The sequence below is a fragment of the Sminthopsis crassicaudata genome, chromosome 1 (genome assembly GCF_048593235.1).
Source record: "Sminthopsis crassicaudata isolate SCR6 chromosome 1, ASM4859323v1, whole genome shotgun sequence".
NCBI lineage: Eukaryota > Metazoa > Chordata > Mammalia > Dasyuromorphia > Dasyuridae > Sminthopsis > Sminthopsis crassicaudata.
This window is the reverse complement of record NC_133617.1, coordinates 368477510-368549598: the sequence shown is the minus strand read 5'-3', so window position 1 is coordinate 368549598 and position 72089 is coordinate 368477510. Positions and strand designations below refer to the sequence as shown.

General features: G+C 35.9%; 3 protein-coding genes across 16 annotated transcripts in view; 2 read left to right on the top strand and 1 right to left on the bottom strand.

Annotated features, from left to right (window-relative positions):
* IER3IP1 (immediate early response 3 interacting protein 1) overlaps positions 1–10479 on the top strand; it is a 10790-nt gene extending 311 nt beyond the window's left edge. The window contains exons 2-3 of the mRNA XM_074279323.1: positions 8326–8427; positions 9162–10479. Of these exons, the coding sequence (XP_074135424.1) occupies positions 8326–8427; positions 9162–9217 (158 nt within the window). The 3' untranslated portion in view covers positions 9218–10479. The remainder of the gene's footprint in view (positions 1–8325; positions 8428–9161) is intronic.
* Positions 10480–21385: 10906 nt separating this feature from the next.
* HDHD2 (haloacid dehalogenase like hydrolase domain containing 2) lies at positions 21386–59905 on the top strand. 6 transcript variants are annotated; one of them, XM_074279317.1, is made up of 7 exons: positions 21386–21510; positions 32489–32599; positions 36022–36230; positions 40238–40322; positions 51775–51991; positions 55886–55949; positions 58308–59905. In XM_074279317.1, exons 2-7 carry the CDS (start codon positions 32499–32501, stop codon positions 58409–58411), a joined length of 780 nt encoding a protein of 259 aa, XP_074135418.1. In that variant the 5' UTR covers positions 21386–21510; positions 32489–32498; the 3' UTR covers positions 58412–59905. The 6 variants fall into 6 exon arrangements, with proteins under 6 accessions (XP_074135418.1, XP_074135419.1, XP_074135420.1 ...); XM_074279318.1 differs by having other exon boundaries at positions 21477–21585; XM_074279319.1 differs by having other exon boundaries at positions 21477–21614.
* Positions 59906–67048: 7143 nt separating this feature from the next.
* KATNAL2 (katanin catalytic subunit A1 like 2) overlaps positions 67049–72089 on the bottom strand; it is a 123608-nt gene continuing 118567 nt past the window's right edge. For all 9 annotated transcript variants that reach the window (XM_074279308.1, XM_074279313.1, XM_074279309.1 and 6 more), the window contains 3 exons: positions 70151–70313; positions 67964–68066; positions 67049–67466 (listed from right to left, as the gene is read on the bottom strand). In XM_074279308.1, the coding sequence (XP_074135409.1) occupies positions 67327–67466; positions 67964–68066; positions 70151–70313 (406 nt within the window). In that variant the 3' untranslated portion in view covers positions 67049–67326. The remainder of the gene's footprint in view (positions 67467–67963; positions 68067–70150; positions 70314–72089) is intronic.

Below are 72089 nucleotides of genomic sequence, written 5' to 3'. Positions count from 1 at the left end.
CGGGGGGCGGGCGCTGGCTGGTGTGGGGGGGGGGGCGGGAATCTGTTCCCTGCATGTGTGTGAATATGCCCCTGTGTGGCGTTACATAATGATGTGGGTGTATACATGTGTCCACATGCAGTGTTCTGCTTCAGTATAATAATGCATCATATTATCCAGTGATGTATGTGTATACATACGTCCTTAAAGGATGTATATAGTAAATAGGTTGTAGATGCATGTTTATGTGTTTGCATATGCATGTAGGATAGCTACGGGATGCAGTGGCAGAGTGCAGGTCCTGAATTCAAATCCAGCCTCAGACACTAGCCATGTGATTCTGGGCAAGTCACTTAACCCTGTTTGCCTCAGTTTCCTCATCTGTAAAATGAGCTGGACAAGGAAATGGCAAATCACTCTAGCATCTCTGCCAAGAAAACCCCAAATGGAGTCAGGAAGAGTCAGACACAACTGAAATGACTCAACACCACACACACACACACACACACACACACACACACACACACACACACACACACATATATTTCATTTTATATGAATCCTAAATATATTTGTATAAAATACTTTATGTGTAAAATACATTCCTGTGGTTATAAATAATAAATATCTAAAATATATTTACATATTAATATGTATAACTAAAATATTTTCACTTACTATCACGCAAAGTAGTATATTGGGAGGAACTTTGAATGTGGAGTCTTAGAAAGTCCTAGCTTTTGGTTTATTTTTTAACTTGGAAGAGATCTTAGAATCCATTTAGTTCAACTTAAGTGAAAGATAAAGAAACTGAAGTTCATTGAGGTGAGGTGATGACTCAGCTAATATCCAAAGAGTAATTTAAATCCAGGACTTTTGATCACTATATAAACATACACGGATGAATGAGGTAAGTGCTTAATCAGTGCTTGTTGATTGGTTAGTTGAAATTGGAAGTGGAAAGATTCAAGAGTAAACATTAAGTGCCTACTATGTGCCATGTACTGTGCTGAGTACCAGTGACATAAATGAAAAAAAGGAATAACCTCAAAGTACTGGGATGCCTGCCTCTTGTCTCTGCCTACAGTTAGATTTGGAGTATTTTAAAAATACATTTCCATACGGCTTTTTTTTTTTTTCCCAAAACGGGGATCCTTGCTACAACCTGTGTATTTCCTGTGTTCTTTATTATTTTTTGTTACTATGGAATCCCTTGGCCTTTTTGATACCTCTTTCTCAATTTATGAATCCTTTCAGATATAAGATTCAGATTGAATTTAATTCCATAAAGTCTGTAACAGCCAGATGTGATAACTTTGTATCCTCTGAATTTCCAATAAACACACTACTTTTCCTTCTCTTATTCTTATGTACTTTTCCTACCCAACATTCCTTTTGCCCATTTTTCCAGCCAGCCTTCTTATCTTCTTTCCTTTCAGCTTTTAGAAAGAATACTGTGTCAGAAGAACTAATAAGGGACAAATAAGTGAGGAATAGTCCATTGTACATAGTTCAGTCTCAGTTAAAATGTCTGTTGGTTGATTGATGAAGAGCCCAGGTTCTGAGTACATTTATTTTTCAATGTAACTAATGTGCTTGATGTTTTATTTGGCATTGGATAGTCTTGCAGGATATCAACACAAAGTGTCTCCTAAATAAAGCAGTGATTTAAAAAGAGAAAAATATAGACTAAAATGTCTTTCCACAGTTAGTGGGTTCTTAATGTTATCTGATGCCTAGCCCTGTATTGCTGGGTATTTTATATTAAATAAAGATAGTTTATTTGCTTGAGCAATTTCTGAAATTATTCAGTGAATAAAAAAATCTTTGATGCCTTCTGTAGTTTTCAACACTGGCATTGTAGGTTTTAAGACAGGACCTCTGATCTCAAGATGCTTACTTTGTTTATCAGAATAGACAAACAAATACATAAGAATTAGTTGTTAGTATGTATTGAAGTATATACTAATTCAGAAGCTGAAGGGCTAACTGAATAGAATGCTGTTCTCTAGGCCAATAGAGGCCTTGCCTCTGACGGATGCTGGCTATCAAGCAATCAGTAAGCATTTATTAAGTACTTCCTATGTGTCACACACTATACTAAGCACTGAATATACAAAGAAAGGGGGGGGGGGTCTAAACTTTAGAATATATTCCCTTGAGGAATAAGCGGTAAGAAACACAGAATGTTAAATAACAAAGTACATAGAAAATATATAAAGATTAGATAAAAATTACTCTCAGGGGATGGTTCTTTGCAGAAGGTAAGATTTGAGCTGAATTTTTTTTAATTTAAGCTTTTTATTTTTCAAAACATGTGTGTGTTTCAACATTAGCCCTTGCAAAATCGTATGTTCCAATTTTCCCACTCTTCCCCCATCCCTTCCCCTAGGTGGCAAATAGTCCAATATATATTAAACATGGTAGAAATATATGTTAAATTCAATGTAAACATACATATTTATACAATCATCTTGCTGCACAAGAAAAAAAGAAAAGCAAACTAAAATGCAAGCAAACAACAACAAAAATAATGAAAATGCTATGTTGTATGAGCCACACTCAGTTCCCATGATCTTCTCTCTGGGTAGAGATGGCTCTCTTCATCACTGAACAATTGGAACTGATTTGAATCATTTTATTGTTGAAGAGAGTCACATCCATCAGAATTGATCATCATATAATCTTCTTGTTACTCTGTATAAGGATCTACTGGTTCTGCTCATTTCATTTAGCATTAGTTCATGTAAATCTCTCCAGGCCTCTCTGAAATCATTCTGTCTGTCAGTTGTTTCTTACAGAGCAATAATATTCCATAGTATTCATATGCCATAATTTATTCAGCCATTCTCCAATTGATGGGCATCCATTCAGTTTCCAGTTTCTTGCCAGTACAAAAAGGGCTGCCACAAACATTTTTGCATAAGTGGATCCCTTTCCCTCCTTTAAGATCTCTTTGGGGTATAAGCTCAGTAGAAACTCAGCTGGATCAAAGGGTATGCATAGTTTGATAGCCCTTTGGGCATAGTTTCAAATTGCTTTCCAGAATGGTTGGATCCATTCACAGTTCCACCAACAGTGTATTAGTGTACCAGTTTTCCTACATCCCTGCCAACATTCATCATCTTTTCCTGTCATCTTAGTCAATCTGAGAGGTGTGTAGTGGTACTCAGAGTTGCCTTAATTTGCATTTTTAAGCTGAATTTTGAACAAAACTAGGAAATAGGAAATATCCAAGACAGTGACAGTGGAGAGGGAAGGTTAAGAGGAGAGTGGAGGTAGAGTATCCTGTGAAAGGAAAAACAGCAGTCCCAGGGAACTGGATTATATTATAGAAAGAAGTAATATAAAACCCGGAATAGCAAGAAAGGGCCTTGTATAAAGAGCTAAAAATGCCAAACATAGGACTTTATATTTGATGCTTGTTTATATTTGACTTTGTTATGTAGGAAGTGATATGGTTTGCCATCTGAGTGGAGGACAGATTGGAGTAGGGAGAGAGTTAAGTTAAGGAGACCAAATAAGAAACATGCAAGGCTGTGTTAACCTGGGCAAAGCATTTCCCCTCTTAGTGCTCTAGATGCTTCTCTATGGCTGTAAGTTTGAGAAGAGATGCCTACTTGCATTGATTGAAGGAGTTTTCTCACTTGGGAATTCACCATTCCAATTGAAATTCAGTCCCTATCACCTTCCCTGTACTAAAGTACTAAATGGAATAATATAAATTATCCTTTTCCCCTCAAACATCTTTAATCTTTCTATTGCTTTTCTATCAATTCACCTACAAATATACTCATGTTCTGGGGGGAGAGGGGGAACTTCTCTTGACCCTACCATACCCTCATATTATTTGCTCATCTTTTTCCTCTCTTTCACTGTCTTCCTTCCTGATTGTTCAACACTTTGCAATCTGACTTCTCTTCTACAACGCTACTCAACGTAACCTGTAATTAATCCAATCTAGTGTTTTCTCTTTTGTCATCTTTCGTGACTCACTCTGGTATTTGACACTGTGAATCATTCTTCCGTTTAGTATATATTCTCTTCAGCATCTTGATGTTATACAATTCTCTTGGTTCATCCTGCCTCTTAACTATTCCTACTCTGACTTCTGACCCTCATCTTTATCTTACTATTTCCTAAGGCTTTTTTTCCTTAATCCTCTTCTTTCTATATTCGGTCCCTTATCCAATTCCTTAAGTACTATGCTTTCAACTATTTGGTTTAAACTTTGTATTTTTTCTTGCCCTGACACAGTGCTTTCAGTATACAAATGCATAATAAGTGTTTATTATTGATTGTTGAAGAACTCCCAGATCTTTAATTTCACTCTCAGACATTTTTTAGAATTCTCATTCCATATTTCCAGTTGTCTGATGAATTATACTCTGCCTCAGTGGTTTCTTGTCAAACCAAACTTGACATATACAGTATTGAATTCACCAATTCCATTCCATGTGGAAAAAATCCAAACTCTCATTTCTCTATTCTTGTTGATGGTCCTACTATCTTCCCAATGTCCTAAGCTCATACTCCAGTTCAAATATATGTCCAGTTATTTGCCAAATTCTGTCATTATTACATCTGCAGTATCTTTCATTTACATTCTCTCTTCTCATAGCCACTATAGATTAGCCTTTTAATTGGCCTTCTTGCCTACAGGCTATTTCTTCTCTAATACATCTTAGTGAACCTTTTTTCATACCATGTCAAATCAGCAAGTATTTTATAAGTGCTTACTATATCACTTGTCCAAATTAGATTCCAATTACTTATCATTTCACTAATTAATTCTGTAACTTTCAGTGAATCATTGCCTTTGGATTGAAGTATAAATGATCTTAACCCTCATTCTTCAGACTGTCCTGATACTAAAATTATTGCTTATTGATTTATTGTTATCTATTCCATTAATGGAATTCCTTCTACTTTTTTGAAATCCTTCATATTATGTGTTAACTCAAAGCAGCCTTTTCAATCAATCCCCTTCTGTCAGAACCTGTCATTTGACAGTGTCCTTCGATTAGTCTCCTTTGTAACATGATGTCCATACCCTTTCTTCACATACCCAAAATTAGATTGATGATTGCTAGAGATTAGTCTCTTATGTACATATCCCAAGAGCCCAGTACAGTTTTGTCCACAGAATACACACTTAATACATGCTTGCTGAATAAAACAATGAAATAAAAGCCCAAACCAGAGATTGAGATGTGGCAATCATCTAGATGTACAATGCAGAGAAGTCATAAGGATGAATAACACTCCAAAGAACTAAATAGATTAGGGGAAAAAAAGCAGATCAAGGACAGAGTCCTAGGAGATCTCTATAGAATCACAAGAGAGGAGGAAAAAAAAAAAGAAGCAAGTTAGAAAAAAGTAGTTGGACCTGGAGAACCAGAGTAGTGGTTCCTACTTTTGTTTTGGTTGATCACTAGAATCAAAAGCTGCAACAAAGTTTAGTAAAATGGGGGCAACACATTGGATTTGGTTAGAATTAGAAGATAGTTATTAGGAACTTGCACAGAGTAGTGTGGTTTGTAGTGGAAATGATTGGGTGGCAGTATATTTCTAGCAGGTATGAGGACAAAACAAGGCTGCATCTATAGACCAAAGAGAAGTTAAAATAAAATAGGATAATACCAAAAAAAGTAAGATACCTCACATCAAAAATAACCTAGAAAATCATACAAAGAAAAAAATTAAGACTCAATGCTCTACCAGAAAATTGTTATGAGGAATGTGTTTAAATAAAGAATTTGGGGTTGCGTATTTCAAGGAATCATGAAACCTCTCAGTCTTATTAGAACAAGAAGGCAAATTGAAAATACTACTAGTTGGTCTCCTAGCCTAAAGTTTCTCCCCTCTCCAGTTCAGCTTCCATTCAGCTACTAAAATCATCATTACAGGCCTGATGATGCATCATCATCCCTCTCCCACCTTCTATTTCCTCTGTATAAACTCTGGTGGCTCTCTATTACTTCCAGATCAAATATAAAATCCTTTGTTTCCCTTTTAAAGCCCTTCCTAGCCTATCCCTACTTTTCCAATTCTTTTAAACCGTTTTTTCCCTTCACATACGCTTCAGTCCAGTCATACTGGCCTCTTCTATGCCTCCGTTTCTAGGCTTTGGGCATTTTCTATGCCTGAAGTGCTTTCTCTTCTCAACTTTTTAACTCCTTACTTCCCCAAATTCCTTCAAGTCTTTACTAAAGTCCTATCTTTTGATCCCAACCCCCTCCTCTCCCCCCCCCCCCAAAGAAAACCCCTTTCACAGGCTTTCTTAATTTTAGTACCTAAGATTATCTTCACTTTATTCTATGGGTGGATCATTTGTATTTAGTTTTTGTCGTTTTCCTTCCCCATTTAAGTTCCTTGAAAGTAGGGACTATTTTTTAAATTGTTATTTTAATTTGGTTTTTTTTGTTTGTTTGTTTGTTTTTTACTTTCTTTGAATACCCTGTACTTAGCACAGTGTCTAGCATATAGCAGACACTTAAATAAAATGCTTGTTGAATAAAATTTAAATCTATGGCTATGCTTTAGGCAGTCCTCACTGCTATTTGATACTAAAGTTTTGCAGATGACAAAACATTCTGTAGATGGAAGCCCTTTACTTCTGGACATAAATGCTGTTCTAGAGATGTCCATGAAAAGTATTATGGAAGAGAAAGTATTGTGGAGGAGAAAGTTTTCTCAGTACATCTTGAGATGTATAACTAGCAAAAACAGCAAAAACCTTACATAAACTATTCTTAATTGTAACATTTTAAACTGATTTTAAGAGCAGAGTTGAAGAGTTTAGCAATTTGTGATAAAGCTGATTATAAATGCTAGGAATTATTTGAGCATTTCTATTTTATATCTTATAATTTATGGTTATTAATATCTGTGTGTGTTTATACACACACATACATATGTGAGACTAAGGAAGTTAATATGAAAAGAATGATTTTTAAATATATGTAAAAATTGAGCTTTGATTTCTAGGCCCAGAAATGAGAAGAAATGCAGAAATGCAGTTGTAATTTAATTAGGCTCTATTATTGAAAATTAGTCACTTTTATAATTTGAATTTTGAATAAGGGCAATACAGTAATTCATACTTGTTAATAATATAAAAATGAACAGCCATTGCTTTTATTGCAATTTCTATTCTCTTATAAATAAAACCAGCAAAAATGGGGTTTCATTCATCTAAGTTTAAATACTGACATAAATTATGTGAACCAGTATTCTTATGATTAAAGAAAACATAGACCCAGACAAGGACAAGGAAATTGGAATTAAAGGAAAGAGGATAAAGATCATTAGAAAACTTATTCAAAACTAGATTTGAAAATGGGATTTTCACAGTGGGATTTAAGTTTTTAAAAGTGAATATCTGCCATATGTTGTTGAATCATTTTTCAGTTGTCTTATTCTTCATGACCCAATTTGGGGTTTTCTTGGCAAAGACAATAGAATGGTTTGCCTTTTTTTTTTTCCAGCTCACTTTACTTATGAGGCCACTGAGGCATATAGAGTTAAGTAATTTGCCTAGGGTCACATAAATAGTCAGTATCTGAAGTTAAATTTAAATGATTTTGAATGAAGTCTTCTTGACTCCACCCATTGATTTATCCAGTATACTACCTATCTTCCCCACAAACATTTATAAGACAAATAAAATAGAGAAGATGGAAAGATCATTTGGAAAGAATAAGAGAAAGCAGCTCACCACAGATTTTATTGGAATATAAATTCACAGAATTTAAGTCAAAGAGCAGACATCCATTATCATTAGCTGGGGAAATAACACCTAAACTATATATATATATATATATATATATAAAGTTATAACTAGATTAAGTCTAAATCACAATAATTCCTTTGAGTAAAGCAGACAACAAAATTTAGCTCTACCTCCAATTATATATAAAAATTGTTCTTGTTCTGAATTAGCTGAGTAATTATTCAACCTTCAATTTATTTTGACTTGTAGTTTTAATCTGAGAAACAAAAGTTCTTTATTTTTTAAAAATAGGATAGTGTGTTACATTATTGCTTCTCCGAATTAAGTACTACTGGATATTTCCGTTTGAAGTTTGCTTTGTAAAATAAAAAGTACATTATAGTTGAATTATTTTTATATTTGTTTCTGCCTTCAGTCAAAAATAAAAGACATTTGACCTAAGATTTTAACTATTATTGTTTTATCTTAGAGGTAATCTGACTTCCTGATATTTTGGGATCTTTAACAATAGCTTGAATTAATCTTTTTCAAGATGGATGGCTCTGTTGCTAATGTAGTAAGGTGAGTGCATAATAAATTTTAACATAGCTAATCATCTTTGTATTATGCAGTTGGCTGGGGAACAGACCAGGGAATTGGAGGATTTGGAGAGGAGCCAGGAATTAAATCACAGCTAATGAACCTCATTCGATCTGTACGAACAGTTATGAGAGGTAAGGAGAAGAAACAGTTTAGCTATTTTATTATATCCTGTCCTATAAAGTATTAATTCTGTGTTATGGTTTGAGGATCATAGGCTTCTTTCTTTGTATGATGCTTCCATTTTAGAGTAGGGCCTTTGTATTAACCTCTAAGTTGTACAATCTGAGAAATCTTTTTATTTGGTATCAGTACTTTGCTCTGTCACTTTGTCCTTTGGCAAGTTACTTTATCTCTTAGAAACAGTTTCCTCATATTTAAGTAAAGATATACTTGTACAACCTATTTCTCAGATTGTTAAGAGAAGACAGCTTTATAGAGGTTTAGGCCAAATCTTAGCATGCATTTTCTTGGGGTTGTGTTTTTTTGTTTTTTAATTTAGAACAAATCTAGAGGCATAGAGATTTGCATAGACCTAGTTTGATTGAAAGTTATAAGAAAAATAAGCTTAGAAACTCCAAATTTAAATATTTTACAAACCAGTGCCTTCAGAGTTACTCTCTTTATGATGTCTGGTGGGCAGATAAGTTTATTAAGGACGTAACTGTTGAACTGTTATATCTTAATATTTAGTGCAAGATTTTTGAGTTCCACATTCCAGAAGGTGTTAGTCAATTTTTATTCCCTCCAAATAATTTGCATGTATTGTCATCTATTCCTGTTTCAGTATTCATTGAAAAGTATTCCTTCTTATTTTCCAAACATTGTTTGTTTATATTAACAAGAGTTTGTTTTTGTTTGTTTGCAGTGCCACTGATAATAGTAAACTCAATTGCTATTGTGTTACTCTTACTGTTTGGGTGAACTTCGAAAGTAGGAAAAAAACTGGAGAATCAGAAGTGGAGAAACCAGCAAGAGCCATCACTTCAGTCGTTATTGGGATGTGTAGCTTAGCTGGCCAAGCTTGCACTTGAAGTAAACTACAAAGCTGACAATAAAACAACAGTTCCTATTTATCTGATATTTTATTGTTCCACTTGCTGTTTCATTACAAAAACCAGATTTCTGGAGCAGGACTGGTTCAGGTTTGTTCACTGACTGTTAATAACAACCCATGCCATCTTAATTATTGTTTAAACAGCACCGAGTTGTTCCTTTTGTTTTTATTTCAATTTCTCACTTCTCAGGGATGAATTTCTTTCTAATATATTTCCCAGTGACAAAGTTGTTATGGAAAAAAAGGTCCTTCACCCCAGTTAAGTTTAAAAAACTTTTAATAATTATAGCATGTTAAATTATGCTTCTGTAATTTGATCTTTTCTTTTTAATTGTTTTTAATTCATTTGGCAGATTCTGAAGAATTTCTTTTTAGTCAAAGAAGTTTTAAGTAGTAATTATTTTGGTTTTGATTTGTTTCTATTGTCACAACAATTAAAAAAAAAAATCTTATATATGTAACATCTAAATCAATCCAGCCATCCTAATGTTAGTGAGAATTCCTGTTAAAGAAGCACATAACCTTATTTGTCCAATTTTCTTGCATATATGTCTCCAAGACTTTTTTAATATAGTATTTTACCAAATTGGTGAACTCAGAACAGAATTTGTATTTTTTTCCATTGATAGAAAAATACTGTACCCTTTTTACAACAGTGATTTATTAAAAAACTAAAATTAATTATCTTTCTGACAGAACTTATCACAGTACTTATATCCTGAACAATTAGTACTGGATTTTATTACAATATAAAGGCCAGATTTATTGTGAATTAAGGGCTGTCTGAAAACACGACTTCTGTCACTTTTCTTTTTTATACCAAGATGCTCTTAACCCTTCCTCCTGAATAACAGTAGATTTCATCTGGATAATGTTTTGGTTTTCTTTTTTTAAGTAAAAAAAAAGTTTTTGCATTACTTCTTGCACCTTCTTATGAAGTCATTGACTCAACTCAAAATGCACTTCTGCTTCTCCTAGGGACTTTTATACCAAAAACAGTTTTATATAATAGGTAGAAATTATGTATTAATGATTTGGGGAGGGGGGGTATCAGTTGCAGTATTTTAAAGAAATAGAATTTCTTTGTTTTTGGAGAAATTTTGTAAATAAATTTGAATTTCTAAGTTAAGCACTTGTTTTTTTAACTTAGTATATGTTGATCCAATTTTTAAAGACTTATTATGTACAAGGCAAAGACAAAATAAAAAACAGTCCCTTCCTGCAAGAAGCTTACATTCTCCTGGGGGGATTACCATATGGAAACATATATAATAATTTGAGGAGGGAGAAAGCACTAATACCTAAGCATACAGGAAAGACTTTTGTAGAAGACAGTACATGGAGTGATCTGCATATGAAACTAGGAGGCAGAGGTGAAGAAGTACATTCAAGACATGGGGCAGCAGTCTTTGCATCACAGAAATAAGAGATGAGATGCCTATTTCAGAGAACATTAAATAGGTTAGTTTGTGAGGAAAATGGAACTAGAGGTAGAATCAGCAGCACTTGGCAAGTGATTGAATGTGGGGGTTGAGAAGAGATGAGAATACCTAAGGTTGAAAACCTGGGTAAATAGAAGAATGGTTGTGCTCTTAGCAGAAACAGAGGGGAGTTTGAGGGAGGAGATAAGTTATGTTTTTGGAGATGTGAGGAGTTGAACATAGAAAGTGATCCTGTGAAGGAGTAGACAAATTGTATAGAAATAGAAGCAAGAGAACAATGTCATGAAAACTCAGGGTTGAAAAATACAAGAGGAGGGGAAGCTAGGTGGCGAAGTGGATAGAGCACCAGCCTTGAATTCAGGAGGTCCCGAGTTCAAATTTGATCTCAGACACTTAACACTTCCTAGCTGTGTGACCCTGGGCAAGTCACTTAACCCCAGCCTGGGGGGGGGGGGGAATACAAGAGGAGAGGGTAACAATATTGTGGTTTTTTCCTTTTCTTTTGTTGAGGCAATTGAGGTTAAGTGACTTGCCTAGGGTCACACAGCTAGGAAGTATTAAATGTCTGAGGTCAAATTTGAACTCAGGTTCTCCTGACTTCAGGGCTGGTGCTCTATCCACTGTACCATCTAGCTGCCCCATCAGGTAACTTTCCATGACTGTGGCTAGGGAAAGAGTTATTAAAAGACAAAGAGGCATTCACAAAATGTAGGTAATTTCAGTATGATATGAAAAGCTTTTGCACAAAATCTGCATCTAGGATAAGAAGGGGAAACATAAGATACACACGTGTGTTGTATATATTATATACATACATATATACACACACACATTTATATATTTATATATATATATATATATCTTAAAAACTGAAGGCTATCATAATACATACATAAACATAACTAAGGGCTATCCCTGAATGGATGTGATCAAGAATCATTCCAACAATTCTTAATCAGTTCTCAGAGAACTGCAAAACTATTAAATATGAATATTTAATTAATAAAAATTAAATATGAAAGAGATCCAAATCAAAACTACCTAGATGTCTCACCTCATACCTAGCAAATTGGCAAAAATGACAAAAATGGAAATTCTTTATGTTGGAGGGATTGGCGAAAGACATTGCATTACTACACAGTTGGTAGGTCTGTTAATTGTCCAGCCATTCTAGAAAACAATTTGAAGGAATTCTGAGAAAATGACTAAAATGTGCATATATCCAAATGTCCTTTTATGCTTCATTATGCTTCAGGGCTTGAAAAATAGAAAAGTCTTATCTACACAAGCATATTCATAGCAAAATTATTTGTAATAGCTTAAATTAGGAAACAAGTAGTAGATAATAAATGCCCATTAACTGGGAAATCATTAAACAAATTGTACATGAATATTGTGAAACTCAAGCAATGCTTGCCCCAAGGAGTCCCTCTCACTCTGATTGAAGAACTCCTCTCTGATCCTCAACTATTTAAGAATGACACCCAGAAAATTCTCACCTTTTCCTATATGGCTACTTTCCTGGATCTTCTTTGGAAACTTCTTATTCTGCGAAATGAAATCAACTTAGATTAGAAATCAACATACCTCCTTGGATCATTTTCTACTTTGGCTCCAGGATTTTCATCATGCTTCCACCGGGCAACTGTTCTCCTTCCCTGCCCCTATCCAGTCTATTTTTTATTGTCTTCCTCCCTCCCCCCCCATTAGATTGTGAACACCTCAGAGGCAGGACCAATTTTATGCCTTTCTTTGTATCAGTGCTTAATGTATGAGCTGCATAACATTGATTGAATGTAACTTCATAGTAAGAAAATATGAATTCAGGAATCACAAGAAGGTTTATAGAAACCACTGTAAAAGTAAAGTAAACAGAACTCAAAAAATCAATATTCACAAATGTAAATAGAAAAACAGAAAAGAAACTGAATGCTATGTAATTATAATGACCAAGTTTCATGTCTTGTAGAAATCAGAAAATGCATTTCCCTTCCTTCTATGCAAATTGGCTAGTGGACACTGAGTGAGGAATGTGGCATATACTCTCAGACTTAGTTTGATATATTGGTTATGAGAGAGGAGAGTGAGGGATGAACTTGAAAATGGTTGTGATGCAAAAACAAAAGATAGCTTTTAAAAAAAAAGAAATCAGAACACCTCAAGATTTAGAACTGGAAGGGCCATCAGTTCTTTTCCAACCCTCTTACTTTAGATGAGGAAACTGAAGTTTTGAGAAGTTAAATGATCTGCCCAGTATCACATGGATGGTAAATAAAGTTACATTATTCAGAAGTTATTCTTTCTAAAAACTTACACAGAAAAGAAATTCAAACCAATCTTCAAAAAGAAAATGGTACAGAATGTCAAGAAGGGTAAGGAATCTAGACTCTTCTTCAGTTTAGAAAAGAACTAACTTGAGCATGTCAAAGTATATTGAATGTTACCATATAACCAATGGTGAAAATTGATATTCAAATCACAACAGCATAAAATTTACTTGTTTCCTAGGCAGCTTTAGCTCTTTATGTTTTTTCCTTTTGCTTTATACAAGAAGTTTGTAAAACATGAAAAATACTGAATGTTTCCTTGTTCAAGTAAAAAGGCCATTTCTCTTGGCCTGGGGCTTGCAATGATATGATTCAGTTTTTAAATTTCTTGATGGCTTTATTGTACTAACATACTAAATAATCAAATATGTTGTTACAAAGAGTTCATGTAAAATATACAGGATACCTGTATTTGTAGCAAATTTTAAAAACTTCCAAGTTTGAAGAAATGCCCTATTATATGTAATCAATTGTACAGAACATAAGAATGACAATCCTTGGTCTAGTATTATATATGTGTATACAAATACACCAATGTACACACACACACATCTACATAGGCTTTATCTTGCCTTTATGATGTTTTAGGAACAAGGGCTCTATGTCCTATAGGCTTGAATTCAGAATCAAAATCTACTTTAATCAGATAACTTTATTAGGTTGTAAGGCACTAATTGTTGAAATAGTTCATTTCCATGCCTGCCACTTAATCTAAATTATAACAGTGCTTGACAGGAGACCTGTAAGCTTTTACAAGTTGGCCCCAGTTTTCCCAGGATAATCCTGACTCAGGAACCATAGAATCTTATTTTAGTAGACAGTAACTTAAGTGCCTGTCCACATCTTTCCCTAATGATCCATTCAAAGGATTAACAATGTGTGGTCATCCTAGACTCCAAATGTCCACGAGCTGCTGAAACCTTCTACAGGCCTCTGAACCTGTGCTCTGTCTTTCTGGCTATTACAGACTTTGATTTACTCTTGTAAATGTTAGCCTAGTCTGGCTTTTTTTTTTTTTTCTTAAATATGAAATCACATAATGCTTTAAATGTTGAAATATATGCTCACGCAATTGGGTATCTAAAGGCAAGAGCCAAACCAGTTCTAATACACACACACACACACACACACACACACACAAAAATGTGTGTGTATGTATATGTATGTATATACGGTATGGCATTGTACCTAAGGTTTTTATTCAAACTGCATAAAAGAATAGAAGAATGTAGGCAGACATTTAAGTTACTATCTGCTAAAATATGGTTCTGTGGTTTCCGAATCAAAAATATCTTGGATAAATTGGGGCCAATATATAAGAGATTACAAGTCTTCTATGTATATGTCTCTACATATATATGTATCTGTGCATATATACACATATATATAGTTCTGTAATTTTAATTATTTATGTAAAATGAATGCATAGATGTATTTTAATAGCTTGTGTGTGTTTGTAATTTAATTTTCATAAATAATTTTCCTCATAACTATGAGGTAAATGGTACAAATATTACATCCATTTTATGAATAAATAAAAAGACCCAGAGAAGTTATTTATATTCACACCTAGTAAATATATTCACAGAAGTTATTATTTGTTCTTCATTCTTGAAGAGGACATCAGGAAGGTGATTCATAACATGCAGGTTATTTGGATTTGAATGAGGGAGGGCTGTGCAAGGTCCCCTGCCTCACTTCCCACTCCAGAGCTATCTGGGTCTAGTGGCCAGATACAGATCAAGATGACTGGAGATGACCCTGGATGAAATGATGAAGATGGAAGACTTTGATTTTTTTAAAAGCTAAGGTCTTCAATAGATCTCAGTTTGACTAAGGCCATACCCATTCAGCGATTAAGGATAGGTCTCCTCTTTCACCTAGTCCAAAAAACCTAAAATAAAACAAATTGGGGAGGGGAAGACTTCCTTCTTTCCCTCCTTTCTTCCTTCTGCCCATATAGGATATCATACCATTACCTACAGTTACCTACCTAAGCATTTTTTTTTCCTCTTTTGCACCTCTGAATCCTCCTAAGATATCTTGGGGTTTAGTGGCTAGATTTCTTAAGAACCATGTTTTTTGTTTTGTTTTGTTTTCTTAATAGCTTTTTATTGACAAAACATATGCATGGGTAATTTTTCAATATTGACCCTTGCAAACACATCTGTTCCAACTTTTCCCCTCCTTCCCTCCACTCCCCTAAATGGCAGGCAGTCCCATACATATTCAACATGTTAAAGTATATGTTAAATACAATATATGTGTACATATTTGTATAGTTCTCTTGTTGCACAAGAAAAATTGGATTTAGAAAGGTAAAAATAACCTGAGGAGAAAAACAAAAATGCAAGCAAACAACAGAAAGAGTGCAAATACTATGTTGTGGTCCACACTAATTCCCCAGTGTTCTTTCACTGGGTATAGCTGGTTCTGTTCATCACTGATTAATTGGAACTGAATTGGATCTTCTCATTGCCGAAGATAGCCACTTCCATCAGAATTGATCCTCATAAGGTATTGTTGTTGAAGTATATAATGATCTCCTGGTTCTTCTCATTTCACTCAGCATCAGTTCATGCAAGTCTCTCCAAGCCTCTCTGTATTCATCCTGCTGGTCATTTCTTACAGAACAATAATATTCCATAACATTCATATACCATAATTTACACAACCATTCTCCAATTGATGGACATCTATTCATCTTCCAGTTTCTAGCCACTACAAAAAGAACTTCCACAAACATTCATACATGTGGGTCCCTTTCCCTCCTTTAAGATCCCTTTGGGATATAAGCTCAGTAGTAGCACTGCTGGATCAAAGGGTATGCACAGTTTAATAACTTTTTGAGTATAGTTCCAAATTGCTCTCCAGAATGGTTGGATCTGTTCACAATTCCACCAAAGGCATAAGTGTTCCTAGTTTCTCCACATCCCCTCCAACATTCACCATCTTTTCCTGTCATCTTAGCCAATCTGACAGGTGTGTAAGTGATATCTCAGAATTGTCTTAATTTGCATTTCTCTGATAATGATTTGGAACACCTTTTCATGTGAGTAGAAATAGTTTAAATTTCATCATCTGAAAATTGTCTGTTCATATCTTTTGACTATTTATTAATTGGAGAATGGCTTGATTCAAGAACCTTGTCTTAAACCAAAATCTGATTCTCATTGACTACCAATAGGTACTAGGCCAAGCCCCATTTGGTCATTGTTTGAGTCCTGATTGACTCAGATTGAATGTAAATAACAATCATTTCTGTTTTGACTAGTAAATATAGGAGTTAGAATTTTAACCCAGGCCGTAAGAGAAATGGGCTAATGGAAGTTTTTAAAGCAATCTTCAAAAAGCAGATTGTATTTTCTCACTGATTTGTTATAATTTCAGGAATGTGTTCTAATTTTTTTTTTAACTGCCCCTATCCAGAGTAGTTATTTAGGTCTTTATAAAGTAGCAAATTGTTTAAAAAATTTAAAAAAAAAATTCTCCATATAATAGGACAGGAGTGATGATAGGCACTTTCCTAGGGTTTTCATTCAATAAAAATTAATTAAATTCCAAACTTGCAGAACAGCCTTGTTCTCTTTTTTTGCTTCTATTCCTAAATCTGACCTCCTTGTATCTTACTTTTTAACCATTGCTCTTCTGATTGCACTTCCTTCTTTCCGGTACCTACTTTGAATGTTTCACTTTTTAAACAGTGGATTTTTTGAGTGGCTGAGGTCATGACACTGCTAGTGGAAGAGTGGACTGGTTTGTCAGCCTTATTTTAATGGATAACTCAGTGTTGATTTTCAGCTGGATATCTAGGTCTTACACGAAAACTGAAAATAATATGAGTTTGGGTCCATTTGAGCCTCCTGAAGAACAATCTTAAAAAGAATTGAAACCTGCAGAATTAAGTTAAACATGATAATACTCAAAAGATGATTAGCTCAAGGTGAATTAAATAAACTTCTTTTCCCTGGATACTTCTACAAAGTAGAAAGATAAAGAGGAGAAAATTTCAGCAATAGCATGGTGGGCAAACTTGCTAAGGAGAGGATATTTACTATAAAGAAAAATAATTTAGTCTAGAATCAAGAATACTGGGGGGAGAAGGGAAAACCAAGAAGATGATCAAACTCCCTGTTCTCCAAATTTTGAAGGATCATCATATGAAAGATTCTTGCCCCAAAGCAAAATGAAGAGCAAAGAGTGGGAGTTACAGCAATTAAAGGAGTTTTGTACTTAATAAAAGGAAAAACTTATTGATAATTTTTTGAATAATTAATGCTGTCAAAAAATGGAATTGAAGTGCTTTAGGTGGTAGTTTTCCATCTAGTAGAGGCTGGATGACCATCATTCATTAATTTTTTTTTTTTTTTTAAGACAGGATTCCTGCTTAAGGACAGTTTGGACTTGATAATCCCTGAGAAGATCTTGTCCAGCTCTATGAGTCAATACCTTAACCACCTTTTAGCTCTCTAGTATTTAATATTATATCTACTATTATATATTGTTTCTCTCTTGCTTACTCTTGCCTCCACCACTTTGGGGCACTAGCTATACCACTTATACTATGACTATCTCAAATTTTTCCACTCTCTCTCATTCTTTTGATATCATTGTGATGAGGTTTGTATCCCCTCAATTCCTAGTGATGATGAGGTTAGTGGCAGTAAGAGAGTTGTTTAAAATCCCCTTTTAATCGGCCGCAGGTTTAAAGTGAAAGAATTCACTTATTCCCGAATTATTAATTGCAAAATGAAAGTTTGTTGATGGATAGAAACCATTTTGCTAAAAGACTAACTTCTATAGTGGCAGAGCTCTATTAGGGAAATGGAATCTTATGCTGAGAATGCTCAGCAGACAGTCTTAGCAAATTGCTTAGCCCTCTGCAAGGAATTGAGCTGAAGGAAGCTTATTATATCTTGGTGGGGGGCTGGGACAGCCTGAGCTAATCAGACCAGGATTTCTCAATTGAATGAGAATTTAGAATTTCAAAAAGATCAATGGGAGTTGATTTGCCCTTGAATAGTGTTGCTTCTCTTATCCTGGGAAGATGGGCCCTGTCTCTAGATTCCTGGGAGCCTGGGAGATTCTGATCTGTCAGATCAAAAAGGGGAGACAATTTAATTTTAAAGGGAACACAGTTTAGTGATAATCTTAAAGGGAACACAGCTTCAGTAAAAGGAACAGTTTCCCACCCCCTTCAAGTGCACCAAGTAGTTTATTGTTTTGTCTTCAGGTAAGCTGAATTTTAAAAGGTTTTGGGCTTCATGTTCTACATCTAAGATGTTTTGTTCCTCAGTGAACTGGTTAGAGAACCAAGAAGATACGATGATTTTTCTGAGGGATTTTACAGCTACTGATCCACATATCAGAACAAGAAAGGGTAGGAAAGCAGAGATCTGATTCCAAGTAGACAGGCATCAAGAGATGGGATGACACCATGAAACTTGAGTTCTCTTTCCAAAGGGATAGAAGACAAGGGAGTTGACTAATCTGAATCAAGGATTAAAATCTGGGAATGAGAATAAGCAAGTAGTATTGTTCTCTCCTTATAAGTTTAAAAGAAATAGATTTCTAAATCCAACACCTTGATACTGCAAACAGGGTATATACTGTGTTCAAAGTGTAAAGGTCACTATATTCATAATATGTATTCAAAAGTAACAAAAAACAAAATAAAAAGTTTGGGTAAGCTAATAAGAGACTAATAGGAGTATCTCAGGAGAGGAAGTTTTTGTCCCATTTCCTAAGACCTACTTGTTCTATCAAGAAAAAAAGTGAATGTCCCTTTGTGAGGATTTAGCAGAAATCAATGTTGATTTTTCACAAACATTCATAGTGAAAAGGGGGTTAAATTAAGATCGCTCACTACAAAAATTTAAGTAAGGACACCAGAAATTTAAGTAATTCAAGAACAAGGAATTAGATTTCTTCATTTGCTGGCAAATGTTTCTACAGATGAACAATTTTGTAGTAACCCTGCATCCAAACTAGGGAAGAAGAAAAGAAAATCCTTGCAGAAAACTTGTGTCAGAGCTTTGTTTGAGGCTATTTTTTACAGTTGACTGGAGACAGGAATACCCTGGAAACAGTATACCCAAACTGGTTTTAGATTGGAGTATTGCTATCACGATTAGTATGGCAGCTCCAAAGATGTCTCCCCAAGTTTCCCTTTTTTGTATAGGACAATTCTATCTCTGATGAGTATTAGAGATGCATTCTTTCCTTTTCAGGGATTCCAAGAAAGTGAATTGTGGAACACAAGATGTTATCTGACTCTTCTGCTTCTGGATCTAGGCCTTGGAATTTTGAGCAAAGTAATTGGTTAAGTGAGATGAGACTGGAATGTTTTCTGATTTACCTGAGGTTAGCTAACAAGCAAGATGTGGAGGAATCTAAAGTATGATACTTAAAAGCTGTGTTGTCTAGTTCATATGGTCATTTTTTTCTGTGAATTTATTGGGAAAATGAGAGACCTTCTTTTGGTCATAGAGGTGACCGAAAAAAGCAAGGGACAATTAATACTTACAGGATACATGATGATTACCTGAAAAATAAACAAATTATTTTAAGTCAGCAAAGGTTTCATAAAGATACCTATGATTCAAAAGAAGAAGAATCTAAAATACAAAGATTCTAACAAAACTTACTTATTACTGTAGCTATGTACAAATGTATATATGCATGTATGTATTTCATGGCAAGCAATATGGATTTATTTACATTCCTAAAAAGAGAATAGCTTTTGTATTTAGCGTTCAATTTCTTTCATTTCAAATTCTGAGAACTTAAAATCCTAAAAAGTAAAACCATTATCTATCTATCTATCTATCTATAATTAGAAAGTGCAAAGAACTCCCTCTGACATATTGTATCAGTGAGTTTTATTGGCTCTGCCACACGGAGGAAGGTGAAACGATAATGGGGTGAAGCATTTCTGTGGAAGGTGCCAGCATGCTCTCAGTTTGAAACCTTGGAGTCATACTTGACTCCACCCTCCCTCACATACTACATCTGCCTAGCTGTCAAGTGTGGCCCATGTTACCTCTACGTCTTTTGCATGTATCCCTCCCTCCTCTCCATTCACAAACTCATCACCCCAATTTGGCCATCCTTCACATCGGCACAGCCGTCATTCACTTGCTCATGGCCCATAATAAAAGATAATAGATAACATTTATATAGCGCTTTAAGTTTGCAAAGTGCCTTGCGTATATTAATTCATTTGACGTTCACAAGTTGGTATTATCATCATTAACTTGCCTACCGGAAACCGGCTCTTTAGTGTTTGTGGCCAAATTTTAATTCAGATCTTGGCTCTCAATCTGGCACTCTGTCCCCTGGATGTCCTCTCTCTTTTCCCAAAACATCTATTTCAAACCTTTTACTTTCTTTCTCAAACCCAATGTCTCCTCCGGGCCCCCGCTCAGTTAGGACAGATGACGTAAGGCTCCATCTTCACTGAGAAGATCGAGAATGTCTGATGGGAGTTTTCTCCATTTCTCGACACTTTTTTTTTTTTTTAAACAAATTCACTGATTCTTAACTATTTTTTAATATCGTTTCTCACCAAGGCTGTTCTTTGTCCTTCATTTTCAAAGAGGACCAATGACGTCACAGATGAGGTCTTCTTGACAAAGTAGTCAGTCTCACTGTCTCTTCCCAACTCCTTTAAGTCAGTGAGTGGCAAGACTAGAGTGGACACCGGGCCGTGGCGCAGCCCGCAGTGGCTGCCGGGATACATCATGTGTCCCTTTCCCTGAAAGTCTTCCCATGTTCGAGGGAGACTTAGCCCTAACTCACCCACAGAGCAGGACTATCCATTACCCTCCACCTGGCTCCGTCTGCCGAGAGGGTTTTGCAGGAGTGTTTACCTCAGGGGAGGGGGGAGACAGGCGGAGCCCGGGATGAGCAGTCCTAAGAAGGCTGAGGCAAGCCTCACAGAAGAGTCAGGCCTCCTGAGCGCCCCATACACTACCTCTTTATATTAGAAAGGGATTCTCTTCTCCGTCCCCCTTCCTCCTCCCCCCAATGATTTCCTACTTATCCCGTAGGGAGCAGGTTTGTATTGCGTGCACCTGTCTCCCTCATGGATGGTAAGCACCTTGCAGACAGAGAGGGCCTTATCTCTTGTTGTTCCTAGAACCAGGTGTAGTGCTAGGCCCAGTGCCGGTGCTTAATAATGTTAACTGATTGGTCTTAATGAATTAGTGAGTTAAGTTATAAAAAGACGAACTACACCGGCAAAACTTCTAAGTTTAAAGCGTCGCGGGACAAAGAAGGCGGGACTTCTCCGGGAGAAAGGCGGAACTTCCTCTGCGGCCCCGGCGTTTCCGGGGCTGCGCAGAAGGTGCTTTGAGGGCTGCCGCTCTCGCTCTGTCCATTTGCTCCAAGGTTAGCGTCTTGCCTGTTCTACTTGGGCCGCATCAGGACTGATGAAACTGCAGAAGCGCTGGCGGTTGGCTTAGGGTTCGACTTGTTGCTCTGTTTCTGTAGGGGTGTGTTTCCCGGAGCTTTCTTTTCCCGACTTGAGACTAGTAGCAGCACCTCTTCCCCTCCCGCCCCCCCATCTCGTGAATGGGCGGGTCCACCGGTCTCTCTTCCAGGGCGGCACGGGCGGTACCATCTTCGCGGGGAGGGGGGAGCTATGGTGCGGCTCGAACCCTAGGTTTAGAGTCCTAGGAAAGACCTACGTCCTGCGCGGGGATAGTGGGGGTCGACGCTCTCTTGGTTCGGGACTGAACGCGGGCCGCGCAACCTCTCTGAACCCAAGCCTTTTTCTCTGTAAAATAAGTAGCTATCACTTCCAGTAGTAGCTCATTCCCGGGCCTTTGCAAATGGGATTCTCTGTCACCGAGGTCCCGGGTTCAAATCCCGCCACTGACCTTTGTACAAGTTGCTTCCATTCAATTTCCTTTTATGAAACAGAGCGTTGCACTGGATGACCTCCAAGGTCTTTTCCACCTCGTAAATCCTTGCTGAGAGGGTGAGATAGGACTGACTGCTGCTTCCCCTCCCAGGGAGGGTGGGAACCAGACTAGCACTCCTTGAAGCTGGGCCTGGCGCTTGTGGGGGCCTTTGTGTGTTTAGAAACCAGCCCAGCTGCTGGAGCTAGTACTGGAGGGGACTTTTGGGGTTACCCCTAGAAAGGACCCTCCGTCTATTCAGCATTTCCATGGAAATTGACTTAGGTTGCTTTAAGAGCAGGGATTTGGATCCAGAATCTAATGCATTCTCCATTTGCGGCTATTATTTTTTCTAAATGGTGGAGCTGAAGGTGATCCTGGCTCTCCTCTACTTCAGTCATTTTATTGGAAGAGGAAGCAAGAGTAAGAACCCAAACTCGAATTTTAATCCTCTTCCTCTGACTCAGAATTCAGTGTAATCTGGACCAGAATGCTTATATCAGTCAGGGGAGCTTATTTTGTCAGAATGGTCTTTGATTTAAAATCAAAGCTGAAAATGGGAGAGTCTGCTGTTTCTCTAATTTAATCCATTAAATTTTAATTAATAGGATTAACTATTATTTATTAATTATTTTATTTTAATAAAAATATTCAATTACTGAATATTTGTGCATTGCAGATGCTCAGATGTTAATTTTGATTTGGCTGATTAGTGTTCTGCAGAGACAAAAAGGAGGCCAAAGAGACCTGTTGAGAGAAATTGGGTTACCTTGGAAAGAGTTCCTTGGGGTTCTAACAATCAGTGTGTGGACAGATCTCTTAATTTTATTTATTTATTTTTTTTTTTTGTGGGAGTGAGGGTGGGCCAATCAGGATTGAGCCCAGGGTCACAGGGCTAGTAAGTGCCTCAGATGGGATTCGAACCTCAGAGCTGGGGTTCTGTCTACTGTGCCACCGAGCTGCCCCTCAGCCCTATTTAACAAAGGCCTTAATTATTTGTTTTATCTACCTTGATTTTTGTAATCCATTTTTTGCTATCTGTTTTTACTATTACTCCTTGACAGTTCAAGGTATGGAATCTAGAAGAGGAGAGAATTCATTTTTCTTTTGCTTAAGTAATAGATTTACAATATGTGTAAGTTACAACCAGGGCCTGTGTGAGACAGATAACCAATGAGATGCTAAGTTGTGTGCTTGAAGAAGCAAGATGCAGGGTGACATAAGTAGTTGGGGTTTTGCTCGTGATGCTCCAAGTAGTCAGTTCTGTGTAACACTGAGTACAGTTCTGAGTTTGAAAAATGCGACTGAGTGTAATAGGAGGTTTTTTGTAGTGTTTGGCAACCTGCAAACAATAAAGTGTGATGAACTGTATGGAATTACTTAATAACAATTGAAATTGATATTAGTAGTTGTGATTAGATATACTCCTTACGATTCCTATTCTGTCATTGTGTGGGTTTTTTTAATTTATTTTATAATTATAATAATTTTTTGACAGTACATATGCATGGGTAATTTTTTTTTTAACAGCATTATCCCTTGTACTAATTTCTTTTCCAAATTTTCCCCTCCCTTCCTTGCTCCCTCCCCTAGATGACAGGCAGTCCCATACATGTTAAATGCGTTACAGTATATCCTAGATACAACATGTGTGTAAAACCAAGTTTCTTGTTTCACAGGAAGAATTGGATTCAGATACCTTGGTGTTTTAAAGATAGGTATGCTAGCTAGTAGTGTGCCTTGACATAGGACTGTATGAAGTAACCCTCTTTTTATTTTCATTGATTCTTCAGTTTGTTTGATTTTAATCATTTTCATTGTTAATATCTTTTTTAAAATTTATTTGACCCTCAGAAAAAATTTTAATTTTTAGAATTCATTTTTCTTTCATTAGAGATTTAACTATTAGGAGGAATATGGAAAAGTCTACTTTAATTTTGTTTTCTGATCTTTTGCCTACCTGTGGTGAAATGATATTTACTGTTGACCAGTAACTTATACCCTGAATAGTTGGCTACAATGAACTGAAAATTAATTTTATTTGGAAAGGCAAAATAAGTATATTGATGTATCTAATGAAGATATAATTTTAAGTAGCCTTATCTTTTATGGGATAGTTATTCAATTTAGCCCCAAAGGTAAAATATGAATATTTTTGTAGACCATTTAAGCATCTTAACATGATGGAACATTTAAATGCAATTTCTAGAAGCAGCCTTAGTCCTTGGAGCCTGGTAACTGTTCTCTTTTTGAAAAGTAATGGCTGAGTATTCTAGCCATTAATGACTCTTGTTCTTTCTCAGGATAATGTTAAACATGTATACTAAATGACTGCTTGAAAGTTAGATTTTAGAGAGGATTCTTGTTCAGGTGTGATGGATTGGACCAGAACCTCTGCAGTTCCTTCTAATTCCGAGATTCTGTGAATGATTCTGTAGTAAATGTTTCTGTAAGAAGCAAAATATCTTATCAAGAACTCCACTGATTAACTATGAATGCTGGAAAATTTATTTTACATTCTTGCAAAAATAGGTGTACCCCAATTCCCTAGAGGAGGTATGGAGGCCAGATCAGGTCTTTTTATGTTAGTCAGTTCTACTCCTAACCTAATGGTCAAGATCCTTCTAGGTTACAGTTCTTTCATATACGGTAATAATATATTCAATTCTAAGCAAAATATGACCAGAGCAGTTCTTCATTTGGTTCTTTAACCTCTGCTGTCTTTCACTTCTCCACTTTCCCAGTCCTTCCTTGTCCAAGAGGCAACTTCTACTTTACTCTTCTTAATTGCCACTCTAGCACATTCCCTGGGGGTATTTACTATTTGTCTAGGACACCAGTAGAAGCAAAATAGATAACATTTATAATTTCAAAAGCGGGGAAAGTGGCAGAGTTAAATCTGTATTATTTAGAAATCTTGATATCTAGAACTCCTAATTAACCAGATTGTTTTCCTGTACTTTTAGGTAAAAGAAGTTAAATGATGAGAAAACAAGCTAAACTGGAAATTTTAAAAATATAACTTTCTGAAGATATCTTGAGATCATTGGCAATTCCTATCAATTTTCTATATTTCTTTACAAAGTTACTGAAGTAATTTAGAGACTAAATTGTGTGTATAATAATATATATGTGTGTGTGTATACAATTTAGTCTCTAAATTTATACACACAATTTAGACAATTTTATATATATATTATACACACACATATATACACACAATATATATACAATACATATGCAAATATATGTAGAAATATAATCTCCAAATTTACATTTTAATGCAAGTGGCACCCACTTCAAAGTAATCAATGTGGGTCTTGTACATTTTTTTTATTTATGCTGTCATTCACTTTTCAAACCATTTTTAGAATTCATTTAAATTTGTTTTCAGATGTAAGGCACATCCTTTTGTATATCTTCAGTGATAAGCTGATTTGATTTAGAAAACCAAAATTCACTTGTAATGAATCATTGTGAATGAGATGGGGAATCAAGCTAGACAGTATCATTTTTTTGATAAAAGTTAGATAATGTGACAAATGGGCGGGCATTTGATTTCCACAGTTATGAAAATTAAATTGGTGGAATGAAACTTCAATTAGAAAATTGAAGCCCACAAGGACATCAAAGAATAATCAGGGATGGAGATTTTAGATTTGAACAACAGCCCTCTGGACTTTGCTCTTCCCCTCATTGGGCAGTTGTTGTCCTTTGTTCTCGAAGAAGACCAAAATGACATCACAATGTTAGAAGCAAGTTACAATGTGTCTGGCTGTGGCTGATCAGACCAATAAAAGCCTGGAATGCTCTGCCACAAACTGGACACAAATTGTCCATATGAATATTTGGAATAGCTTCTCTAATTTTGCACATCTTGCATTTCTTTTGGGCTAATTCAGTTCTGTTTTGCTCATAAAACAACATTTTCTCTGGTGAAGGCAAGTCATGCTGGGTGTAGGGTGTGTTCAGGAAATATTAATACCTCTGGTGTGTAGGCTACCGAGCCCTTTACAAGGCTGCTTTCCACTTTTAGTGTCCACCTAATCCACCTGACTCACCTGTGGCTACAAGAAGCTATATAGCATGCACAGTGGCCACACCCTGGCAGACCATTTCAGCAGACAGACTAAACCAGGTTGAGGATAACCAAAGTCTTCCCCCCAAAGAATGTAAGAATGTAAACTCCTTGGGACAGGGACTGGCTGTGTACTGAGGAGAATTTTCCTTCTTGGGCAAGGAAGGATTGGGAGCGTGGAGACATGACCAACTGCAGAAGCTCGAAGAACTGCTCAAGTCACATTTTGCTTAAAGTAGGGTGTATTACATACTTTATAAAGGAGAATAGTAATCCGCAAAGGATCCTGACTTGTCAGAATCCTGAAGGAAGAAGTAGAGCCTAACTAAACCTCATAAAAAAGCTTGGCATGGCCTTAGGTGTGTTCCCATAAATCTTAGCGGCATTCATCAGTGAATCAGTGGAGTTCTTGGTAAGATACTTTGTTTCTTACAATCTTACATGATTGATTATTTTATGACCCAAAGGCATGGGAAAATGTTAAATCATGAAAGAAGAATTAAATTATGATTATCACAGGATTATATAATATTATCACAAGATTATATAATTATAATCCAATCACCTAATTTTAATGATAAGGAAATTGAGACCCATTAGGTATAATTTTCTAGTATCCTTGGTCATGCTAAATCTTGCTTTTCTGATTCAACTCTTAAATCTCTTTCCACTGCTTGCTTTAGTAAGACATTAAAAAAATCTGTTCATTTCAAGCTGATAGCTGCACTGTTGAAAATCAAAAGGAAATTCTGTGTAATTTTTATTTAAACAAAATACCTTTTCCAGTGGTCCTGGCTAATAGAACTTATATTGTAGTTGAGGAATTTCAATCACAGTTACTTCATTTTTTAAAACACTTAGCCATCTTTTAGAATGAAAAAGTAGTTCCTTGTGTGTGTACATTAAAATATTTCATTAAATTTTTATTCCTTTTGATATCTATATTCATACAGTATTAATAGCATAATACTTTTCCTTGATGTGATTGGTACATTACAAGTTATTGTGTCAAAAATCCATTTAATAATATTTGTGGGACAGCTCCAGATACATATTTTGTGATGAAACCAAATTTGGTCTTGCATCATGATAAATGCATTATCCACTTAGAAAAAGTCATTGTTATATGATTCAGACACTGAATTTCTTTTATTTCATTTGTTTATCTGATGCCCTCATTGTCTATATGAGATGATAACAATCACATTTGGACATCATTTTAAAAGTGTTTATAAGTGTCGAAATTCCATGATCAGAAGGTCTGAAATAATTTTTATTTGATCATAACCTTGCATTTTCATCTCTCACCTTAACTCTTCCTCAGTGCAGAGACTAGGCTAACTATGGGAGAGATGAAGAAAGGTAAAAGACAGCCCATGCCCTTGAGAAGTTCACAAGCTAATGGGAGAGACAATCTATAAACAACCATGCACAAACAAATTCTATCCAGGATAAATTGGAATTAATCAACTGAGAGAAGATACTAGAATTGAGGAGGATTGGGAATGGCTTCTTGTAGCATTTGAGATTTTAGCTGGGACTTAAAGGAAACCAGAAGCAAACATGAGAAGGGAGAGTTCTCCACCTTTGGGAAGCAGCCAATAGATATTCCTGCAATCCAGAGAAGAAGTTTTTTTGTTTGAGGAACAGCAAGGAAGTGAATGTCACTAGATCTCAACTATGTGGAGGCAGGTGGGGAAAATGAAAGACTGGAAAGGTGAGGGGACTTTGAACTACAGAATTAATTGATTTTGAAGATTATAAGGAATCACCAGAATTTGAGTGGGGGAGTAATCTGATCACACTCGCACTCCACAAAGATCCTTTGATGGCTGAGTGAAGGATGGACTGGAGTGGAGAGAGACTTGACTCAGTGGAGTCCCCCACCCCCAACAGGCTATTGCAGTAGTCCAGACCTGAGGGCCTGCATCAGGGTGGGTGCAGGATCAGGGGAGAGAATGAGAGGTGGGAAGGAGTATCACAAAGGGAAAATCACAAGGCTTTAGCTAGATGTCAGACATGGGAAGCCTCCAGGCCATAAAGCACCTCAGTATTTTCTCAAGCCATCATACATGCTTTTACTTTTTCCCCTTCTCAATAGTTACCCTGTAGTCACCACCTAGCCCTTTACTCTCAGATCCATTACCTCCTTTTTTTTTTTTTTTTTTTTTTTTTTTTGCCACATATTTCTTGCTAGACCCTTTCTGGATTACTCCCACCATTGGAGTTATCTAATCTTGGGGCCCTCATTACAGCAAGATATCTTTTCATGTCTTTGTTCTTGATTTTTTTTTTTATCCTTTACAGAAGCTATTTTAGACAAACTCATTTTCCCTCTAGCCTCCCATATCATCCCTTTCAGATGAAGAACTTACATCAAACTTTACCAAAAAGATAAAAGCCATTCCCATGAGTTCCCTGTTGAGTCATTCCCTATGTGTCAGTACTTGGCAGCCTGACATCACTTGATTAATACTGCTCTCTCCAAAGTTGTCAGTGATCTCTTAATTATCAGACCTTATTCTTATCCTTCACCTTTTTGCTGCATTTTACACTGCAGACTAATATTTGTGGGACCACTCATCTTCTGAATATTCTTTTTTTTTTTTGGGATCGTCATAATACTCCTCTCCTAGTTCTCCTAGCTACCTGATTATCTCTGTGTCTTTTCTTTCATTTTATCTCCTATCTCCTGGGTATACCTTAATGTGAGAATACACAAAGGCTCTCTCCTTTTCTGTTCTCTCTGAGTATGCCCTCCTACAGGTTTAATTATTATTTCTTTACATATGATTCACTGATCTGTACATTCCTTTTATTCTCTCATGAATTCCAGTCCATTGTCACCATCAGCCTGCTGGACACTCAAACTAGATGACTGGTAGATATCTCTAACTTTACAGTATAAAACAAAACTTTATTTTTCCTGAAACCCACTCCTCTTCTGAATTTCTTGAACCCCTCTTCTATTTCTGTCAAGGCAGAGGACCCATCATCCTTCTAGTCACCCAGGTTTAGAACTTCTGATTCATCTTCAGCTTGCCACATATCTAGTCATTTACCAGATACTCCACTCTGCTGCTATATCTCTCTAAAATACCTCTTTTCTTCTCATCTGGCCTCCACCTAGTTCAGGCCTTCATCACAAATGTCTGGACTATTGTAGTAGGTTCCTACTTGGTCTCCTTGTCACAGATTTCTCCCCATCCATCCTCTACATTGCTGTCAAAAGTGTTTGTCCTAAAAGGTCTAACCATATCACTCAAAAAATTCCAGTGATTGGCTATTGTCTGTTTGGCCTTTAAAAATCTTTCACGACTTGGTTTCAATCTGCCGTTCTGTGTTTATTTTATATTACGTCCCTTCTGATACTTTTAAGGTCCAAGACCCATTTTAGGTTTGGTTGTTTTTTTTTTTAATTCAATGTCACATTTGATACAGTATTCCATGCTTTTGCACTGATTTCCCCCATGCCTTGAATATATTCTTTTAAATCTATGGTTTCCTAAAGACCCATATGCCATTTTTCTGTGAAACTTTTCCTGATTCTCCCAACTGCTGTAAAAATTTCCCCCCAAAAGTTATCTTGTATTTATTTTCTATACACTCAAATGGATACATGTTCCCACCCCCATCCCAGTGGAATGTAAACCTCTTCAGGACAAAGACAGTTCCCAGAGCCTGGAATGTAGTAGGCATTTCTTGGATTTTTGTGATTAGATCGGTTTCCATTTCCAATCCGTAATATGGAAGAATCAGTTTTAATATTATTTCACTTATTCATTATCATCATTTATATATTAGTACGCAGTTCTGACCAATTGCTAGCTGCCTGCCACTATTAACCCTTTCTCTCACCCTGCCTTCAACATCAAGTTGTGATGAATAGAAAGTTTGGCAAGGAAATGGCTTCCTTAGTATTTATGGTTCCTCTACAGGGGATCCTGGAAGTTTGTACCAGTAACTTGTAAATGAAAAATATTTATGTGAAAGAAAATAATTGGGTAAATCTAATTTTTTTTTTGGTCTTAATACCTCTCATGACTCAGTCTCTTTTTAAAATTTTGGGGCTTTTAAAAATAGTAATATCTTTTTTATTTTTCAAAATACATGCAAAGAGTTTTCAACATCCACCCCTGCAAAAACTTGTGTTCTATATTTTTCTCTCTCCCTCCTCTAGACAGTAAGCAATCTAATATGAGTCAAACATGTACAATTTTTCTAAACATTTTTACATTTATCATACTGCACAAGAAAAACTAGATCAAAGAAGGAAATCAATGAGAGAAAAAAAAAGCAAGCAAACATCAAAAGGTGGAAGTACTATGTTGTGATCCACATTCAATCCCTACAGTCTTCTTTCTGGAAACAGATGGCTCTTTCCATCACAGATCTATTGGAATTGACTTGAATCGCTTCATTGTTGAAAAGAGCATGTCCATCACAATTGATCACTGGATAATCTTGCTGTTGCCACATACAATGTTCTCCTGGTTCTGCTCATTTCACTTAACATCAGTTCATGTAAGTCTCTCCAGGCCTCTCCGAAATCATACTGCTGATCCTTTCTGATAAAACAATAATATTCCACAACATTCACATATCATGACTTGTTCAGCCAATTCTCCAACTGATGGGCATCCACTCAGTTTCCAGTTTCTTGCCACTACAAAAGTGGCACAAACATTATCACACCTGTGAGTCCTTTTCCCTTTTTTATGATCTCTTTGTGATACAGGTCCAGTGGGGACACTGCTGGATCAAAGGGTGTGTACAATTTGATAGTCCTTTGGGCATAGTTCCAATTTAATCTATTTTGAAAGATAGATTCTTCCATTGGAGTGGAGTTTGATGGAGTTATGAATTTCTCCTGTGGATGGTTCATAAATATGCTAAGTACAGAACAAGAACTAAATCTTAGTGGTTAAAATTGAGTTTTATAAACATAATTTATTTTTTATCATGGATACTCCTGTAATCAATTGAAAGTTTTGTCATGATAAAAGTAAACATTTATTGTCTTTTTTCTTTTCCCTACCATAATGCAGATGGCAATTACAATATATCAATATTCACAGAATTACATAATTTTTAGAGCTAGAAGAGATCTTAGTAACAACCTAGTCCAACCCACATATGTTATAAATAGGAAAACTGAGGTTCAGGGCCAGTGATTTGTTAAAGATACTCATCCAATTAGTATAAAAGCTGGGAGGGAAGGGGTTGTTTTTGCGGGCTGTAATTTAAACTTAAATCTTCATACTCTTCGTTCAGCTGTTCTAGTTTCTTTGACTCATCATAATTTTAAAACCAAGATTCTAGTTGTATCTCTGTCAAATGTCTGTGTTATTGTGTCAGAACTGTGCCATCATAACATTATAACGTGCCATTTAGATGGAGGGATACAGTAGGATTTAAACAATAATAATATAAGTCTTGTTACTTGATAAGATGTTTTGTAAAAATTTTGCAAGTAGTAATCTAGGTTTTTGATTTGGTAGATTTTGAAAGACCCTAGATAGATGCTATGTTTTTCTGTCTCATATTCTTCCTCCAAAATGTCTTATTATGAGAATTCTCTCGCCATATTAATGAAGTTTCTGAAAATAAGGAAGAAAAACAATATCTAGGTTTTACAAATTTAATTCTGTATCCACCTGTTAATTTAGAGCAGAGGTTTGACCTTGGTTGCTCTAGCATCAAATTTATCTCTTCATATTATACTCTATAAAGAAAGATTTAGATGGCCCATAAAATCATCTGCCCAGTTTATATCCTCTCCTTGAAGCAAAAGAGGGTGATTGGTCTGAATAAAAGAGAAGTGTCTTAATCTGCAGAGTCTATAAAAAAGAAGGGGCATGGGGAAAATAACATTGGTAAATTAAGGAAAATATTATATAATTTTTGCCATATTTATAACCTACTTTTTGCCTTTAGTGACCCAAATATGTCAGAAAGTGGTAAATGTGCATATGGGATTTCCGGATATGATCTAAAAAGCATTCATTTTTATTATGATTTAGTAAATATAATAGGAATTTGATAAACCCTTAGTACTTTCCCTTTGCTCTTTGATCTGCTGTTTCCTACATTTAACATATGGTTGCATATTAATCTCTGAAAGATAATTTAAATATCTTGATATACTTTGACTTATATTTTTGCATGCTGTCTTTTATTTTTAAACCTTGTAGGAAAAATAGCATTAGGAAGAAGTTTTTTACTATTTGTGTTGAATTCATGCTTTTCAAAAACTTGTTTTTTCCATAAAAGTGATCTTACCACTGAACAATATCTTTCTCTTTGTGAATATTATTTGCATACTTATCAGTTTTTATTTTCCATTGTCTTCTAAATAGTATTTTTAATTTCATTTTCTTCCTCCTAGGGAATGAAGGATGGCGGCACGCCGTGCATTAAAAGCTGTTTTGGTAGATCTCAGTGGCACACTTCACATTGAAGATGCAGCTGTACCAGGCGCACAGGACGCTCTTAAAAGGCAAGCTCTCCTCCAAGTTCAGCTGACAAATACATTTGTGAGTGCCATTTTACCCAGGCAGATCATTAGCTAAATGGATGGTCTGAAGATGACACTTCATAAGCTTACCCTCTAGAAGAAACTTCTTTGGGTTTAACTCTAAGATGCATGGATTGTAATATTTTTTTAAAACACTTCTCTAAGCTTACATGGCTTTAAATAGCATTATGTCCAAGGCACTAGCTGTATCACTTAAGATCTCAAAGCCCCAGTTTCCTCATTGTAAAATATCTCTATCTCACAAGGTTGTGGTGAGAAAAATGCTTTGTAAACCTTAAAGCATTATGGGACAGTATTTTTTTTTTTTTTTTTTTTTTTTTAGCATTAGAATAGTACCTTGCTCAGAAGGGGTACTTGATTATTATGTTTTGACATTTTGATTTAATTAGCATTATTTCCTTCACTTCTCCCTAGTGAGAAAAAAAATCAGTTCTTTTAAATATAGAATAATCACAAAGAAATAACTGAACTTGAAGATTGGAAATCCCAATTGATAAGAAAAACTTGTTGGAAGTCAACTTGATTTTCTTTATGTTTTTAGGCAGGCAAAAAGTTAAAGTTGTTTAAATAAGATTTTTAAAAAGACTAGCAGTTGTAACTTTGGTTGTGAAAATTGAAAGGTAACTCTCCAGGCAGGGACTGCTTTATCCTTCTCATATATCTCCCACAAGCTTAGCTTAGGGTCAGGCACAGAGTTTGGTTAATAAAAAGTTCAGGAAATCCAGGCCACTTATTGTGAGTCATGATGTTTACTTGAGTCAGTTTGATACATTTTCTTTTTTAAAAAAAATTGAATTTGAAAAATTCGTAATGGTTAAAACTGTTGTGGGGTTGTTTTTTTTGTTTTGGGTTTTTTTTAAGTTTAAAAGACATTTTAGGATAATTGTGATGTGGTTTGTCATTCAGTTCACCGATAGATATAGTGAGTACCAAAAAACATAAGAATATAGTCCTTTCCTTTGAGATTTGAACCTTGTCGAGGCTTTAAGACTTGGGCATAAGACACAGTGAGACTACTTCAGAAGCTATCATCAGATGCTTGGTTCTATGATATAATGGCCATAGACTGCCACATAAAAACTGCAGATTAGAAGGCATCTATAACTAATATTTGTACCATAAGTTTAATAGAATAATATTTTAATCTAGAAGAGACTTCCAGCCCTCTAGTCCAACTCCTCATATTTTCCATGAGGAAAACACAGTCAGAAAGGTCAGATGATATGCCCAGGATTACATAAGTAGTGACAGGTAGTATTTGAACTCAAGTCCTTTAGATTCGAAACCCATATTCTTTCCACTGTATCATGGTACCTTTCAGTATATATGTATATCTATCTATGCAATATATGTCTGTGTATATAGACATATGTGTTGTCTGTACACACATACATATAAGTATGCAAAGCATAATACATGTTATATACATCCATGTGTGGATTATATATACATATAAATGTATGTGGTATTTTTCTTTTGTATGTAGATTACTGTTGTCATGCAATAGATTCATTTCAATGCATTGCATGAATTCATAGCAATTTCTTGCTGTTATGTGTTATATCAGTTAATTGATAATTTCTGAGAATCTGCAAAAGATACTAAAAGGGGTTACTCCTAATTTGAAAGTTTGGGAATCACTGTTAAAATAATAAAATTTTCATTCTTTGATATAGATTAGGAATATAAAGTACCATGGAAATTCAAAGGAAGGAATAGGTCAAACTTTTCCACTTTACAGATGGGAAGTTGAAAACAAAAAGTCTTGTTAAAGCAGTGTGGAGAAATAGTAAAAGAGATGTACCTTCTAATTATGAACATGGGCTACCGACTTTGAAATAAAACAAGTTCTTTTGATTAGCAGGCAGTGTTGCTTCTGAGTAGAACCTCTTTGTTTTTTTAACTAGGTTTATTTGTAGAATTACAAATTAATTTGTAATTAATGAGAGGAAGAGGAAAATTTTGTTAATGTATTTGGCTAAATACTTCTCTAAATAGGTGTGTAAGCTATGAGTCTTTGATCCCAGAGATGCAGATCGCTCTTATATTAGAACTGGCACATTTCCATTCCAAAGAGAAAAATCCTCAAAAGCAGCACTGCCAGTTTTCGTTTCTATAGTAACAAATAGGCAAAGGGAAGGTGGGGGAGTAGTAAAAATAAAAGTGAAAACTCATTAAAAATGATGTGACTATTTCAGTACTTACACATGTTCATTTTTAGGATAATAGTTTTGTTGAAGTAATCAATTTTTTTGAAAGGAAAAACACCAAAGTTAATGTGTTTTGCAGAAAACCTGCCACATGGACAATTATATTTCCAAGAAAGAGTGAATTATTTAATAAAATAAATTTGGTGTAGTATCCTTTGGGTAAATTCACTCTTTTCCCCCTCCCCTCTCATTCTCTTTATTTCCAAGTTTCTCTCTCTCTTTCCTACCCCAGGATTTTAAGTCTCTGAGACTTAAAAAGTATGTGAATTAATTATATCCAAAAGTACAATTATTTTTAAAATATGTTTTAAATTTTCTTTTAACAGGAGCCAGAAATTCACTTTGATTCTCAAACTTAAAGTCATCTGAAAGCTTAGGTTCTTACCTTACTGTTCAAGGACAATACAGATCATAGCATCATGTCACCAGAATCAAAGCATAATTTAGATATTTTGGCCTCTAAAAATGGAATGTTTTACCTCAACTGTTCAGGTAGTGGTAGCGTTCTAGACTTGACTACAAATGAGATAATGATATTGCTTGTTAGTTTCTGATGTTTTTGCTGCTGTGATTGTTATTGTTGTTAAACTGGTCTAGGTGCCTGAGGAAAATTTATAGTACATGAAAAGAAGAACTTTACATTATTAAAGTTTCACAGCAAAAGTCCTGCCGTAAGAAGTATGGCACGTTCACATTCCACATTCTTCTTATCATTAGCTTTACAGTCTTCAAGCAAGTCAGTTCTCTACTCTGTGCTTCAGTTTTCTAATATATAAAATGAGGAACTGAGCTAGATAACCTTCAGGCGTCTTCCCTTATGCCTCTGATTCTGATTCTCTTTTCTTTCTAAAGTCACCTATGATGGGATTTTGAATGTAATTGCTGTCACACTGTTTTTTCTTTCCTTCTTTTCTTTCTTTTTAAAATTTAAACTATAACTTCATGGGATAACTTTGCTGATCTTTGAAGTTGCAAGGTTAAGGTAAAAAATGAGGAACTTGTTTAAGCAATGATAAAGTGAGCCTTTTCATTCAAAAAATATGCATCTTAGGTCTTATATGAAAAACAGAATGCTTATTATTATAGGAACCCAGTAAAATTCTATTTGTTAAGCTGCGGTTTTTTCTTTTTTAGGTAATTACTCCATTAACACAAGCATTTTCCTTTCTCTAGGTTACGTACTGCTCCTGTTGCCATTAGGTTTGTGACAAATACAACCAAAGAGAGCAAGGCAGAATTGTTAGAGAGACTGAGAAAAATGAATTTTGATGTTGCTGAGCATGAGATATTCACTTCTCTGACAGCAGCCAGAAACCTAGTGCAGGAGAAGCAAGTTAGGCCCATGTTGCTGATTGATGATCGAGCACTACCAGACTTTCAAGGTATGAGAAATTGTGTGTGTGTGTGTGTGTGTGTGTGTGTGTGTGTGTGTGTGTGTGTGTGTGTGTGTGTTTCCTCCTGAAGAAAAAAAAAAAAAAAAAAAAAAGAGGGATTTTTTCCTGGTTTTCTTCTAACAATTTAACATTGAAATAGCTGGTGTTCTTGGTGATATTTTAGTCTAATCTCCTATTTTATTAGCTTTCCATGGTGATTCAATACCTAGATTACAATCTACTTGCCACTTCTTCTTGTCCTATTACATAAGATTTTAGCTTGTCTTTTCATCATCTTTATGGCATCTCCTTTTTTGTTTAGACAATTTTGCTTTGGATGTGGAACTTTATTTTTATGTTGATGATTTTGCCTCCTTGTTTCCTTTTACATATAACATGTAGGAGGCAAAATAATGCTATATAGAAAGAAATGTAAAAACCAACAGTCACAAAATATGGACAGTTTTTAAAGATAATTTGAAATCACTGTTTAAGTCTGTACATTTATACTTACAATTTCATTAAAATACCAGAAAATATATTTCATTTTTATTAGGCTTTTCCCTTTTGTCTTTATCTGATATAAGTTGGAAGTGTCCAATATAGAGGTGATATTGAAATGTATTCATGTATTCCTAAGTCTGAAACAAACCTTAAGATATCTTCTGGTCCAACACTATGCTGTATTATACTGAATAGATAAGAATACTGCAGATGATCTTGCTTTATTTATATTACCATAGGAATGGGGAAAATGCCTAAGTATCTCTTCTAATAGGGTATAAGGATAATATAGATAACTCATGCACAATCCCAAACATGACCAAAGGTTTTAGCTGCTTTCTTGCTAAAATTTTAATGATTATTGGTGATAATAAGAATGATACTACTAAATTAGAGTTACCACTTCAGTGATCCTTGATTTCATAGATCTGGCTATTTCTCCCTCACCTTAGCAGGGGATCTCCAGAATTATATAGGATGTTCAGGGGGGATAAGTTCTACCAAGATGACGGCCTGCTGAGTCCTTCTCAGGCTTGTTCATCTACCTTCAATAGCCATCTGTCACCCAACTCTCACCTGTGACTCAAGAAGCCATAGCAAACTCAGTGACCACATGGCAGTAAACCATTTATGCAGACAGGTTAAACCAGGTGGCGTGTAACTGACGGCCTCAGACCTTTCAGTGAGCTGGACAGTATCTGCCCCAATCATGTGAAGACTTCCCCTGGCAGGATGGGCAGGTGAGAACAGTTTGTTTCAGTGGCTGTGAGGGCAGCTGAAGCAGGCTTGTGGAGCACTTAGAGCTGGGTCAGACACGGAAGATGCCAGCATGACCCCTGGCATCCCAGTTGTGGCCAGCCATCTTGCCTTCTCTCCTGTCACTGGACTTCATCGACTCTGGAAGTGAGAGAGAGCCTGATGGCTTTGTACAACTCTGCTTCACTTAGTTCATACAGAAGTCAAAGACTCCATCCTGTGATGTCATTGGTCCTTTTTGAAATGAAGGGCAAACAACAACAATAACAGATGACCTTCATGAATTTCTGTCACTAAAAACTGTGTTCATCTCAGCCAGCTAGTGGTGGGCCTCTGAGTTTGTTTGGGGTGGTCTTTGGGGAACTGACACACATCTTCCTTTGCCAGTCAGAACTCTGAGCCTTCCTGGCAGATCGATCTTCTCAAATTGGTACTTCACTAGCATAGCTTTGGCCGGGTCACCTCCATGCTCATACAAAGCAGCGTAGGAGAGTTTAGTAGAGGGAGTACTCTGAACAAATAGGAAACCTAGAACTTCTGATCCAGGAGATGCTCCTTCCTCAGAGAACCCTTCTTTGATTTCCCCCCTCTTCCCCCTTGTCTGAATGTTCTCTCATTATTAATATCCTTCTAGAGCTTTGGGTTTTTTTAACTTATTCTTTGCATCTTTTTACTCTCTATCTTGTATTATGCTTGCATTATCATGATATGTTTTATTCCCCTCCTGGAAAGTAAGGTCCCATTTTTCAGGAAGAACTCTTTAATTTTTATGTCCCCAGTACCTACCCTGATATCTTACACATAGATTGGGTCTTAATAAATATATGTTGGATTTTGTTCATTCTAGTTCACTTATTTCTTCATGGAAAAATTAGTGGCAAGACAGCTACAGAGAGCAGAACAGCCAGGATCCAAGATAACCAACTCTTTGCTTATGAAACACTGAATAATTAAACTGCCTATATTTGTACAACAATTTTGCAGTTCAGCCAAATCTTGCTCTTTCTGTGCCACAGTGAATACCAAAGATGAATAGAAATCTGTGAGTCAAAAATTTGGAAAGGAAAAACAAATGCCCAATGGTAGTAGTTCCCAGTCTGTCGAGTAGAATCGATGGCTCTCAAGGGTGGATCTTGCTGCTCCAGACACCCTTTTCTGTGGCTTCTTAGGGTTCCCATAGCAAAGGAAATGTGAGCTATGGTGATGTTTTGTCATCTTCCCACATCTCAGAAGTTTTGTTACAGTGTGTCGACTCTTTCCTCTGCCTCTCTTGCCCTCCAATCTTGTAATCTTAAGGTTTTGTGGAAGTGAATAATATTTCTTCTTCACCAAAAAAAAAAAAAATTGACCTCCAATCTTACAGTTAGTGACCTGAGAGACCAAGGAAAAAACTTCATCAACCCTCTCAAGCACAGGCTACAAGCTTTTTAAACCTTTAAAGGACCAATTTCAGTCTCTCATATTTGTGAGTTCATGAGCATAAGTTTTCTTGCATGGAAGCAAATTATAGAGTGGCTATAACAGAAGAGCTCCCCAATGGACATCTGGCCTGTGAGGAGCCATGACCATGGGACAGAAAGAAAATTCTCCTCAGAACTCCTGCTCTCAAGGATACACTATATTCTTGAGACACACTTATGACACACTAAGAGAGAAATGTGGATAACGAGGTGCTCTCCTCTCCCCCCAATAAGATCTGAATTATCTCATTGTTGAAAAGAGCCACATCCATTAGAATTGATCATAGTATAATCTTCTGTTGTTGTGTATAATGATCTCCAGGTTCTGTGCATTTCACTTAGCATCAATTATATAAGTTCTCTACGCTTCTCTGAAATCATCCTGCTAATCGTTTCTTATAGATGATCAACAATATTCCATAACATTCATACACCATAACTTATTCAGCCATTCTCCAACTAATGGGCATCCATTCAGTTTCCAGTTTCTTGCCACTATGAAAAGGGCTGCCACAAACATTTTTCTACATGTGGGTCCCTTTCCGGGAGTCAAAGTTTTTGAGTAGAAAAGGGATGTGACTAAATTCACTCATTAGGAAGATTTATCTGGCTTTATTATACAGGTAAGATTGAATGTAGAATGTAGAATGACTTCCTAGATGGAAGTCTATTACAAAGAATGTGACATTTGGAGAACCAAAACTGTGTTTGGATTATGCAAAAAACTATATTCAGGTTACTGCGTACTGCATGTTTATTGCAAATGGGCTAGCCTTAGCTATATCAATTAGAGAATCCAATTTATCTTGCTTGTTGAGTTTTTAGTTTCTCATCAGTTGATATTGATCTGTTAGCTAAGTCTTGGCTGCTGTTCTTTCTTATAATCAGTAAAGTTTTTTGAAGTTGGAAATTACTTGTTTCATAGCAGCAGGTTGTTACTTCCAGTTTTTTTTTTTACCTGTATTCTATGTTTCTAAAAGAGCAGGAAAGAGTTAATTGTGCTTTTTAGTTGCTTTAAAAAAACAAAAAACCAACAACTCCCTTTTTTGCCATTCAAAAAAAAAAACTAACTAACTCTTGTTCTTCTAAGGTATAGCTTCAGAAAATGAATAAATGAATACATGAATGAGTGAGTGAATAATTGAATAAAGTAGAGCATCAGGATCTGTACTTCTCAAGTCCATTTCACTTCAGGTGACTAAAATGGGAGTTTAAATGTTTGAAACAAAGTAGTTTTAAAAGCAGAAAATATACAATTCATTTTTCATTGCTAATTCTACTTTTTTCCCCTTCTAGGAATACCAGTAAATGATCCTAACGCTGTAGTCATAGGATTGGCACCAGAACATTTTAATTATCAAATTCTAAATGAGGCATTCCGGTGAGTCTTTAATAAAAATTCTTAAGCTGTTTCCTTTTCAGCATTTGTAGAAAATCATTTCAGGAATTGCTGTCCTTTTTTCCCCCTCTTTCTCTGATAACAGTAATGTAGTAATTGAGTTTCCATCACCTGCTTCTTTCCATAGCCTTATATTTGTTAAGAATATTTTGCATTTAAAACATATGTATACATATATTGTATTTAATTTATACTTTAACATATTTAACATGTATTGATCAACCTGCCATGGGGGGGGGGGGGAGAAAAGGAGGGGAAAAATTAGAACAAAAGGTTTGGCAATTGTCAATGCTGTAAAATTACCCATGCATATATCTGGTAAATAAAAACTATAAAAATAAAATAAAATAAATGAATAGTTTGCATTTTAAGTGCTGTGCTCGTTGTGGAGGTGGATTTTTTTTTTTTTTTTTTTGATATTTTAAGTTCTTCCAAATCAGGCAGTGTTTCTGAGCTAGACAGGCTAAGTCGATTCCTCCCTTGTGTTTCATAGGATGCAGTGAAGACACAGCTTCGGATAAAATTGACTACCAGCCAAATACTTTTAGCCTTTATTTTTACTTTCCTGTGATTCTCTACTGAGCTCCTTTCTTAGGATAAACAGCACTTAGTTTAATGAATTGACAATAGATTGAATTGAAAAAAAAATTTTTCGGGGGCAGCTAGGTGGCGCAGTGGATAGAGCACCAGCCCTGAATTCAGGAGGACCTGACACTTAACACTTCCTAGCTGTGTGACCCTGGGCAAGTCACTTAACCCCAGCCTCAGAAAAAAAGGGGGGGGAGTTTTTTCCCAAATGGAATCCACTACTATGAAAAAATAGATATATTTTGTTGTGTTTTAGATTAATTTCTTTGTAACCTCAGTAACTGTTGTTTAAAGTTAATCCTGAGAACTTAATTTACTTTTTTGTGGACTAACATTTTATGTGGCTTATCATTTGACATTAATTAAAAGCCTTTGCTGTATGTAGCAATCTTTGCCATGTAGAAGACACCAAAAGTAGTGACCTTGACCAACACAGGATTTCAGTGTGAAATGAAGAGAAAGTAGATAACTACTAAAAGTGCAAATGGAGCTAATGATTTATGTTGCAAGTTTTTGGTTGTTTGGTTTATTTCCTATTTTTGTGTTCCTTCTGAAAGAAAACATGGAAATAATGTGGTTTCTCAGGACATCTTCATTATTAGTATAGCACTTTAAAATTTGCAAAATATTATTGGACATATTCTCATTTGGTTCTTATAGCCCAGCCCGGTGATGACTACAGATTTTTTCTCCATTTTACAGATTAAGAAACTGTGAAACTAAGAAAGTTTAGCCAATTTCCCCCGATCATATGCACTAGAAGCAATCAGTCACAGAATTCAAACCTTATCCTTACTTCATTTGGCAAGCCAGTAATAAAACTTGAATTCATTTCAAACTAGTGATTAAGAATGGTTACTGGAGAGAATGTGAACTAATTTAATAATGAAAGTCCCAAAATGGAACAGTAAATTTTTCATTTTTATGTAATGCTATAAAAAAATGTCACTAATAAGCAAAATATTTCAAAAATCAGTAGTATTCTTGATTTTTATAGCAGTTATGATTGCACTCACCTCATCTTATTGTTATCATTTGCACAACTATTCCCTAGCCCATACCCTTATACCTTTTTGCCTAGAGAATTATAAGCTTGCTACTAACTGGACTTTTTTCTTTGCCTCTCTTTGTATCCCCACGCTTAGCACAGTAGGTGGTGCATTGGAAGCCCTTAAATTTGTTGACCCACTGACTAAATTACCCAGTTACTTAATGCCCTTCACAACTTAGACCCAGTCTACCTTGCCAATTCTACTTCACGAACATGGTACAGCCACACTAGCTTTTTTATTGTTCCTCAAACACAACACACCACCTCCTGTCTCTGATCATCCCTAGAATGCCTTCTCTCTTCTTCTTCCTCCTCCCCTCCTTTTTTAGAGGGCTTTAAGACCCAAATCAAGAGGTTGGGCACATCTTCCAGCTGCCACTGTCTCCCCTACCCCACCCCTGCCATCTTTTTGTATCTACATATGCTCATTGTTTTCCCAAGCTACTTTGTCAGAACCTCAAAGTTGGACTGTTTGATTTCTGTCTGTATTTCTGACACCCAAAAGCATGGCATGGGATAGGTGCTTGATAATACCTGCTTATTTGCTTGATGGCTTGATAGTCCCAGACTCAGAGGAAAACAGGAAGTCACTTATTACCTTTGCCTCTGTTGCTCTCCTGAGTTTTTGGAGTTTCCTCAGGCTGCAGTTATTCTGATTATGTGAAGGAAAAAGAGGGGTCAGCTGAGCCATTCTGGCCATTTTGGCTATTCTGCATCCACTCACCATTTGTCCTTTCTCTGCTATGGGAAGGACTCTGCTTAACAAGAGTAGCCTGGTTCCCTGTTTGCCCCTTGCCTATTCTGGTCATACCCCACACTGGGTAAAGGACTTTAGTTCATTCTCAAGATCCTTCTGCTGCCTGGGCTTCCTTAGGGGTTACTCTCCTTCAGCTGCTTGGAGATTATCCCGCCTACCATTTACCTCCAGACACCTCCAACTACACTAACCTGGGCCTTAGCCCTTTATTTCTTCCTTCAGAATCAGACTTAACCCAGCTATTTTTTATAAAACTCTTTAACCACTAAATTCAAGGAGAAAGTATTGATTGATTTTAGCCTGCAACTTGGGAAGGACATCTTTAATAGGAAATGGGTGGTCTGTGTCTTAGCTGCATTGTAGCCTCATGGTAATAAAAATGTATCTTGACTTAATACTGACTTTCTAATTGCTCGGATGCTGTCTAATTAGTACACTCTTCCAATGATATTGATTTTTAAAACGCTACATTTTAGAGCATTACAGTGCACTTATAGGGTCAACTCGAATTTCACAAATGCACTTAACAGCTGTGTAGAGAGTTAACAGCAAGAATAAGAGGTCTTGCCCTTCTTTGCATATTGATGTTTCCATAGAGAATATGCCTCCCAACAAATGACTGCAGTTATTTGAATTGTGTGTGGCAAATATAGACACTTAAAATGAGCTGCTGATTAGTTAAATTACTATTCAGGTTGATTATGAGAATCAGAATTAGGTGCTAAATCTCATTGCTTTTCTGCCTTAAAAACTAGCCCTAGAGCCATGTTACCTTTGGACATATGCTCCATCCAGCCTTATAAATTATAGTGGATCTTATTTACTGTGTATTTAGTGGGTAGGCCTCTCTTTGTATTTAAAAGTGTATTTGTAAATTGCTGTATATTTGTCTTAAGATATTTAACCAGAATTAAGAGAACCTAATTTTTTTTTTTTTTTTAAAGAATAGAAAATAGAAAGACAGAAAAGGAAAACAAAACAGAACAGAAGATTGCCATGTGCCCAGTAGATCATCAGGGAGGATTCAAAATATATAACAATAAATTTCCCGTTCAAGAAAAGATATGTAATTGTAGAAGAAATTTTATTCATCTTTTCTTTGCTTCCATGTAGGTTGTTCTTTTGTTTTCTGCTGCTTAACTTTTTTTACTTTATTCTTTTTTTCCCCCCTTTCATTTCTTTCACCTCCCCTAAGTAGGCTATAGTTAAGCATAGGTATATTTTAAAGATGTATACATATACACCTACACACCTTCACCTCCCCATATACATATACATTCACACCCTTCCACAGACCACACACTTATACTTATATCTATACATACATATACATAGAGTAACCTGAATACATTTCTACATATACTCAGACACACACACACACACACACACACACACACACACACACTTACCCATATACAACTAATTGTTCTTAAAGAACGAAGATTATAGGCTTTTAGGTAGATGGAAATCAGAGGGAAGGAGATGAGCCAGTTGTAAAGAATGGATTTGATTCAATATTAGTTTGTATAAACTTCTAACTACTACATAAGAGTCATAGCTCTGAGCATTTCTTAATGGATTGTAAGTTTCCATTCCATCCACCTTTTCCTATTTAATATTTCAAAAGAGAAGAAGGTTCTCTTTCTTGTTTTAAAAAGTGAGGAGGTTTCTCTGAGCAATTCACTGTCTGTCTTGAGCCACAAAATAATTCTTTCTGGGGGAAACTGATTCAAAACAAACAACCAAAAAAACCCTTTTTTTGTGGGGTCATTTCTAAATAGAAATGGACTTGGGGAGCCCTAAATTCTTGATTTCCTGGCCCTTTGGTATTGAATTTAAGGACATGGAACCATAATTTCCAACATTGTTTTCTATAAGGTAAACTTAACCTTTCAAAATGCTTGGTAAAGCTGACTAAAGACCGAACCTTGCTATTTAATTGGTAGTTCAGTTTCTATAATTGGAAGCTCTTCTGCATCTTTACTTAAAGATTGCTTGCTGTAAAGATGTCTGAGCTCATCCTTATATAGTCACCAAGGGAAATAATAGATATAAAATAAATGTGCAAACCTTTCTTTGGGAAAAATCTATTCTAATCTTAATTTTTTTCCCCTCTTTCTGTTCCTTTACATTCTCAACTATTCATCTTCTAGTATAGCATTTTGGTAAAATACAGAGTTGTCTGAGGTATATCTCAGTATATGTTTTTGTTCACCTACCTCCAGCTTTCTGCCACATTCCTGCCTTCTAACAATTTTGTTAGAATCCACTTTGACATTAAGCAAAATTTTGGAATTCTCTTTGATAGATCAGATATTTGAATGAAATGGAGTTTTGAAAATTAGAAGAGATATCACAATCTAGGAAAATAAACTACCTCATATTTTAACATTTCTAAAATTCAAAAAAGTCAAACTCTCAAAAACAGACTGTAGGGGGGAAAACTTAAGAGGCTTTTTTCTGGAATTGTGAAAATAGTTTACTATGCAAAAACTTAAGCATTTTTTAATATTCTTAATAGGTGTCTTCATCAAGATGTCATCGGACAGTGATTACACATTTAAATGTGTAAAAATTCATTTTTAGAAATGTGCTAATTTATTAAAGTCCACTTTGAATAATTGTTGAATCCATTCTCTGCTAGCAGTCCCTGGGGATCAGAGAATAGGTAGGGAGTTAAATTGCTCTAATGTACTCCCTTAAGAAAAGGAGATAGAGAGCTGGAACAAAGCCAGCAATACAGGCTACAGCTATTACTGAATTCCTGACGGAGACTCATTCTTTCTTTCTAAGCATTGAAGGCCCTGGCCATTAGGAATGCCAGAAAACTTGATAGCAGCACATAAACGAGAAATAGTTTTTGGTTTTGTTTTTTCTAAGTGTTGAATGCCACTCAGTTCTTGAAATAGTTTCTTCTTAATTAAAGCCTATTATCATGAAAATAAAACACTTTAGAGATGGGAAATGTGTTTAACATTATAAAGAGCTTGAACTTCTTAAGTATCCCATCAGTTTGTGCATTTAGAAGAACTTGATGTGCAGATTTAAATATCATATACTAGATAGAACTGAATCAAATTTCCAAGCGATTCATTGCCATGACTGCTGCATCTGAAATGATTTTGAAACACAATTAGGGCAACTCTTACTGCCCCAAATTAATGTCCCAGTTATTGGATCTGACTTCACAGAGTTACATAAAAGAAATTTTGTTTGCTGTTACCTAATAGCCATTTTAGGCACCCAAAGGCAAAACTACTTGTTTTGAATTGAATACAGATTCTTTTTTATCTTCTTTTTAATTTCACTCAAAATTATCTTCACTCAAAATTAAAATACCTCCAACAGCCTTCTCAGTAAGCAGTTGCATTTATTAACATGGCAATGATTTTTCAGAATTGTTTAAATCACACTCCCAGTAGTAAAAAAAAATAATAATAATAATATGTGCATATTTCCTTAGGTACTTTAGTATGCTGTGCTAATAATTATATAAATAATAAACCTTAAAATTAGACATTTTAAAAGGATGAGATAGAACTGAAATCATAAATCCTGAGTCTATATATAGAATTTTTTGAGTAGGGGAGAGATCATAATCAGATCTCTGCCTTAGGAAAATTATTTTGGCAGCTGTGAATGTATAAGAGAAGGGAGAGTCTTGAAGCAGAAAGACCATTTGCAATAGGTGAGAAGTGATGAGGGCCTGAATTAGGATGGGGGGCTCTTTGTGAGTGAAGGCGGGAACAAATGTGATAAATACAGTGGTGTAAATGAGAACTTTTGTCCACCTATTGGATAGACTAAGAGGCAGTGAGGAGAGAAAATAACACAGAAGTGATAAACCTGGGTAACTGAAAGGATGATGGTACCCTTGTCATCTGGAAGAGGGATAGGTTTGGGAGGGAAAGTGAGATCTGCAATCTGGAACAATCATCTTGTTCATTTTTTTACTTGTGTCCCACCCTAAAAGAAAAGGGAGAAGGCTGAGCTTTTATTCCTTTCTCACTTAGCTCTTATTCCATGATTGCTCAAGGGAGGCTGTGATGTGTTCTAGCAGAATAGGGGCAAGTATGCTGGGGTAGAGGGAATTGAAAGAGTGGAGAGCCCTCCCAAAGGAAGGTAATGGAATGGAGGAATGTTGGAGGGTTGGGATAGGTATGATTATATTGGAAACAAGCCCCAAACTGTCGTTTAAAAACAAACAAACAAACAAAAAAAAAAAAAAAAAAAAAAGAGCATGCTGTAACCCATTTTCTCCTCTTTTGTCAGATCACTTCTGCCTGTGGTCTACTGTTTGATGGCATTGTGATAATGGGAACATCCTTGTGCTTTTTTTTGAGAACACACTGCCATAAAATTATATTGAAATGAGTATGGTCTTCCCATGATGGTTTTTCAGCTTTATCTATTATGTCAGTTCATTTTGACTGCTTGATGTTTTGTGTTTGTCTCTGATTTTGATTAAATATAGTATGCTGCTAAAAATTATTATTTAGCAATTTTAGCAATTGCTCAAGTTATAGCTTAAGTTCAAGTTGGGATTCACACGATTTCTTTCAAAATAGCCAGAAGTTTTCAGGGGAGGCATGTGCCTTAAAGTAATTTTCTAAAGCATTTTCTAAGTAGCAAAAAATTTAATAAACCCAAAGACCTTACTTACCTGGATTAGTAATGACTCAATATTTGAAAAATGTTATTGGGAATATAGAAAAGCAATTTGGCAGAAATTAGGCATACCCTAACATCTCATAGCATATAACAAGATAAACTACAAATTTATAAATAACTTTGCCATGAAAAATGACATCAGTTAGGGGAATAAAGAAGAAATTACCTTTTGGACTTATGGAGGGGGGTGGAAGTTCATGACCAAACAAGGAATAGAGGGTCATAGAGAGGTAAAATAGACAATTTTGCTTATATAAAATTTGAAAGTTTCTGCACAAATAACAATGTAGTCAAAATTCTAATTTTAAAATTAGAAACAATTAGGAAAAAAATCTTTTGTAGCAAATTTCTCTGATCCAGGATACATAAGGAACTGATTAAAATTATGAGACTAATTGCCATTTCTCAATAATTAAATGGTCAAAGGATATGAACAGGAACAGGAATTTTTCAAAAGAAAATCTATATGAAAAAATGCTCCAAATCATTAGTAATTAGAGAAATGAAAAATAAAGCACACAGAAATATAGCAGTTTTGATGCCCACTAATTGGGAAATTTCTCAAATTATGGAATATGAACAGAATTGAATGTTAATGTAACATAAGAAATGTTAAAATAGGGCAGTTTCAGAAGAAACTGGGAAAATCTTTGTGAACTAATGTGGGAAAAAGTATGCAGAATTAGAAGAACAATTTATACAATGATAATAACATTATAAAGAAAGAAACCTTTAAGACTTGAGAACTCTGATCAGTCAAATGACATTAACTGTGCCAAAGATGAAAATGACAATGCAACAATGATGGAGAAAGTGATGGATTCAAAATGTTTGGACATGGCAAGTTGGGTATTTATTTTTCTTGATAGCATATTTGCTGTAAGAGTATTTTTTTTTAGTAGAAAAAAAACAGAACTAATAAAAGCTTGATGTTAAAGGAGAATAAAAAGATGAAATAAAGCACTGTACAAATCCTTTTTTTTTTTTTTTTAAGTCTTCCAACATGGTTCTGTCAAAATTATTAGAAGGAAGAAATGTGGCAGAAAACTGGAGGTGGAGGGAAAACCCCACCATGAACAATGAGATATACTTAAGGTGACTTTATGTTGTGCCAAAATGCTATATTAGAAGATAAAGAGTTGAGAGTATAAAGGAACAGAAATTGAAAAAAAATTAAGATAGATTTTCCCCAAAGAGAAGCTTGTTATATGTATTTTATACCTTTTATTTTTCTTACTGACTACATAAGGACAAGATGAAACATCTTTACAGCAAGTGATCTTTAAGTAAAGTTGCAGAAGAGAGGGGCTAGATTTTCAACTTTTTGAAACAAACTTAACAGAAAATAAAATTGGGAATTGTGGTCCTATGCTCTTAAATTCAATCCCTGAGAATCCTAAAATGGATTTGGTATTTTCCTCCCCCAAACCCATGCCTCTTCCAAAGTTACCCACTTCTGCTGAACCATCCTTCTGGTATCAGGTTCACAACTTCACTGTCATACTTGCATCTAACTCACCTTCACCTAATCCAATCATTTGCTACATCTTGTAATTTGTACCTCTGTAACACCTTTTGCATCCATCTCTTCTTGCTATTCAAATGGCCACTGTCCTGGACCCAGGCCCTCATCACCCCTCAGCCTGACAGTGATTAATTGTCATCTCTTAATTGGTCACCTTGCCTTAACCAAGCAAGCTCTTTTGCCTTCCAATTCGTTCTCCATATATTTCCTCCTTCCCAGCTGTCTGGAGTAAATTTTCAAGGCAGAGATCTGTCCATATTGCTTCCCTACTTAATAATGCAATAACTTTTAGGATCAGACCTCCTCTGATATTTGTAACCTGGCTCCATTTTCCACTGTAGTGGGAAAAAAACAAGGACTGGGTATACAGACCTGAATGTTCTAGTTCTGTCTTGGCTCTTAATCAGTGAGAGAAAAGTTAACATGTTTCTTAACTTCTTTTGGGCCTCTTTTTTGTTTTTGTTTTTAAAGTTAAGGAGTTGAAGGAAGATATCTGTATTTAAAGTTCTTTCAGCTCTAAAATTAGTTTGAATCTCTATTTCCTTTTTTTTAATTTTTATTTAATTTTATTTTTATTTATTTAATTTTTTTCCCCCCTGAAGCTGGGGTTAAGTGACTTGCCCAGGGTCACACAGCTAGGAAGTGTTAAGTGTCTGAGACCAGATATTTCCTTTTTTCTTCTTCATTTTTAATGATCCTAGTTTTTGTGACCTTCCTTTTGAGTTTTAGTTTCTTTTTCTTCCAAATCAGGATTTGGCAAACCAGCTTGCCTGCTTATGAGCCAAGAATGGTTTTTAAATTTTTAAATACAATAAAATTTTATTTAAAATATGTTAAAACAACAGCAACAACGACATGTTTAATTCTCAGTACCAAAGCAGCTAATCCTGCTCTAGATCATTAGTAGTTTTTGGTTTTAAATTTCCTCGAGACAATAACCAGATCTTTGCATGTTATCTTCTGCTATAGACTTTCAAGTCAGGGTTGCTTTAAATCCCCCTTTTCTCTTTGTATTCCAAAAGTGCTTACAATTAGGCAGGAAATCTCAGGTTTTCTATGGTAGATCCGTAACAATTGCAAAAGCAACCTTAATATTACCTTAGAACCACTTTAAGTACTGTGATGTACATGTGAATATTTGGTTAAGATGTTTGTGAATTGCCTGGATAAGGTTTAGTTTCTAATTCATTCTAACTATGCAATATAACAAAATATATACTGTAAGAAAGATTGATAGGAGCAGGAACCATTTCACTGAGAGATTTGTACATCCTGCAGTATAGTATAGGCCTAATTCCCATTTAGAGTAGTGTAGAGCAACCCACAACTTCACCCTTTCCAGGGAAGGCACTGAAATACTGTCTGGGAATTAAGTACACACATCAATCAAACTTACAAGCCCTTTTCCCAGTTAATATATGATAAAATATTTACTAAGCTAAATCAAATGTTTTTAGTTTAGCTGTATAAATGGAATGCACTTTTGAGGTCTGTTGCATAAAGAAATCCAGTTCCCCAGCAGAGGAGCAAATGAATGGGAAATGGGGGTGGGGGTGGGGGTACATCTAATGAAGGACACTAGGAGGTGATTTGTCCATTAGCTGTGGTTCTTTAAGACAAGCACAGTGGCTTTGCTAAACTTTTAAACAATTGAATCATAGAACCTCTCCTAAGAAATAAATTTCTGTTAATATCAGTGATTGAATTTGAGTAGTAGGAAAGGATCTTTCTTGTGCTGTGAGTCATCTGTAGTAATGTGGAACATTTTAACTAACACTTGGGCATAGTAATAGCCCAGTATTGGTTTTTACTTAATGAAATATTTAATCACAAAGGTCCGAATTCTGCATCTCCCACAGGAAGGTAATCTTGAGACCACTGACAAAAATAATTTAGCAGTTTGATAGTTGAGTGCTTAATTACTAGAAATTGTTAAGATGTGATGAGTTTTTAAATGGTGAGCATAGGAAATATTTTAATATAAGTAAATGTCTTAAAATAACTTAGATTAGTGGAATTATACTGGTTAAAAGCTAGTTAAGAAATCAAGTTCTTCTCCCCTCTTACACAGTATATGAATGTGATTGCTCAAAAGTCTGCTTACTGTTATCATTAGGGGGTAGGGAAACCATATCTGAGTGTAGTTGTTCAGTTGCAGTTTTTTCAACTCAGTATTGCTATATAGGATCTTTGCTTTAGTGTAGGATTTGACTATCAAACTGGTAGTAGAGTCCTCTATTATCTTATGTGTCCAAACAGGGTATCAGAGTGGAGGATTGTAACTTTGATTTGCAAATTCAGCCCTAAAAAATATACAAATGGTATATAATGTTACTACTATAATATTAGCAATTATAGGATTAAGAAAATAATAAGATGCAAGAAGAAATAAGAATTAAACTTAGGTTCAGAAAATGAGATTTTTTTTCCTTAAAGCGTTTAAAAAATATTTTGAAAAAGAAGAAATGCTGAATGATTATGTAAAAGAAAAATTTAGTTGACAAGTTACTAAAGCAAGAAAAATTATATTAACTTACAAAAAGATTCCTGATCCTCCTTGGTAACTAAGTAAATAAACTTTATTCCTTGAGTTATCTTTCTTAGATGATGTAACTCTGAAGCCGCTAAGGGTAAAAGGTTGAACCATCCATAACAGTAATTCATAGCAGTGTTTTCCATTAAAGTCTTTGTGTGTTCATTAACAGACAAAAAGATGTTAAATGATAAGAAGGAATTATGTATTTAAGTGAAAAAAAAAATCACTGTCTAAAGTTAACATCCCTCTCAGGCCATAGTAGAATTCCTCTTAAAGTCAGTTTGCATTTTTTTCTTCTCTTTCTAGACTATTACTGAATGGTGCTCCTCTTATAGCAATACATAAAGCCAGATATTATAAGAGGAAAGATGGCTTAGCCCTGGGACCTGGCCCATTTGTTACTGGTTTGGAGTATGCTACAGACACCAAAGCCATAGTGGTGGGAAAGCCAGAGGGAAATTTTTTCCTGGAAGCTTTGCGTGGCATTGATTGTACACCAGACGAAGTCATTATGATTGGAGATGTAAGTAAATGTTCCACAACTGTTTCATCATGCCTAGTGAACTGGTTTAGAATAGCTACTTTAGGAATGCAGGTGTTACCACTGGCCTTATGTATAGTAATAATTCAAATTGTTGGCATAATTTAAATGATGTAAAATTAAATGTAAGCATAATGTAAATTTTAAAATGTAAAGACTCAGAATAGTTGTTATCTTGATAGATGGTTTTTGGAAACTAAGTTTTAGAGGTTTCTAAAAATTCCAAAGAACATGCTGAAGCGTGTGTGTGTGCGTGCATGTGTGTGTGCATTTGACATAATTATTTATATATGCATATATATATATATATATATATAAAATCTATATTTTTAAAGTTCTTTGTTGTAAGCCTACAAAATCATTACCAGTCATTATTAAAAAAACCTTGATTTCCAGTTGATAAATAGTCAAAAGATACGAACAGACATTTTTTTAAGGAAGAAATTCAGGCTATCAAAAGCCATATGAAAAAATGTTCCAGGTCACTTAATAATTTTAAAAATGCCCAATGAAGCTCCGCCTCATACACCCATCAAATTGGCAAAATTAATATGAGGAAAATGACAAATATTGAAGGGCTATGGGAAAACAGCTACAATAATGTATCATTGAAGCTGTGATTTAGTGTAGCCATTCTGGAAAACAATTTGGAAATATGCCTCAAAGTTACTAATTGTATATGCTCTTTGACTTAATGATACCACTCCTTGAGATATATTCAAAAAAATATGTTTTAGTTAAAGGACCCATAGGTACAAAAAGTTTATAGCAGTTCTTTTTATAGTAGCTGAGAACAACAAAGAAAGGAGGGTATCTATCAATTGGGTAATGGTCAAAAAAATTTATAGTAACATGGAATATTATAAGAAATAATGGTTTAACAATTAACGTGTATGGATGGGATTGCCTGTCATCTAGGGGAGGGGGTAGAGGGAGGGAGGGGAAAATCTGGAAAAATGAATACAAGGGATAATGTTGTAAAAAAGTTACCCATGCATATATACTGTCAAAAAAATTTATAATTATAAAATTAATTTAAAAAAATAGAAAGAATGGCTTTAAAAATTTAGGAAAACCTTTATGAAGTGATGCAGAGTAACGTGAGCAGAACCATGAGAACAAGTTATATACAGTGTAACATTTTAAACTCAAACAACTTTGAAAGACATAAGAACTCTTATAGTGCAGTGACAAATCATCCTTACCTCCAATAGACTAATCATGAAGCTTATTACTTACTCCCTGACATCGATAGTGAATGCAGGGCTAATTGGGACATATTTTTTTGATATGATCAAGAGTAGAACTAATTAATTTTTTCTTGATATTGCATATTTGTTACAAAGGCTTTTTACCTCCCAGCCTCATCCCCAATTATGAAAAGTAGGAAGGAGAGAAAATACAAAATAAATTTTTATTGATAGAAATAAAATTACATCTTTAATAAATGAATCTAGACACTCCATATATAGTAGAATGTTTAGTGCTTAGTGACTAAAGTACTGTACTTGAGTTAGGAAGGCCTGAGTTTTCATTCTGCTTTAGATACTTGCTATCTTTGGGATCAGGCATAAGTCAGTTCACCTCTTTCAGCCTCAGTTTTCATATTTTTAAAACAAAAATAATAACACCTACTTCACACAGTTGTATTATATAGTTTGTAATTTTAAAGACTGCATACATTTAGCAGTTAATATGTTGCTGTTGTCATTTTTCAGTCGTGCCCAATTTTTTCATAGCCTCACTTGGGATTTTCTTGGCAAAGATACTGGAGTGGTTTACCATTTCCTTCCAATCATTTTACAAATGAGGAAACTGAGGCAAACAACTAGGAAGTATCTGAAAATTTGAACTCAAGATGAATCTGACTTCAGATCCAATATACTGTACTCTATGGCGCTACCTAGCTACCCTCCTTAGTATGCAATAGTTTACACGTTTGCGTCATTTAAATTCTTTCTACATCTCTGAAGAAGATGGATTATATAAATATATTTTTAAAACTTGAAAGTTTCTTATGGAAGTGATCCTGGGCTCTTCATAAGAATAAGATGTTTATCTAATATTTAATGGCTTACAAAGTGTTTTTACCTACATTTTCTCATCTAAGCCTAAAAGGAAATCTCAGAGGGAGGCAGCAGAGCACAAGCTTGGCCAGTTATTGTCAAATTACTTGTTGTCCAAGTATCAGCCTCCACAGGTTCTGAGAAACTTGCCATCCCTAGAATTTAGCAACAGTGATTGATAGGGTTTTTCAGCCACAGCAGTTTTTGAAGACCAGCTCCTGAGAGTTTTGAATTGCACTGGAAAAGGGAGAAATAATGGATCCTTGAAGTATTGCAATTTCAGTTGAATAGTCACATTAAATGATCTTATTTTCACTTCATGTAACTCAGCAAATAACAGATCTCCCCTAGGATGGCAGTGGAAATATTAATCCATAGCCTGGCTTTGATGGTGATTCTTTGAAGATTTTCAGGTTACTTTTTGCTAAATTCATTAACTCTCAATACAACAGGCTATAAGATAAATATAATACTATTGGGTTATATTTACTCTTAGACTCAGTGATACCATTACTAGAGAGAAATGTAATTGCTGCATAGAACATCTTTAATAATACCTGATATTTATATAATGCTTTATAGTTTACAAAATACTTATACAACATATACTGTCATTTTATGATCATAATTATCTTATAAAGAAGGTAATACATGCGGCATTGATTTCATTGTATAAAGACAGATTTAAAGCTTAAATCCAGGTCCTTTTAGATAGTGTTCTTTCCAGGACGTTGTGGATTCACATCTTCATTGGACCCTGGTTGTGTCAGTGGCAAGTGGCACTAGCCCAATTTTGAATCAAAGAAATTCTAGAGGAGTTCGTTTATTCTACTCTTCTACCCCTGTGTTACAAATAAGGAAATTAAGTCACATAAGGTCTAGTTCCTTGCCCAATCTCACTTAAGTGATTCATGATAAAACTGAAACCAGATTTTCAGCACATTTTTTAATATTTATATTACTTTGTCTCCCTATAATTGGATATGGATAAAATTGCTTTCCAAAGTCACTTGAACAGTTGAGATTTTCATTCTCACCTTTCTCAGTTCCCAGTCCTCCCTTTTTTAAATTCTGTTCTCTGCTATGGACTTGTATAATCATAATCTGATGACACCTTTAGATGACACCTTTTTATAGTATTCCCAACCTCCAGAATTGGACTGTATTTAAACTACACCTAAAAAGCAAAAGTTTATTTGTCCTATGTTTTAATATGCTCAGGAAAGAGGCATTTTTAGTATTCTAATATTTTCAGAGGAGGAGTCTCTATCCTCTCTTAGAAAACATCGTGTGAATTTCAAGGCACTAGAATACTTGCTTTCAAAAACTAACTACTGTGTTACTTGGCTTCATAACTTTAGAAGCAGGAAAAATAAGAATGTTATATCCATTTAATGCTTTAACATGAAAAGTGGCCTATATTTCTGAAAGTACAGAACATTTAAGATCAATAAATATGTTCTCTGTGCTTCAGAAAACAATTTGGCTACTATAATGCCTGTTTTAAACTTCAGACATTTCCCCCATAAGTATGTAGGACATGGTTAGGAGACTACTTTGTCTTGCATCTTTCTCACACTTCCTTTTCATGGAAGGTGATGGAATTACATTAGTCACTATATATGAAATGTAGGTCGTACCTCATTTCATTTGTAGCTTCATAGAAACAACTACTTGCACTGAAACATGGTGGTTTTTATGCTAATTGATGGATTGTGGGTGGTTTTTTTGTAAGTTGACTTTTTGAAAGCAAATGCTGGTATTTACCGGTGACTAATATTTACTATCTATTCTATTTTATCTTTCCTAGGACTGCAGAGATGATGTAGGTGGAGCTCAGAGTATTGGTATGCTAGGTATCTTGGTGAAGACTGGTATGTATCTTTTATTTCTGCCTGTCCTCTTGGGCAATACCATAGGGATTTAATTTCCCACTGGAAACCCACTGGATCTAAAAACTACCTGTCTGTCTGCAAAAATGGCAAACCCTTCTGGAGACCTTATTCCTTATGCCTCCAGCTGGAAGTAAAGTGCTCTGAAGTTCGCAATGGGCAGAAGCTTATAGAGGGAAGGAAGGCCTATACTCATATTACTAGGAGCTTCATTGTAATGATAACTGTGAGATCTGCCTTCACCCATGTACAAATAGAATTCAAAACAAGTGCTTTTCTGGACATCTCCTATGCCATCTGAGATTGATTAGATCAGTTCATCATTGGTTACAATGTTTTATAATATATAGTGACAACATAATCATTCCTTTAGTTCCTATAGTGTGTGTGTGCGCGCATGCCATATGTGTGTCAAAGCCATCACATTTGGCATCTGGCCATTTTAACAATCTAATATATAATATTCAGCATTCCTATTTTCTCAAGCCTCTTTTTGCCTATTTTCAGCTTATTATAATTAGTAAAGAAAAGTTTGAAAAACAGTAGGAATTCAAATGATTGAGACCAAGGTATCACAAAAGTGTTGGTTTCTCAAATACAGTTTTCCTCCAAAGAACATAATTGACTAAGATTCATTTGTAGATGAAGTAGGAGGCAGTAGGTGAAGTCCAGTAATTTATCTTATAGCCTGTTTATTGTATTGAGAATGAATTTAGCAGAAAGTAACCAGAAAATCTGTCCAAGAATTATCGTCAAAGCCAGGCTATGGATTAATGTTTCCACTGCCATCCTAGCTCCAAAAAATGATAAAAACCATTTAATGTGACGACTGTTCAACTGAAAGAAGATTTAAAATACACATTGAAACTCACAAATAGACTGTAAGAAAGAATTACCTCTGTGGGGAAGCCATGTTGGCCCCAGTGTTAGAATGGGTTTTGTCTAAGATGTTCAGGCCATTGTTTATACATTCCAATATTCAGAGTCCCCATTCTGCCAGGATTGAAAAATGTGTAATATGTATTTTTGCTCTGTTGTTCACTAATTGACCTACAGATTATTTATAACAGTAGCCCCAGATCTTCTCAAGGTCTTCCTTTCTATGTAGGGAACTGATAGTTGGTGTCATGATTACTCTTATTTTATTTTGTTTGTATGTTCATTCAAATTATTGTACGTTTCCAGCCACAGCATTCTTGCCCCCCGATGATCCTGGGATCCCATGATTCTGTAATTGAGGATTTGGACTGAAAGGGCCTGAAATAATCTTATCGAAGTTCTTCACTGGTCAGGCTCTATATGTGGGAAACCTAAGGTGTACCATGTAATTTGAAATAAATTTTTCTTTTACTTGTGGCTTTCAGAGGAGCTCAAAGATAATACTGACAGAGAAACAATACTCTTAAATGATTCCTGTTTTAGGATTTGAAAAAGTTAACTCTTCCACCTGAAAACTTGTCATAGATTCTTAAGAGCTGTAGAAGAACTCAGTAATCATTTATCTCAAACCATATGTGAAAAGAATTCTAACAAACTACACCTTATCAACCAGTGGCTTCCTAGCCTTTGCTGGAAAATTTCTAATGAGAGAGAACCTACTGCTGTCCCCCAGTAATCCATCCTGCTTTAGGATACCCCTGATTGTTAAAGATCCTAATCTTAAGAGCATAAACCCTTAACATAGTTTTTCTTCCCTCCCCCCATCTCTGTCTCTGAGTCTTCTTCCTCCTCCTCCCCCATTTCTCTCTCTCTCTCTCCCCCCACTCTCACTTTTATACTGTCCCAGTCTTTGTCTCACAATATCATAATGTTGATTCTAAAAGAGCAAGAAATTATGGGAAAATGTAAGTTGGGAAGTGAGAACAAATAGAATAAATAGGTAACAATTCACATTTTTATATACAGTCTCTCATCCCATGATCATCCTAGGCAGGTAGTTCAAAAATGATTCCATTTTTTCAAATGAGGAAATGGTGATTATGATTCTTTCTTCCAATTTAAAGACATTCATTTTTCATCCCTGTCTTCAAAGTAAATGGGGGGGATGAAGGATGATTTTGGCAGTGATTGATAGAAATTTAGAGCTGCCATAAAACAATACAGTAACGTTGTCATTGAGCAGTTCCATGATTCTGATGAATGTTGAGTGTGAAGTTTGTTTGAACTATTTCTTAGCCCATCAAAACTTTTGCAGAAGATGGTTACCTTCTGGTTCTCCAGTGACTGGGGAAGGGGTGGGGGGAGGGAGAGGGGAAGTTCTAGGATGACCCAGGTGCTCTAGGACCAGGATTAATTTAACTTCCAAAGCAAATGCCTTTGTTTGCTCTGTTTTCATTTCAGGGAAATATCGAACAGCAGATGAAGAGAAAATTAATCCAGCTCCTTACTTAACCTGTGAGAGTTTCCCACATGCTGTGGATCACATCCTACAACATTTACTTTAAGAGACGATGACACCATGAACCAATTTGAAATATAACTTTATTTCCCAGAATGCATCTTCTTTGAAAACTCATTGGACCAGAATACATAGAAGCAGGAGGAAAAGATATCAAATTTTAGCCATTTACCATGCCTTACTAATCCCTTTTGATTGTGTGTGTGTGTGTGTGTGTGTGTGTGTGTGTGTGAACATGATAAAACCTGAAGAAACAAAAGCTGAAATCTTATGCCATTCCTTTTAAAATATCCATCAGGTTAGACAGTCCTTGGAAAGAAAATCCACCATAGGAATGGTGTTCTGCTTATCTTTTAACAATTACCCTGGGAGGGGGTAGTATTCAGTGTGTGAATAAAGTTGACTCAGTTTTTTTAAATTATAAAATAATGTGTTAATAGCCTGTAGTTTTAGTATTTTATGTAGATTTAGTATTAATTGAAACTGTGAAGTCCAGCAAATATTTGAAGCAAATGAAACATGTAGAAAGTAAAATGAATTATCCCTTAGACCAAACAATCAAGTGAATTTGCTTTAACGGATGATGAAAACTAGATTATCTGCTGTATTATTCCCATCACGGGTGACTTTTCTTTTTCTCTTCATTAGCCAGAAACGACTAATTTAAATTTAGAGCCTGATTTTAATTTAAAATAATATTACCATTAATAACCTATTCATTGCAGATACCTATTATGCTGTGTAACAGTTGTTTTGGAAATTTTATGTAAAATTAAAACTATCAGTATTTTACAGATGTTTTAATTAGACATTGTTATTAACAGGAACAGTGCAGAAACTAAAATCAAGCCTTTAATGTCTTATAGACCATGCATTTTTGAAGTTACTGTCCACCAGGGTCCTATTAACTGTACATTTGTAAGATTTCATTATTTTTCCCTCTAACACTATGGGAAAAATCTTTTAGAAGCTACTGGGACATATTCAAGCTTTTATGTATTTGGTTAGTACAGCTGTAAAATGAAATCCCATCATTTAGTATGGATCATTCTTCTCATGTTAAATCCACCAAAATGAAGGGGCCTAAGCTCGTAATGATTTTCCTCGCACATTTGCATACTGTGATAATCCCAGTCCTTTGCTGCTGTTATACAGGGCTCTTGGGCATTAAATTATTAGAATGTAATTGTACATCATCATAGCATTCACCTTATTGAAACTCATTGGTGTTAATGAGCTGTGTGTTTTGGTACTTCATTGAGTGTAGTTTTGGAGAAGGCTGGGTTGAAGTGGTCGCCATCTCTCCATTTGGTCCTTTTCCTCAGGCCACCAAACACTGTTTGAATATCACACAGACCATCGAAGGCACGAGTTCAGAAAGCAAACGAGAGGGACACAGACAAATCAGAGCTGCCTAGATCTTCCTCCATGTTTTTGGAACTACTCGTTTTTTTCTTGCCTTCTTAGTGCTGGAGTAGCAAGAGAATTTGGAAACAAAAATAAAATAAAACTGACTAAAATAAAAAAATATGAACAATAATTCTGCCCTTGTTGGACTGATGTCACTGCTTTAAAAGTAGGAAAATTAGTGCTGGGTCTGGGTTTCCCACAGAGTGTGTGTCAGCAGCAGGGATGCCTCCAATTAGAAGTTGGGGTGGGAGTGGGGAAAAGAAAACCCTGTTGTTTATAATATCTGAATATTTAGAATGTATTTTTACAACCAAAACAGACAAGCAGAAATTGTGCTTTCTAGTTTGTTTCAGTAGGGGGGAAAAAACCAAGCCCAAACTTCTCTAAGGGTAAATCTTTCTGGAGAGGTTTCTAACTACTGCAGCTGTTTTTTAGGCACTTTTGAGCACAGGATCCTCAGAGATTTGCTTCTTTGGCTGTGTGTCTCTAAGTACCTGGTTCTTACTGCTGCTTTTTTAACCTCAGTTAAGTAGTTGAATGCCTGTTAAATATCCAGTTCTGTGCTAAGCACTTTAGGGAATACAGAAAAGTATCCTGGACTCCAGGATGAGAAGGCAAGACTAACAGGAAATAATTAGAGCACAGCACAAGCCAGGATAAGTGATGAATTTTGCAGTATAGATGATAACAAAAGAATTATATATGTTCAGAGAAGGGTGAAAGTGTGAGTTGGGTAGTTAGGATCTGTTTCTTGAAAGAAGCATTAAGTTGCAACTCATCGAAGGGAAGGAGTAGGCATGAAGATAGCTCTCTCTAATGGTTTTTAAAAAGCTTATTTCTATTTTTTTTTTCTGAAAAGAATATGCCGAAAATGAGCTATAACCTGCAAGTATCAGTATGAATGATATGCAGAACAACTAGCTAACTGCCACTCCCACTGAAGAAAAGTCCAAATATGAGAAAAAACAAATTAGAAAAATGTTTTGGTGAAGAAATATCAAAGGACATTCACAAAATTTTTGAAGACTCCTAAGCTTTGGATAAACTGGTATATTATTGACACATCCTCATAACCATTTCTTTTAGGAGGAGATTCAGTTCATGGTCTGTTTTCAGACCATCCAGTGACAGAGACCGAGACTATAAGTTATGGTATTTGTCAATCTTTGTATAATCCTACCATGGCCAGTCAGTGGGAGAACTTAATGGCAATTTCATGAGATTGTAAACCTGACAGAAATTTTGCTGTTTTTCACATTTATCTTCTGAGACCAGTAGACATTTGATATGTTTTTGTTGAATGAAAGTGAATTTTGAGGTTCTTTCTAGGGCTCAGTCTTTGCTCCCCAGATATTTAATGTGCCCAGAATACACAGTGCTGACAAATTTAAGAATTGATAGGAAGTTTGTCATCATTTGGTATCATTAAAGTAATAATGATAATTGAATCCTTAAGTTGCTATGTGGTTCCTTCTTGTACATATATGTATAATCACATATCTCTAATCAAAGCTAATTCTGTAACTTTGTTTATATAGGAGACACAAACCAACTTAATTTTCATTTTAAAAAGCTAGAGGAAAAGTAGAGTAAGAAGTAGGTTTAAGGACACTTCTTCACTGTTTTTAAACACTAAACAAGCAAGTATTAGGAGCTTTTAAGTTTCTTTGGAAATTTTGAGTAGCCCCTCTAGGGATTTTTTTTACTATTACTTTCTCCAAATGAGAGTGAAGGTAGGCATAATCCTTTAAAATGTCTGCACGGATGAAGGCATTTTTTTTTTTCCTTTTCCTGCTTTTTCTTTTTTTTTTGGGGGGGGAGGGAAGAAAAACTATGTTAAGGATAAAGGAATTTGCAGTGAGCTTTGTTTTTCTTGCCTCCTTAGTGCTAGAGAATTTAGAAGTGAAAATAAAATAAAATTGAACTGAAATTAAAATGTATGAACAATAATTCTGTTGTTTGTTTTCAGCTTTGGGCCTTCTTACAAATCTTAAACTCCTTGGGCCCCTATAATAGAGAATTATTCATATTCATAGGCTGAGCACTAAATGAAATTCACTACAAATCCTGCCTCTAGCGACAAACCGCACTTGAATCTTAACATCTGTTTGCATAGGGCCTTCCTTGGGCTCTACTTTGCATATCAAAAGTTGGGAGCCATTTGTAAAATATTACCTGGGGACCCCCTGCTGACTTGACTGAATCCAGGTGGGAAAGAACCTCCGAGGACTTGGACATCCGTGCCTAAGTCAGAAACCCTCTGAGAAAGGCCATTGGCTGGAATAGCAATTTGCCACAGCTAATTGATAAGGATTCTGTCCACCTCAGGCCTAAACTCAACACGCTGAATCCCTGCTCCCTTTGGAAACCGGAATGTCTGCTGCCAGTCTCCTGACTTTTCAGGTTTTCAGGCCCTCTTCACTTAGGGAAGACCGGCTGCCCCCGAAGATTACAATTTCATGAAGCTGTTAGAGATGTCAAATCATTTAAAACAAGACCACTCCTCAGGGCAGCTAGGTGGCGAAGTGGATAGAGCACCAGACCTGAATTCAGGAGGACCCGAGTTCAAATGTGATCTCAGACACTTAACACTTCCTAGCTGTGTGACCCTGGGCAAGTCACTTAACTCCAGCCTCGGGAAGAAAAAAAAAAAACAAAAAAAAAAACACCACTCCTACTTCTGAATACATCCAAATTCACCTTCCTACCCTGTTAGTCTTTACACCATCCGTTGCACTAGGAAAGTGTCAGTGAGAAGACTAAGAGGCTGGAGAAGCAGCAAATATGGTGGAAAAGTGCACTGCCTTTATGTCAGAAGGTGGGAACTGAGGTTTGCTGCAGAGATGCTGGAGGGATTTGCCATTTCCTCCTCCACCTCAATTGACAGATGAGGAAACAGGGACACGGTGAGGTGACTTGTCCAGGGTCACACAGTAGGTACTGAGACTGGACTTGAACTCAGGTCCTCCTATCTCCAAGGCCAGCACTGTGTCGCCTCACTGCCTAATAGTACTTAATTTATTATTCAGGATTGGGATCCAGGGCCTGTACTGCCAAATCAAGTGCTGTACCATGCTGCTTCTCCAGTAACAGACATTTCTGTAGTCCTCCATTGGATCCTCAGATCAACCATCCTCCCATCAGGTAGGTCAGAGGTTCAAGTGACTTGTCCATACCATTAATATCTAATATTCTAGATTCCTACAGCACACTTGGGTGGATAAGAAATTCTTGGTAGAGGTATCATACATAATGTTGTGGGAGAAGATGATGGTTAACCTTAAAAAAATATCTCACCTATTATGACACATTATTACCTATTCAAAACATCCAAATGCCAACATTAAAGGGGAAAAGGTGCTTTTGTGATCCAAATTCCTATGACAAAATTCACATTTGCTCATAAGAATCATAGGTATTCAATGTTAGGGCTATAAGGGTTGTAGTGGTTATCTAGACCCAGGATTCTTAATCTGGGATCCATAGAACTCCCAAGGGGTCTGGGTTAAACTTTCAGAGGGTCTGTGAAGTTGACTGTGGTAAAATTTGTTTTTTTACTGAGATCTGGCTTCCATTGGTATATACTATACTTTCTTATGTTTAAAAGCATCCTGGGGGAAGCTAATTGGTGGATAGAGTAGATAGAGCACCAGTCCTGAAGTCAGGAGGACCTGAGTTCAAATCTGACCTCAGACACTTAACACTTCCTAGCTGTGACTCTGGGCAAGTCACTTAACCCCAATTGTCTGGGCTGGGGGTGGGGGGAGAAGAGGGGGATTCTGATTAGGAATCTATGACACAAAAAAAGGCTAAGAACCTATGATCTAATCCAACTTCCTTATTTTATTAGTAAGAAAATAATCCCAGAGAGGGTAGTGATCTGATACAGCAATAAAGCCAAAAATAAAACCTGGATCTAATTGTTATGTAAGGACTTCCTATATATCAAGCTTAAATGTGCCCATCTACAAACTCTACCTATCACTCCAATCTATTTTTCCCCACACAATAAGATTTTAAAAGATATTTGTCTTGTCTCCCTAACTCCTCTGTTCTTTAAGTTATACATCTTCAGTGACAATTTCAATATGAAATGATTTTGAGACCCTTCCTTTCCTGGCCCCCTTTAACTTATCAGTGTTTTATCTAAAAGTGAACTAAACTGACTATTCCGTACATATGGAATGGCTACTTAGATGACAAAGCCAAAAACTCAGACATAAATCCTCTATCTCCAAAGCCTTCTCAAATCTTCCAACTGCACCTCAGCCACACAGAGATGGTCACACACTTTAATTTGTCATCATCTATGACTCTTCTACTTCCATATTCAAGGAATATTAAATTCAGCCCTCAGAATATTTTTATCATTTCATCTTTCCCTGTGCCTTATGACCCCAGTCTTCATACTTCCTGTGACTTTCATTCTTTCAGTTTTTTCCCAGGTCATCACCCCTACAAACACTTTGCTCCTTTTCTAATTGCTAAATCTCAGCCTTTTTCTCAGTTTCCCTCCTTCTGGACTTCTCAGAAACATGGGACCCCACTGAACACCATTTCTTCTTGGATTCTCTCTTCTATGATTTTGCTCTGAACATTCAATATCTTTTGTTAGATGTCCATCCATGTCATGCCCTTGATTTAATCAGCCTCGATGGGTTCAGTGATAACTTCCATGCAAATGATCCCCATATCTATATATCTAGTCATGGTCTGTCAATAAACAATTATAAATTACCTACTATGTGCCTGGCAATATGCTAAGCTCTAGGAGTACAGAGGTAAAAAACAATTCTGGCCCTCAAGAAGCTAATGGGAAAGACCACAAGCATATGTACAAACAAGCTACAGGAAAAATAAAAAATGATTTTAAAAGGAAAGGCACTAAAATTAAGAGGGTACTCAGTGCGACTTACATGAACTGATGCTAAGTGAAATGAACAGAACCAGGAGATCATTGTACATGGCAACAAGAAGATTATGTGATGATCGATTGTGATGGACATGGCTCTTTTCAACAATGAGGTAATTCAGGCCAGTTCCAATGGACTTGTGATGTGGGAACTGAGGGTGGATCACCTCAAAATATTTTCACTCTTTTTATTGTGGATTACTTGCATTTTGTTTTCTTTCTCACTTTTTTTTCCTTTTTGATATGATTTTTCTTTTGCAGCAAGATAATTCTGGAAACATGTATTGAGGAATTGCACATGTTTAACATATATTGGATCACTTGCGGACTGGGGTAGGAGGTGGAGGGGAGGGAAAAATTAGAATACAGGGTTTTGTAGAGGTGAATGTCAAAAATTATCCATGTATATATTTTGAAAATAACAAGCTTTAATAATAAAAATATATCTTGGATTACTTACTATCTAGGGGAGGAAGGGAGAAAGGGGGAGAAATTTGGAACACAAGGTTTTGCAAGGGTCAATGTTGAAAAGTTAGCCATGGATATGTTTTGAAAATAAAAAGTTTCGATAAAAAAGAGGGTATTTAATGAAAGACAGAGAAGTCGGTAGGTGAAGATGAGAAACATGAGAATGTGAGGCATAAAAAAATGCGTGAAGCCAAAAGATGGAGTGTCTTGTTTATGAACAGGGAGGAGGTAAATGTCACCAGATTGAAGAATATGTATTGGGGAGTAAGGTGTAAAAAGACTGGATGGGGAAGGATATGAAGAATTTTGAATATCAAACGAAGGCTATTTCATTCTGGAGGCAATAGGGAACAATTGGATTTTACTGAGTAGGAGTGAATATTGAAAATTATGCAAATATTTTGAAAATAAAAAGCTTTAAAAAAAGATTACATTAAGTTTTGTTTTTTTTTTCAGGCATAATTATAGGCAGAAGAGAAGAAATCAGTAGACAGTGATAGTATGAAAAGAAGTAGATAAGTGAGATGACAGAAGGAGGAGCAGATGCAGGTAAAGGGTGGGCCTTATTAAGGAGGAAGACCACTTGTGTATGAGATGTGAAAGAAGAGATACAGGCAGAAGGCATCTGAGGGATGTGAGATGAAAAAGAGGGAAAAAGAGAGAGCTGATGGTAAATAGCCTCGATTATTTTTTATAAAAAATAATAATAATGAGCAAAGTTCTCAGCTCAGGGGTTGGGGAGAGGAAAAGTTTGGAAGAGCTGCTGTGGAGCGTGGGATAGTGCATGGACACATTAGATTTAGAAGGTTTGCTCAGCAGCAGGAAAGGCCCAGTTATATATTTATATATAAATATAAATGTATAGGGGACAGAGCAGTTATGTGATTTTTTCCATCCATATTCAGCAGCACATGTATAGGGGCTAAGTCAGAGAATAGTGGGAGTCATCCAAAGTTGAAACCAGGCAGGATGCAATTGGTGATGTGACCCTGAATTGGTTCATCTATTGTCAAAATGGTGGCTAGTACAAGGGAGATGGCCTGGCCTGTGAGAGAGGTAAGGGGCTGAGGGATTGGCAGTTGTCACCAAAAGCTTCTAGGGCACCTCCACCTAGATGTGACTAAGGCATTTCAAATTCTCTATGTCCACTTCGCCTTCAAGAACGTTCCTGTCCTCCAGTCAGCCAGGCTTAAACCTGCAGGTCATCTGTAACTGAACTTACTCCCAATCCTCTTCTACCCAGTCTGTCTATACTTTGTATACATAATTTGTATGTATATAATTAATTATTTATATAATGACTTCCCCACTAGAAGGGGAGTTTTCTGAGCTCAGGGGCAGTGGGTTTTTTGGCCTTTATTTGGTATCCCAAAAGTTTACCAGAGTGTCTGGAATATTTTAAACATTTAATTACAAGTTGGCTGACTCATTTAGTGTTCCTTTTCTTTTCAGTCATTAAAATGTCAACTGTCAAATGTCTCAGACTCAGCTTTCAACAGGATCCTTCCAAGATCATTTGTGTAGTGTCAACATAACTTCTTAATTTGACCTTTTTCTCCTCAAAAGAAGATACTGGTCACTCTTAAAACACACTTTAAAATGTGGGTATGTAACTTATATTAGATTGCTTCCCATCTTGGGAAATGGGAATAAGAGGAGAAAATTTTGGAAACTCAAAATCTTAAAAAAAAAAAAAATGAATACTGAAAATGGTCTCTACACATAATTGGAAAAAATAAAATACTACTAAATAAATAAATTTTTTAAAGAGAAAACTAATGTGGGAAATATCTTTATACATAATTGGAAAAAATAAAATACTACTAAATAAATAATTTTTAAAGAGAAAACTAATGTGGGAAATTGTTCATAAAAGTTTTATGCAAAGAAATTGAGAAAACATCTCCATTGTATTATAGAACATAAACAATATTACACACATATAATTGGATTTCACAATACCTTGTTATTTATCATATAAAATGTAAAAGGCACCTCAGATTTCCAAAGAGAATACACTAAATTCAAGTTTTCTGAAATAAGACCTTTTTCCAACGACAGAATGAATTATTTTCCCTTCTATAGTCCCACTTATAAAACTGGTAGTGATAACGCCTTGAAGTCTACGATGTCTCTCTCCTGTGGGTGATGGGGAAGGGGCAAGGGTAAATTCAGACACTTTCATAGTCACTTTGCCAGGCTGAGTATTTCTGAATCAAATTCTTGACAGAAGGTTTGGTGTGAGCTATCACATCCAGAAAGTCTGCGGTAGTCACGGTGTCCAGCCGGATGGCATGTAAATTGCTGTTCTCTAGATAAAAACAACAATAATCGACCTGATGTTGATCAATGCTGTCGAAATGCTAATAGGCCTTCTATCAATGTGATACATACATAATGTAGCACACTTAATGGTTAATGCAGCGAAGCACAGAGGAGAGAGGGAAGGAGATTCTTAATGTGAGATTGAGTCTAGCCTCTGAAATCCCGACCCAAAGGTGACCTAAATGTAGCTTTATCGAAACATTATGTAATATTTATATAGTGCCTTAAGTGGACAGCTCAATGTAAAAGGGAATTTTTCGGAAGAAACAGAACTCTGGGCCTTCGGGTACTAATCACTTGAAAGCAAACATGATCCCAAACAAGATACTAAAAAAGGTGGAGGGAGCCCAGAGCCCCAAGACCTGTTAACAAGGCCCATGTTGCAAGTCTAGGCCAGGCCCAGAGGCCAGACTCCACCTGTAGGTGGGTGTTAGACTAGGAAACATAAAAACAACTATTGTCTTCATCAAGCTTCTCATCTACCTGATTGGAGATTTTCAAGTGCATTAAAGATTTTTCTCACAGGTCGCATGGCTGCCTCCTTGCAGACTAGTTTGATGTCTGAGCCAGAGTAGCCCTCAGTCTCCTGAAGCAATAACAAAACAAGCCATTAGTTCTCTGGTAATACAAGTCCATTTTCCTGAATGTTCTCTATTATGTGTGTTGAATGGGCCCTGATTTTCCTTTTGTTTATACTTTGCATGTAGAGAGCTCCCTGCTCTGATACTGCTGAGCAATTTCCAAAAGTTTGCAAGAGAATAATGAATACCACGGTTTGATAAGTGGATGAATTAGAGCATTAAACAACTTCCTACCATCTCAAAAGATTTTGTCCCACCTTACCGGTGGGATGAATTGCCCATAAAACTTAGAAGAAGGTGGGCTCCTAAATCTAATGTGCTGTAGCTACTAAGCTGTCTTATTCTACATAAAACTCTAGTGGACAGGAATTAATATACAAGTAACAACGCTTGTCACTGGTACTCTCCAAACTTGCAGGAGAAACCTCGTTACCCCCATCTCTGGTGTTGAAATCCTTCTCCAAGGCCCAGCTGGGTACCATCTTTTCCATGACACTTCCCTTCCCCTCTAGCTGGAGAAATTGTATTCCTTCCTTGGATCTTTCAGAGCACTCAGTTCAACCTGTGTACTTAATCATTCACTTTTTATATATAACTGCTACGAATGCTCCTTGATGATAGGGATTATTATCTCATGGTTCATCCTCTGGTACAGCATCTCTTACATTAGTGCTAAAGAACTACTGAATTCTGCTTCAATCACAAGCCCCCACAGGAAATTTTGTAAGGGGAATGTCCTCCAGTCAGTTAATCTACAAACATTATTGGGCATCTATCATGTGCCAGGCACTATGCTGAGTATTGAAAATACAAAGAAAGGGAGAGATGACAAATGAAATAAATATAGGATACATTAAAGACCCTAAAATTAAGGAGATTTTGCAAAAGGTAGACTTAGGTGACTTGAAGGAAGCTAGAGATGTAGAGAGGAGGACACAGATATGAGGAATGACCAGTAAAAATGCTGAGTCTGGAGATGGAGTGACCTACACGAAAAGGAGCCAGGAGGCCAGTGCCATTAATCATGGAGGGGAGCAAGGTATAAGGATAATGGAATCATAGAAAGGGGCCAGGTTATAGGTGATTCTAAGAACCAAACAAAGGATTTTATATTTAATTCTGGAGGTAGCAGGGAGTCCACTGGGGCTGAATAAATAGAGGGGTGATATAATCAGACTGTGCTCAAGGCTTGACAGCTGAGCGGGAGACAGATGGACTGGAGTGAGGAGATACTTGTGACAGAGAAACCCACCGGCAGGCTGCTGCAATAGCTCAGTGAGGTGGAGGGCCTGAAGCAGAGGGGGTCAGGGTCCCAGGAGGAAAGAAGAGGACGTAGCAGGTGAATGGATATGGATGGTGAAAGACTGAGGAGAAGAGGAGGCAATTTTGCCTCAAGCCTGGGTGACTGGGACGAGGGGGATACTCTTCACCAGTTAGGAAGATGAGAGGCTAGGAGATCAGTTTGGACATGTTGAATTTAAGATTTCAATGGGCCATTCAGTTCAATATATCCAATAGTCAGATGTAGAGACAAGTCAGAAGAGAGTTTAGGGCCAGACAAATAGATCTGAGCATCATCTAAATAGATTGAACCCTTAGGAGTTGATGAGATCACCAAGCAAAACAGTATGGAGGGAGAAGAGGGCCATCTCCAGAAATTCCCTTGTCAAGTAATCTGGGGTATCCCTATGTCCCGTGGGTCCCCGAACTGTGCCAGGAGCTGCACCCATAGCATGAGTACCTGACATTTTCCTCACACCCAAATCCAAAAGGGAATCAAAAATGGAAGAGATCCTTGCCCCTCCCCAAACTAAACAAAATCATTCTTTCCCTTTGACTTAAACTCCCTGCAACTGGAAGGAATTATCTAGCTAGTACCCAACTCAGAGATAGCAATACTGGTTCTGCTTTAATATTTTCCCCGCCATATTTTTCAAACTATATTGGCAAGTTTCTGGTCAAGACAACCTTGTTTACTTAAGCTTCTGGGGAGGCCAGCCTTATTTCCTTAAAGTCCAAGGTAGGCCGAGATGCTTTAGAGAACAGACCCCCACTGTGTGAGACTGGGGATGGGGGAGATGGCTATCACCTGGCCCAGCAAGCCATACTCCAGTTCAGCGTGGAGCTCCACGCCACCGCTGTTGCTCACGGCGGGCAGCCAATGGCGGATCATGGCTTGTCTCGCCTCCTTGCTGGGGAGATCCACCAAAATCCTCTTTTCCAGGCGGCGTAACATAGCACAGTCTAATTCCCTGGAACACATCAGAAACAACAGTAAGGTGAGTGGAAGTGGAAGTTTCTTGGCCAGATAGTGTATCTTAAAGGTGATCTAATACTACTCTCTTGTAGGAAGTTACTTTGTGCATTAACAATTATTAAATATCTCTGTTGGGAGAGCAATATAGTACTTATTTTCAGGCTTTCTAGAAAGAAAGAATTTGTTATATATAGCAATACCAGACCTAAAACTTTATTATAAAACAGCAGTCATCAAAACCATTTGGAACTGGTTAAGAAATAAGCGTAGAGGATAAGTGCAATAGATTAGATAGACACAACACAATAATCAAGCCCTAGAGCAATCTGATATGTGATAAACCCCCAAATTCCAGCTCCTGGGATGAGAATTCACTATTTCACAAAAATTGCTGGGAAAACTGGAAAATAGCATGTCAGAAACTTGGCATAGACCTACATCTTATACCCCATGCCAAAATAAAGTCAAAATGAGTATGTGATTTAAGCATAAAGGATGATACCATAAGTAAATTAGGAAAACAATGGATAATTTACCTATCAAATCTTTGGAGAAGGGAGGAATTTATGAGCAAAGAAGCACTAGAGAACATTATGAAATGCAAAATGGATAACTGATTACATTAAATTAAATTTAAAATTTTGTATAAACAAAACCAACAGAAACAAGACTAAAGGGGAAATACAAAGATAAGAAAAAGTTTTTACAGCCAGTATTTCTGATAAAGGTCTCATTTCTAAAATATATAAAGAAATGTGTCAAATTTATAAGAATATAAGTCATTTCTGAATTGATAAAGGATATGAACAGACAATTTTCAGATGATGAAATTAAAGCCATCTATAGTCATAAAAAAATTTCTCTAAATCACTACTGATTAGAAAAAATGCAAATTAAAACAACTCTAAGGTCCAATTCATACCTCTCAGATTGGCTAAGGGCAGGAAAAATGATAAATGTTGGAGGGGACGTGGGAAAATTGAGACACTGATGTATTATTGGTGGAGTTGTGAATGAAATGATTCGACCATTCTGGAGAGCCTAAAAGGTTATAAAGTTGTACTTACCTTTCGACCCAGCAGTGTCACTACTGAGTCCGTATCCCAAGGAAATCATAAAGGAAGGAAAAGAACCCATGTGTACAAAAATGTTTGTAACAGCTCTTTTTGTGGTAGCAAAGAATTGGAAATGCCCATCAATTGGGGAATGGCTGAATAAGTTGTGGTACATGAAGATAATGGAATATTATTGTTCTACCAAAAATGATGAACAAGCTGATTTTAGAAAGGCTTGGAAAGATTTACACAAACTGATACTGAACAAAATAAGCAGAACCAGGAAAACATTATACACAATAACAGCAAGAATGTGCTGATGATCAACCATGAAAGACCTGGTTCTTAGTGGTTCAGTGATTCAAAGTAATCCCAATAAATTTTGGATAAAAATGCCATTTGCATCCAGAAAAAAAAAAAAAACCTATGTAAAATTAAGATAAATCAACACATACTATATTCACTTCTTTTTTCTCTTTTTTTTTCTCTACTGTGGTTTTTCCCTTTTGTTGTGCTTTTTCTCTTCCAACACGATTCATAAAGCAATGTGTATTAAAAATAAATAAAATAAAAATAAAACAGAATTTGTTATTCATAAATAGATAGCTTTATATAAATATATACGCACATGTATTTATATGCATGTGTATATATGTGTTGTGTGTTTGTGTACAGTACCATTAAGGTGATCTGAGGTATCATTCAATGTGGGCTAA

Excerpts from the sequence above, each read along its gene's own strand:
- HDHD2 (XM_074279317.1), top strand. The coding sequence starts at position 32,499 with ATGGCGGCACGCCGTGCATTAAAAGCTGTTTTGGTAGATCTCAGTGGC. Across the intron at positions 36,231-40,237 it reads AGCACTACCAGACTTTCAAG|GAATACCAGTAAATGATCCT; the intron begins GTATGAGAAATT and ends TTCCCCTTCTAG. Across the intron at positions 55,950-58,307 it reads AGGTATCTTGGTGAAGACTG|GGAAATATCGAACAGCAGAT; the intron begins GTATGTATCTTT and ends TTTTCATTTCAG.